The 72,089-nt window shown below is 42.8% G+C and overlaps 2 long non-coding RNA genes across 2 annotated transcripts; both read right to left on the reverse strand.

Annotated features, from left to right (window-relative positions):
- Nucleotides 1-9,401: 9,401 nt before the first annotated feature.
- On the reverse strand, nucleotides 9,402-42,552 carry LOC107316273. Its single transcript, XR_001556255.1, has 3 exons — nucleotides 42,427-42,552; nucleotides 11,550-11,721; nucleotides 9,402-11,116 (listed from the first exon to the last, which is right to left on the reverse strand). It is a non-coding gene; the product is annotated as an uncharacterized LOC107316273 (long non-coding RNA).
- Nucleotides 42,553-52,050: 9,498 nt separating this feature from the next.
- On the reverse strand, nucleotides 52,051-55,316 carry LOC107316286. The gene is made up of 3 exons (XR_001556262.2): nucleotides 54,429-55,316; nucleotides 53,908-54,028; nucleotides 52,051-53,165 (listed from the first exon to the last, which is right to left on the reverse strand). It is a non-coding gene; the product is annotated as an uncharacterized LOC107316286 (long non-coding RNA).
- Nucleotides 55,317-72,089: the final 16,773 nt, after the last annotated feature.

Here is a 72,089-nt window from a genome sequence, read left to right on the forward strand (position 1 = left end):
GCAGCTCTGCTCCACTAATGAGCCCACTATTACACATCTGACATCTCTCTGCCACTAAAAGCATTTGCTGGTAAAAGCTAGCATAGCCAGTGAGCTTTAAGCATGGACAAGCTCCAAGTTATCAGTAGGTATCACCATGTCCAGCCACTGGATGTAGTCTAATTATTATTCTGTTCTCCAAGGTCAGGAAATGGTGAAACAGCAAAACTGTTGCAGGACAGCATGTTTTATATAATGCTCCTCTCAGCCGTGAACCAAGAACTCTGAAAGTAGCCTGGAGGAGATCAGCGTCTTTCATCCTCTTCCAAGACAGTCTGGAAACATTCACACTTAAGCTTGCTAACCATCCTCTAACCTTTTCTCCCTTTTCATTCCATTGCTGTGGTCTCTCCACATGCGACTCCTTCCTGTTTATTAGTTTGCTTTCTTGTATGAAAAGATGAGAATTGCTGAGATGCTTCCCCCTGCCTCTAATGGAATTGCTATGAGCAGGAGGACATTGCTGAGCTGCAACTGTTACAGCTTTTATTGGTGTAAGGATTTGCTTCACAATTTCTTAATAGATGTGAAACCCTCTGGTGGCACCTTTACTGCCTTTACCTGCTGCCCTGTGAGCAGGATCCTCAGCTTAACTTGCTTCTCCTCTCTGGTATTTGCTGTCTTCAAACACCGTAATGAAAAGGTGCTTAATCTTAATAAAGCCATTAATTGCTAAGTCCATAGGCTTATAAAACTGGAAAAAAGTTAGATAGCAAAGAGAAGATCTCAGTTAGTTACTGAGAGGTGCATGAGCAGGATAGGACTCAGCACTCAGCTGGCACTGCAGTTCGACCCCATCACTGCAGCTGGCCAAGCTCCCACACAACACAGCAAACAGAATCCATTCTCAAGCAGCAGCACTCAGCCAGGCCAGCAGAAGTAAAATTTAATTAAAGGATGGCAGCTTATTTGATTGCTGAGCTGTAACTGGATGTGTAAGAGGTGCATCACTTTGCATTTTGAGATGCCACCTTTTATAGAGCCGCTGCTCCTGGTTAAGCAGCTTATAAGCACGCTGGCATTGTTACTGTCAATGCATTTCAATTCAACTCATTTGCACATTTACACACAGACAGGGACACTGCCCTGAAGCACTCTATGCAGGAAGAGGGCACAGGAAGCCAGAACAGTGACAGGGAGAAGGAGAAGGTGCTTCCCAGGGGAATCAAGCGAAAAGTGATCACGTCATGTACCCTGTAATTAGCAGCAGTGGGGTGTGCACATTGTTTCTGCAGGCTGGATTCATCTGGCAGCTAGGAAAGGAAAAGCTCACAACAGGAATTCGAGATCCATTGAGGTTGGAAAAGATTATTAAGATGACCAACCCCAACCCACCCCACCATGCCCCCTGATAACATCCATCAGGGCCACATCTCCACAGTTCCTGAACACCTCCATGGAGGCAGACCCTGCCATCTCCTTGCATGGTCTATTCTAAGCATTACCACTCTTTCTGAGAATAAGTTTGTCCTGATATTCAACCTGAAGGATAACAGAACTCACTCAGATGCTATTTAGCTGCCCATTGCACATGAAGCAGCTGGATCCCAAAGGTAGAAAACGAAGGGTACCCACTTTGGGCAGCTCAGGCATTCAGACTTCCTTTGGTGCCAGGGGCATCCATTCCTGTGTTTGCCAAGGGAAGCCCCCAAGAGTTGGATGTGCCTATGGAAAATTGTGTTTGCTATGGAAAACCAAAAGCCAGGAGGGACCAATCTCCTGCTTCTACCCAAGGCCACCCCAAGCAGCAGGATCTGGCTTTGAGCAGAGCTGGGTACTCCAACAGCAAGTAAGCCTATAATTAAAGGCCTGCCATTTTCTACTTACCTACACTTAAAACATCTGTAAGCATAATTATAGTGCACCGTTTAAACAGCTTAATACGAGGCAGGCACTCTTCTTTGCTGAGAGATGGCTTTTAATGGCCTGCTGTACAGTTGGATTTACAGATAAGGCCAGGAGTGCACCTAATTATCTCTCTGCTGGCAGCTGCTATACTTAAACTTACAATTTCATAGCAGTACATGGGGCTTTTGCTTCTGCTTCTTGATGATTCCTATCCCTATTAATGCTTAATTCTCCATGCACCAACATAAAAAGTAGGGGTACAGACCTGAGCCTGGGCTCCCACTAGCCAATTAACTGCAAATAACACTATGCAGCCCAGTGCCATGTCCTTAACACATTCCCACCTCATTACTTTGACGGGTGCTGATGGCACTCTTTGTTAGCTGAGAAGGATATTTAATACCTGTTTAGCAGATGTTTGCTGAAAAAACACACTGCTTGCACAGATCTTGGCACCAGTAGTTTAGTAAAGGGTACTGGGAAGGAAAATGAGTGCAGTTCAGGGCCAGAGCTCAGGTAACATTTCTACAGCCTTCAGCATCTCAGCCATGCCTCTCTTGAAGTTAAGGAACTGATGTTTCTCAAGATAGAAGACTGTTTTCAATCTCAAATTGAAAGATAAGAAAGATTACAAACTCAGACCCATAGACTCATAGAATGGTTTAGGCTGGAAGGAAGCTTCAAGCCCAACCAGATCCATGTCCTGCTGTGGGCTGGTTGCTCCCCATGAGCTCAGGCTGCCCAAGGCCCCATCCAGAGGGTTGCGCACCTCCAAGGTTGGGGCACCCACAGTTACTCTGTTCCAGCATCTCATCACAACATATACAGGATAAACTGGGTGATCCTATAAGGGTGGGAGGATCTGGAGTTTCTCCCTTTGCTGGAGAAGGTGCTGATAAGCGTGAAAGTAAAAAGCAGAACTGTGAAGGTTTCTGTCTTAATAAAGTCTGAGGCTTTTTTGTTGTTGTTGTTTTTTGCATGGGAAACAGACAGAAAGAGAAGAGCAGCTGCCTGAATAAGGAACTGGCCAGGAATAGCATATTTTGCGAGTAAACTTCAGTCATGCAGGAGGAGGTCAAATCTGGGCTGGGAAAGAAGATTCAGAGAGAATTAAGTTCCGAGATGCTAAATACTAATGTGTGCTTGAGAGTGAAGAAGGAAAAAATGAAGAAATCAACGCTTGTAAAATTAAAATGAAATACTGCGAAAAGCAATTGCAAGAGCAAAATGAAAACTTGCAGAGAGAGAGGGGGAGAGGACACAAATGAGCAGAGGAGTTAGGCTGCTCTGTGCAGTTTCTGCTCTCCTGTGCGCCTGCCAAGTGGTGACTGCTAGAGGAGCAAATGTGGGCATTGCTGTTCCCCAAGCAGATGGGCACATTGCAGCACGCTGCACTCAGGCAGCATAGGAGCTTCGGTCTGGATTTGTGGGGCTTTTTGTATTTCTCATGATAACAGCCCTCAGTAGCTGCTGGTCCCCTGGGTGCCTGTGTGAGCTTCCTGTGACGAGTCCTCTCTTGCATCTACTTTCCTTCGTCAGAGACAAATCCTCATCACCATGAGACTGTGCAATTGCGTAAGCCAGCTGCCAGAAAAACTGCTTCTGACCTGTCCACAAGTGACCTGTAGTGCCATCCTTCAGACATCACTCAGGCTGCAACGTGATGACTGTCCCATGGGAATGGATGTCAAAGTGAATAGGCCCAACAGTCCCAGTTCCAGCCTTTCATCTTTCCCCCCTATGCTCTTCTGTACCAGGCAAGAACAAATATCTTTCCTACTTGAGACAGCAAACAGTCACAAGAAAGTTGCGGTTTGTCTTATTTTATGGGAGAAAAGGATGGCAGAAACATCCTAAGGAGAGCATGCAATCAATTCAACCCAAGACAAACAGAAATAAATGAGTGTTTGTAAATGAAGTTAAGCAAGACACAGGTTGTTCTCACAGTATATGTTACAAGTGCAACTCATTATGTTTCATAGAATCATGAAATAAAATCATAGAATGGCTTGGGTTGGAAGGGACCTCAAGGATCATGAAGCTCCAACCCCCCACTGCATGCAGGACCAACAACCTCCACATGTAATACCAGACCAAGCTGCCCAGGGCCCCATCCAACCTGGCCTTGAACACCTCTGGGGATGGATGGGGCATCCACAGCCTCTCTGGGCAGCTGTTCCAGCATCTCACCACTCTCGCTGTGAGGAACTTCCTCCTGATATCCAACTTAAATCTTTCCTCCTTCAACTTAAACCCATTTCCTTCCTCCTCACCTATGAAAGCCTCGGGGGTGTACATTCAGGATGACTTCGTTCCCTAGAATTTTGAATGTCAGAACTTGCATCCCAGTTGTCTTACTAAGAAGATTCCTGTACAGCCATGTGTGAAGTAAATACATATTTATTGAATTTCACCGAAAGATTTGGACCATCAGAAATGACACTCTGCTGTGTCCAATATCAAAACGTTTTAAAATGCATTCTTCCAAACAGAAGAATTATACACAGACTGTATTTTCATACCCATCAAACTGGGAAGCATATTCATCCAATTATTTTTGGCCTGTAAGACCAGTGAAAGCTAGAAAGCACTTGCTACCAGAGTTATACAGATGAATGTATGCATTTTACATGGATTCCTTTTGGAAACAGATGGTTAGAAAGACAAGGTCTCAAGCCATTTAAAAGACTGTATTAAAATAAATAACATAAAGGTCTGAATATCAAGTGGTCCAAAGTCTGCCTCTGTCACACTGTGTGACCATACGTAAGCCCACCTCCAAAACTCAGACATCCTAAATGACTAATGAAGGCAGTTCCCCTCCTAGCTCACAGGAAGCTGGGACCCCTAACCAAATAGGGTGAGAATATATCGCTTTGAAGAACAAAGAAGGACCATAAAAAACAAATTCCATCCCTCAGACTCAGGGAAAAGGCAGTATTGACCTCAATGTCTAAGAGACACAGAAAGGAAACTTCAGCTTGCAAAAGCAGAGAACAGCACACATGCCAGCAGATGATACAGCTTCATAAAAAGCTGATTATTTTTCAAGGATCTGAAGAGAATATCCTCAGCAGATACTTCGTGTTCCATGATTCACATTTTAAAAGGCTTAATCGCAAGCCTTGAAAAGCAAATTTGTGCTACTTGCATGGCTTCATTCAGCTATATACGAAAAAGACAATTCTCATCTATCAGTCTGTCTTAGCTCCCTTTGATCCAGGAACTGCAGTGATCCATAGGGTCCGCCACCCACATCCCGCTGCAGTAGGAGCAGTGCTCCATTTCACTTAGGAAATGAATTGACCTTAGATGGACTTTGCTAGTATGTGCATAGAAATCTGTTATGCATGCTTTATGAAAAGGAAGCTGGAGAATAGGAACAGTTTGGGAACAATTGCTTGAGGATTCTAACCTATCCAGGTTAATTGTAGCTTCAAGAAATATTTATACTATTTGGCAATAGTTCATTACAAAAATCCTTCTCTGCAACTTTGACCTTACATAGAAATTGCTCAGTAGGATTTTGTATCAGGAAACAATAATACTGAGTACAAAATGTCTCTGATTTACAGGCATTATTAGAAAGGAAAGCATATCATCATACACAATTCTACTATGAAGCAATGGATTGTGTTTCCCCCATCAATTATCCCACTAGGAAGCAATCACCACAGCTCACACACATGGACACTAATCTCAGTGCCTGATAATTGAAGGATGAGCTCCAACACTGAAAGTACTGTGTACAACATGGTTGGCTCACCAAGCCAGCCAGTATGGTACATCATAGAATCACCAAAGTTGGAAAAGACCTCCAAGATGATCCACCTATCACCAATGCTTCCTACTGTACAGCAAAAAGAAAGCAATAACTAAACCTTCCAGCAGGATGCAAATCCTACAGACCAACAACAGGTAAAAAGGAAGGAAAATTGACTCACCCCTTCCAATGACCAGCAATAGTTCAAGAAGAGTACAATCTCTATCCAGAGAAACACTACACCCTTGGCTGCTGACCCTTAAATGAGGGTGAGGAGGAATGGATCCATGCTCCACCTCATGCAGTCACTTAGCTGTATTGCTTGCACCTGAGCTCCCTGGGTTAGCCATGCCTACTCACCTGGTGCTCAGTGATAGGTTCAGGCTGTAACCTGGCAATTCTGATGCATCCACTAAACCACATCCCTCAGTACAACATCTAAACTTTCCTTGAACACCACCAGAGTTGGTGACTCCTCCACTTCCTTTTGGAGAAGCTGGTTTTCTTCACGTCCAACCTGAATCTCCCCTGGCACAACATGAGGACATAGATTCCTCTTGGCAAAAGTATAGTCATTCCTCTTCCTGGCCAGTCCATAGAGGTTCCATTCATGACCACACGTTTCACATTAGGTACTGGAAGTTATTAGATTGCAGCTCTGCAGTGTGAAGGGTCAGCCACAGAGCAGACTGAGCAACCTTGCTTTTGTAAGATGTCCATGTAAGCATGGGTAACCAGATAATTGCTACATGTGCTGCTTTCCTACCCATTTCTATTCTTGCAATTCAAAGATCTGTCTGACTTACAACAGTATTCCAGTGCTCTTGAGAAAGCACTCAAATAATCCCCTTCTCTAAAGTGCATCTAATATTTCCATGCAATTTTCCTTTGAGTCTGAAGTGTTCTGTGGCTGTGGAGGTTTTCTTGGAAAGCTGAAGGGGAAAGTAAATTTAATTGAACTCTCTCTTAGTTACTTGACCTTTCACAGTCTGTGTATGTGGGGTCTTTCTAATGCTCCAGAATCCTAATTAGCTTCTGCTGTCATAATTATCTTTTTTTCTTCTTCAATGCTCAAACAATCTCTTTGGTTGCATCCTGAGAGCTGAGGGCCACAAAAGATATTAAGTGGGCAGAGAACTTCAATCAAAGCATCACTGCTGTGCTGACTTCATTCCACCCCAGTATTAAAAAGAGAAATCTGGAAAATTAGAATCAAAAACTGAAAGCATCATGGCTTCTCCATACATGTTCCTTTTATTCTTTTGGCTCTATTGGATGTTCTATGCACATCTTTTGTTTTTCACAATTATTGTTATCATGGAAGCAGATCAAAAGGACACTTTTTTAAGCTCTTATCTCTGTGTGCAGTCATAGTTTATCATATACTCCCATGGCCTTTCTGTTGCAGCCTAGGCTTAAGCTCTACAAAGGGCAAAACTCATTAATTTTTGACTTAACTGTGCCTTTTATCTTGCTAGAGTTCACAAGCTATTTATTCCTTCCTGAGATAGCTTCCTTCGAATTTAAACTCCAGTTCCAACTATGGACAGTTTTATTTCATGTGGTAAATTGCCACAATCAAAGGCAGAATCTCTGCTGAACAGGTCGGAAAACATCTGGCTCTTTTCTTTCCATGTTTGAGCCTAATTATCTTGATGCAGATCATGATTGCTAAGTATGAAATTAAGCTGCCCAACCTCAGCCGTCTCAGAGAGTTTGGGGTTTTGTTTTTAGCCCCTTTGTAGCTATTTTCCCCACAGCCTTAAATCATGTTGAAATGGAAACAGTAAAAATATGTGCCCAGAGAGCAGTCCACATGTGCTGGCACTTTGAAACACCACCACAGGAATTTCTTGCTGTGTGTTACAAGAACTGGTCTCTTTGTGCAGAGACTGAGGGCTGCAAAGGACTCCGGTGTTTCAAGGAGGAATGGAAAAGCTGCATTCATGGGCAGAGCTTTGGAAGCGACCACTCCGCACCAAGTGATGGAGGAGTACTCATGTCAACCCGTTTTAGCACATTCTTCAGATCAAAAGGGTGTAGGAATGATGTGGCTGATCTGCCACATCCATGGCCATGGTCATAGGGACTTTGAAAGAGCAGCTCTGATTCCCTGCTCTTTGTCCTCTGTGTGTCACCCCCACAGGTCTCACAGGTCAGATCTCATTGTCTGTGTGATTTGCTCCCTGTCTACAAAACAAGCACAAGCAACGATGTGACAAGGAATATATTATGAGCCTGTGGCACTGAGTGAGCACAGTTAAAAGAGCTACAGATAGAGTGAAGGACAAAAGGAATTTTAGAGTAGTTTTCTTTGTTAAAGTGGGAGGGTGGGTTCCATGTACTCCAGCTTCATCTCCTGATGAAACCATCACACTACCATCTTTGTTAAGAGAGCATTGCTTCACATTGGCTGTCTGTTTTGAGAACAGATTCTCTATTTGGCTGGGTTGTTCCCAGAAAATTGAAGGAGAAAGGATTGAAAATATATCAGCCTCGGAGAGAACAGGCATTTTCCACCTCCTTTCCCCCACAAAAGTCCAGAAGTGATGAAGAGTGAGCTCTGGAGATGAACATTGCTCCTATACCATCTACAGAGTCTCACTCTTCTCCAACTTTGCACCCACTGCCCAACCCCTTCCCATTCCTTCCCTGCCTCTGTGCAAGGTAACATCCAACACACACCCACGCCAAGGAAGAAATGCACAAAAACAACAACAGTGAGTCAGAGGGAACCAACCAATCTTTCCATACAGACTGGAAAAGTCTGGAGGGATTGCTGTTGGAAGAACAGCAGAAATAGGAAATTACTTTTTGGAAATTTGGAAATAGGAATTATTTCCAAGCAGCTTCGTAAGGAATGCAGAAATTGAGGTGAGTTCCAGGTGTGAATGGAGGTTCAGAATATGAGAAGGAAGTCCCACAGGAGAGAAGGATCGGATCCTTGCAGGCAATCCAAGTGAGGCGGTAGATGGAGCATCAAATAGGGCTGGGATTTCCAGGTATTGTGCTCTGCAATAAAGGGTGAAATCGGTTGGAAAGCCAACTTCCTTTATCAATGACGGGTGGTGCCTGATTGTAAAGGGTGAAGGGAGTCATTAATGAGTTGCTTGTTTTAATTGTGTAAATGTAGCCAGTCGCTACAGAATGGTTGTCCACTTATGGGAGAAAGTATTATATCTCCACCACTTTAATAATATTCACCATTGGTTTTTAAGAGCCTGAATCAGAAACCTTTTACAGGAAGAATGAAGCTTCCAGGGGAGGTTAGGAAAACCTGAGAGTTCCACATCTTCTCTCCCATGGCACTTCCTTCATGTCAAGTACCGCTGCCAATGGCACACTTATACAGCCAAGCTGAGAGGAGGCTTAGAAATAATGGGCAGAAAACCTACAGTACTTTGAAACACTTGAGTGACAATCCCAAATGGTGTTCCTGCTGTGAAATAATTTCTAAACATGGTTTTCTTAGATTACCAGACAAGTCACTGTTAGAATATAGGCCTCTAATTGAGGGTTGAATAACAGAAACCACTGCACTACTGTCAACAATACAAATAACAATTTGCCCCATGAGCAAGGCCTTGACATCCCATGCCTGTTGTTCAAGATCTCCTTGATGCCCACCCTCTTCTTTAGTTCCCCATTTCATACTTCAAGCTAGTCGCAACATTAATTACATAAAGCCATCAAAATTCCATAAAAGAAGGAATATTTTAATCTTTCATAAAAGAAGGATGGATCTCAGCAGATGAATGAATGGGAGCTGGAAACAGAACAGAAGGAATCCTCAAGTTAGAAAGTAGAGTCTTTGAATGGTAGTTTCCCTTGTGAGGGGCTGAAAGAAGATCTATTGGTTCGTTCTAAATGAATTCTGGTTGCATCATATTTATGCTATTAATTAATTCCATTTTGTTGACCTATCACTCCTTATCTGAAAGACCACCAGGACTTTTTGGTGGGAAGGGGTTTTGCATACTTTCTGCCAGCTCATCAGAGACTGAACAGCACTTTGAGTGTTGTTTATCAAATGGGCATCAAACCACAACTGCTCAGCTATTGTGGGCATCCTGGGACACTGACATGGGCTTCATTCTCTGTGGGATGCTGGCTTTAAGTCTTTCTGTACTGATCACAATGGATTTTCTCATAAGGCCTTAAGAAGTCACAGAAAGGATAATTTCCAGCTCCTCTGTACTCTGCCGTAGGTGAAATTGCTTCCAGCAGACTACCCAATGGAAGACAAACATTTTAATTATAGCAATTTTATGATGCGTTTTATTCAAAAGACTTTAATTTTCATTTGGTATCAAGAGGATTTACTATTATCTTGATTTTACAAGAAACACACAGCATTTGCAGGACCTCCAGATTTTAATTCTCTGTTGCTCTGTAGTTGAGACTATTCCAGCACAGAACAAATCCAGACGGAAAAGATGCAAAGGAATAGAAGAAACGTGATATTATATTAACAACTTAAATAAATAAATGAATAAATAAATAAATGAAGTTAAGTAAAATAAAAGTAAAAAGCCACTGTAGACATTATTTACTCATTTTCCTTTGGAGCTGTCCGTGGAGCTCTACCACCACACTCATGAATTTGAGGAGAGGACTTGCCAAATCTGAAATGAATTCCAGGCCTGAGATAATGAAAAAGGCTGCAAGGATCATTTACTTGCAAAAAAAATAGTAATAATAATAATAATAACGTCCAAAATGCTTTTTGGAATAATTTGTTTGAAAAAAGCCACAGAGAAGTTGGACCTGCCCTCAGTGAGGTTCAACTGAAGACTATTTATAGAATTTCCAGAAGACTTTGTAAGGGTTGCTGAAAGTTCATTGCGGGGAGTATCTGCCCTTTTCAGCTTCCAGCCTCATTAAAAATCTCAGGCTAATAAAACTGAGGAAATTGTAGGCTTCCTCTCTTCTTCAGCCTGTACTTGTCAAACATGATGTAAATGGCAAACAATGCTGACAGCTCATTGACATTACTAAACCATTACATCTTTATGAAAGTATAATTAGAATATTTATCATTTTCTAAGATATTGCCTATATTTTTTTTAATATATAATAAAATCAAGTCAATGGGTAAGTTGCTGCGAGCTAAACAGCATTAGCATTTGAACCTGGGATGGAAGAGTCAACATCTAAGCGTCAGCATCTTAGAAGATCAATGTCTAAGAGCCGATATACACTAGTAGATATCCTGCTGTTGGATATCTGTTGAAAGTCTGTTTTCAAAAGTCAGAGTGAAAAGAACTGACCTTGAGGTGGACGAAATGTATAAAGAAAACATGAAAGCTGATAAAATTTGTCTCTTGTCCTTGATGTGCATACTTGGTGATTTCACAGTCTCCTGCAGCAATCCACAGGTACTCCATTAATAATTAAGCATTCCTTACTGTACTCTGCGGCCAATTTCAATATATCAGCGTAGTATCATTACTTTTATTCCAGGCCCTGTGAAGAAGAGTGATTTGAACCTTTCGGGATTTGTATCTGTCTTTCTAGAAGACTTCAGAGATGCGTATTTTTTGATACAAGATGGCTTAGTTGTCATTTTCAGTTCTAGTAAGATTTGTGCTTTCAAAGTACATTTTCATTTCTACAACAGAGGCTCATTTGGGCTCTTGAGTTTTGAATACAACCCGCCAGAAACCCTGTGTTTTCATAATACCACTAAAAAAAAACAAAGAACACACATTTTAAACATTTTTCAGCAACCAAGTGTGAAAAGTTGAAGGAATCTGTTAACATATTGATTGCTTTGAGCACTGCTTTAAATTAGCTTTCTGTTCCTCTTCATATGGTTTTCCATTAAATTTAAATAAATTAAAGTTCAGTTATCTGGAAGAGAGGTATGGAGTCCTCCTTGAGCTGCTGGATTAATTACCTCCCATCCTGCTCTGTCAAAAATTCATCAGGATGTCTGCCTTTGGGTATTGCGTGTGCGACTACAACCAACCACTTGTAGCCAAGATTCCCACACCGGTGCCAAGCACTCTTTCAGAAATAGCCCTGTGGTTGGAAATGGCTTTCTCAATGCGTTATGGTGTGAGTCATCCCTGTAAAAAAAAAAAGTTCATCAACTGGAGAGACTCTGCTTTGACACACGCAACAGCTTTCAGTCTGGGGAGATGCAGCAGACATAAACAGGGGGATATGCTGCAGATGGCAGCTTTCATTCTGAAAATAAAATGTGTGGCGTGTGTCTGCCATTGGGTTTTCAGCACACAGAGAGGAAGGAGGACAGTGTGTGGCATCCCTTCCATTCACACAATTAGGAAACAAAAAATTGCATTGCCTTCTGGTGCAGATTTGGGATATATGCAGTGAAGGTATTTTGCAAGGGCTTCAGAAGAGCACCTGGCTTTGGGAGAGCCTGGGATGTTCTCTTTCAAGGCACAACGTGTTACCTGTGTGCTCTGCATCCTTGCAGTCCCTGCCTGCAAGCACAGCAAGGCAAGCAATGTGATTAGGTGAAGAAAGACAGAAACATCCCTCCAGATCTGCTGTTCTTTCAACATTCTTCCTTTTGCAGGCAAGCATAAAACATCTTACAGCTTCTGTCAGTGGTAGAGATGGTTCCTGAAGGCAAAACCCCATTATAGTCACTGCCTCAAAAGTCTTTTCGTCTCCAAAACAACAAAAACAAAACAAAAAATGCAGCTGTGAAAAGCAAGATCAGAAGCAAGAATAATCTAATGGGAGCATGACCTACAAGAAAAACCCTGGTGATGTGCAGGACAAGTTCCAGCTGTAGAGTGCTCAGGGTAAGCCCTGCCTGAACTATGGTAACGGGCTGGGGGCATGCTGGGCACTGGGCTCCACACCAAGGTAAAGTTGAATGAGGCTTATGGGGTGAGCAGCGGGACAGCACAAAACATGGGTTTGTTGAGTCCCCGGTCCTGGGCTGAAAGTATCCACTTTCCTCTGCTTAAAATGTGAGTCTGCATCTTAAAAATCTCTGTCCTCCTGCAAAACCTGCCATACCAGCACCTCCTGGAGACTTACCTCCAGTGGCCCCAAGTGGGTCATTCCTTTTTCTGAACATGCCATTCGTCTGTACCAGAGGCTACACAGTTTTACTATGTAAAAATACATTAAATGACTGAATTATTTGTTTTCAAACAACAGCCTGTGCAATCACACACTGAACAAGAATCCTTGGTGCTCCGTAATTTACTCTGCACACATGGCAGCTCAAAAGGAGCCCTCAGCAGACGGGGGTCAATGAACAAAACACCCCTTTTAGTGGTGTTATTGAAGGGCTATTGTCTATTGTGTCAGGACTCAGTATTTGTTTAAGAGGGAAATTATTCATAGTAATGGGCTTATCCAGTTGATAGCCTCTATTTTTAAAATTCCCAGAGTATGAATTTATTTGAAGAGATAAGACAATTACAGGGGTTTAAAATGAGATTTTATAGGACTATTAAATTTCCCAACAGTGCAATAAAAAATTAATAAAATCAACTGCTGCTATTGTACTAAAAAATAAACATAGTTAGCATTAAGAGCCAGGTTTTCTCCAAGGTTTTGCTGCTGCTGCTGTTTCTGCACATAGGAACAAATGGTTTTTGTTCCCTAAAGCATGGCTGAGTGCTGGATGCACTTGGCTCCCTTCGAAGCCCAGCAGCAATGCTGGCTGTGGGCTATGAGGCAGGAGAAGACACCACAGCCACAGGCAGTGACCAAAATGCCAGTGCTGTCATACATATATGGTGAGTAGGCATTAAGCCATGACCTAATGGCATTCTACTTGGCTAAGGTACAGCATCGCCACTTCTGCCCATCATAGGTTTAAGTGGTAAAGACTATTTGTCCAGCTGGGAAACACAAGGTCTCAGTGTCAAAGAGTCTCTGGGTTCACTCCTGTTTCCTGCTCTCAGACATCATTATTTATAGCTTCTCCTGCATCACACAGCTTTATTTAAAATGGATGAGTGGCTGTGCAGAGGTGGATGCTGGTCTTGCTGTCTACTCCTGAAAATGAATTTTTTCTTTCCTGTAATATAGTGCTAAAGTCTAACTCAGTTGTTCAAAAGCACCTCTAAGGTAGAAGCCTTCTAAATCATGCATTGCAAATTCTCTCTTACATTAGTGGTGAAAAAGTCCTTTCACATTGCCTTACTCAAGCTGCTTTAATCAATAGTTATCAGCCATTTCATTTCCCTTGATAAGTGCTTCTTCCCCTGAAACCTTCCTTCTCTCTGCAACTGAAATGTTTTCAGCCTGCACTTGGATCAGAACTTATTCCCTCCAGTGTAATTTTCATTTTAACCTTTTCTCAATGGCCTAGAAATAATAGATTGCTAAAATTACTTTAATAGATTGGAAATTTAAGCCTTTTAGAGATAACCACCTTGATGATGTTACGACTCAATGATAAGGCAAAGAATAACATATCTTAAAGGTTACTGAAGTAAGACGATTGAAGGTTGCTGGAGCACTGGGTATTGTTACGGCTCTGTAATTAAATAACATAACCCAGTGTTATGCTTCCATATGCTATTCATAATCCTCCGGTCTGAAATTGCCTCCTCTGATGGAATCTCCAAGGGCAACAATCACCAATGGAGATAAACAAATTCTTCCAATATTCCCCCTTGTCTGTCTCATAGATTAAAGCACTCTGGTGTTCCCTCTATAGTTTTTGGAACAGTGGGGGAAGAGCTTCCAGCTGTAATCTTCAGGCTGATGATGTGTCTCTGTCACTTGGCGTTGTGACTGTGAGCCACAGAATCACAGAATCATAGAATATCCCATGTTGGAAAGGACCCGTAAGGATCAACAAGTCCAGCTTCAGAGAGGAACCATGCTGAACTGTTTAAAACGTCTTGCATCTCTGGTGATGACCTGAAAAGCTTTTGGGAACTGCTGGAAGTAATAAGGTTTTCCTTGCTTCTCTGGAACCCTAAAGAATGTTTCCTACAGGATATTTTCAAGACAATTGCTGATTTTAATTCACAACATCCCCTGTAACCATCTCTGGCTCTCTGTGGTTGGATCTCAGCAAGCAAATAGATTTCATTAAAGCAAGTTGTATCTAAACATTCTAATCACACAATTTTATCTTTGCAGTGGTCTGGTCATTATTACGTCCATAATCTATTACAAAAAGGGTGTGAATTTTGGTGTTTGCATCTCCCTACCAATTGTGTATGGGGATAGAGATCAAGAAAGACTCTCTGGGGAGAAAAGATCCACTTCTCCTTAAGTCTAAGATGTTACATTTCAGTATTAACTCTTAACAATCTGAAAAGCTTTGAGGATCATTTCTATATATTTTATAGGGTCTTTTTTTCTGAGCCCTGTACAGAAAGAATCACAGCAAACAAAGCATATGGCCCCAGAATCAGAAGTGACCAAAAGCATTCCCTCCTAATAGCTGTAGGCCTCAGAAATTGCTAACAGCCCATTTTGGAAATGGAATGAGCAGAACGCATGGTGACAAGGGCATCATGCAATCACAACTCGTTGCTCTTATTTTGGCCAGGGCATTCCCCATAAACAACCCCTGGATAAGGATCTGGTAACTTGCCTCTCTAAGGAGGGGCTCAGGTCAGGCTCCCTTAGCTGACATTATTGCAAACGCTTTACTTCTAATGGGCCACTTGTGGTGCACGATACCTTCTAAAAATACTTGGCAATTTCAGCACTTGGGCTGAAACAGCACAGCGCTAAAACATCGGGTCTACACTATGATCATCTCTGTTGTAACCAACAGCTACCAAGACCCAATAACAGACTCCTGTAGTTAACATCTCCATATTTATCTACATACCATTTATTTTTGTCTGGCTTTCCTTAGATGCTAGCTGGGAGATACTTCACTGTGCTGTGTTTTCCTTATATATCAGCCCTGGAATAGTGAAAAATACCTCTTGAGTCAGCCTATGTACTCCTCCCATGTAAATGCTTTAGCACAGATATCCTGTAGGTGGCCTTTTTTGGAGTTTCAACATGATATTTTTTGTCAAACCGTTTCCAAGATTTGTTGTCTCATTCAGCACTTCTCAAAGGTTACTTTCCAACTCAGGAAAAGAGCAGAATGAGGAAAGCACACTTTGTTTTTAACATACTTATTTTCCTTACTTGTTTCTAAGAACCCATGAATTCGAAGTCGCTATTGGTTTTCTCTTCCAAATTTCCTCCCTGTCACAAGATTAACCAGAAGTATTGCACTAATTAACCTCTGGGGAATTGCCAGGGAAGGAAAGACTAATTGCACACAGCTTTTAAAGCAATCACTTACAATCACGCTAGAACTATTGTTTCTATCAGGGTGGGTTCTCACTTTCCAATCACTTTTCCATGCATGTCAAGTGCAGCAAAGGTGCCTCAGCACAGCATCTGTGCTGCACCCAAAAACAAAGCCCTGTGTCTGAGAGCTGGGCTCCCCAGTGCCATGAGGCAGTGCTCCCTTCCATTGCCACGTGAAAGCTGTGCAGCTGCAGAGCTCACCCACGTAGGTGGGGTTGTGGTGGCTCCTCAGTGAATATTTAGGATGATTGAATGATCCTCAAAAAACGAACTGCTGAGCTGTGGGTTGAGCCCAGCAGAGCTATGCTGTGACTGGACATGTGATGCAAATACCACATGGCATTAACTCATCACAGATGTGGTGAAAGGATGGGAACATTTTTTTTGCACCAGTGGTATCTGATGACATCTGCTTGACAAATCCAGCACACTGGCTATCTCAAGTTTGACAACACATACTTTTGCAGCTTGTGATAACAGAGGGCTGTCACTCATAACTGCCTTACATGTTACACTCACATTAAATACTTTACCATAAGTCATAGGAAGCTCATTATTGCTCTGATGCAATCTGCTCCAAAGCTGCCCCAGAAATGTCACTGCTACTACAGTGATTGCCCAGGCACATCCCTGGTCCTCACAACATTGATTTTAACCTTGTTCTCTGAGCACAGAATTTACGAGCGACGCAAGGAGACTCATCAAAAAGTAAATTGTAGTTCAAGGAAGAATCAAATATGTCTTGGGGCAGGATCCACCCACTCTCTGAGTTGATCTTGAAACATCATCCTCATCAAGTCTTGGCACATCATGCAAATCCCTGAGCAATAGTAGCAGGATATCAGTCTGTAAGGCTAAACAAACATTGGCAACCTTTCTCTTTTTCCTTCCAATATGTTTACCTCAGATAATAAAAATAAATGCCTCTCAGCTTGCAGCAAAACAGTGGAGATGTGTGGAAGATAACAGAGCCTCCCACCACACCATTCAGCCGGATGGATGCAGATGGAAGGGTTTCCCCTCTCATCCCTGTTCTCCTATTTCTCCCTCAGTTCCAGGCAATGTGAATCCAGTACAGAGGCTGAGCTTCACGGAGCCATGTGGGCCCAAATGCAGATGTGTGTGCATCATCTGGGCAGTCCAAGACCATCTGAAGTGCATCATCCAGGGAAAGTATCCTTTCAACACCACCTGGGCCTGGCCAGTGGAGATCACAGAGACAAACCATTCAATAGCTATGCTGTCATTTTCCCATAAGCGTGCTTGCTTTCCTCATTGAGAAGAAACACAGCAGCCTGGTTTGCACTGAAGAGGGCTGACAGCAGTGGGGACATTGACCTGGCTTCCCTGAATAAGTCATTCCTGGGAGTTAAATGAATTGTCAGCTGCATGTGAAATACTTCTCCTCTTCTCCTGCTGTGTGTAAAATCTTGCCCTCAGACATCTGTGAATATTAAATCAATGTGTTCTCATTTCTGTGCACACCCCAAGATGCTGATGGAGTCGAGTACTGTGTTGTGCAAATATTTAAGGATGCATTTTTATTACGTGCATTATTCTGTAATTATCAGCTTAGAGTTTAATAATTTGCTTTAACGCCATTAAAATAGAGGGGTGGAATAATAATGGATTCTGTAGTTGCCTGATAGGTGGAAAGGAAACTGCATACGGACTTCAACCTCTTGTAAACCCTTCTCTCGATCCCCTTCAATAGCAATGCAGAGGCTGCTTCTTTTAATGGGACATTCTTTCAGAACAGAAAGCACCAGGCTTCTTTTCGGAAACAGTAACACATTTCTTTTGTCTTTGAAATCGGCTGAGTTTTGTTTCCACACAAGCAGTTGGGTAAACATGGCTTAAAATTAGCCAGAAATGAGCATACCTTTTTGATCAGAAATAGTTTTGCATGGGCAGAGAAAGGCAGCGGCCTCAAGTCTGCTCTTAGTTAGACTGAAGTCTTGTATGCATCAGTATTTCATAGCATCAAATGAGCCTTTGAGATGGAAGGGATCTCTAAAGACCCCCATTCCATCCCCTGCAATACACAGGGACACCCACAGCTCCGTCAGTGCTCAGAGCCCATCCCCGGACCTCAGGTGTCTGCAGGGATGGGCACCGCCACGTCTCTGAGCAGCCCATGCAGTGCTTCACTACACTTATAAGGAAAAAGCATTATATCTATATTTATATTAATATTATATCTATATCTAAGCATTATATCCTTATATCTAGTCCAGATCTCCCCTCTCTTAGTTTGAAACCATGTACTTAAAATGCAATGCTTTGTACCCACAAGCCTTTGTCTAGCCTTTGTCTGAAGCCTGGAGTTGCGCTTGAATTCAGATAGCTTCCTGTTTCCCTTCATGCATCAGATGCACTGATTTTTATGCCAAGTTTTATATCTCAGAGCTACAGATTTTCTCCTGATATTTATTCCTGCGAGTTCCTTTGGGCCGGAATTAGCTGCTGATACACAGAATATGGAACTGATACTCATCTTCATAAGCCCAATCCCCAAACCTTGTGGCATTTGTTTTAAAGCACTACAAAACTATTGGTGGAACCATGTTATTATTTGGGCAAGACTGCATTGTGAACAGCACTTATAATTCATTTGTGAATGGAGCAGCATCTGCTGATGCAGATTTACCAGCAGTGTTAGTAAATAATATGAAGGACTAGGCTAGGAACAGCTGATGATTGATGTTGGGACCAAGAGAAGATCTGGACGGCTCCCAGCACCGGCATGGGTGAGAGACTGGTGATGAAGGAGCAAGGCTTATGTGCTAATACCATCCTCATTCCATCTGGGGATTTTTATAGAATCTTATCTTTCAACTGAGATGGAAAGCTTTCCTCTTCCAATAAATTCCTGTCAGCAAAGGGAAGCTGGAAGCTCTTCTATTCTGTCTGATATTAATACCTTTAATTTATCACTTGTGGACTGACTGGCATCTAATTCACATTGCAGCTTCTGTAAGATTTACACAAAACTTAAACATCTATAGGTTGCTGCATGCTGCCTTTATAGAGAACGGACTCTAAGCCATGCTTAAAACATTTCTTTTTCAGATGTATAAAAATTAACACAAACCATGACTCTTTGTTACTGTGATAGACAACAGGCACAAGCTGTCCCTGTGCCTGGGCAAGACTGTGTCCTCAGCAAATTACAAGCATGCTGCTCTAAAACTCTGTGAAACATTAATTATATAAAACTGATGCCTCGTCCATAAAAGCTGCCTCAGAGGAAAACACAGCAGACAGTTATTTTGCTTGTCCAGTGAGCTAGAACCGTTTGTCATTACCAGATGTGCATCGCAGATATTACAGCATGGCTTAGAAATTAACTTGCATTAGGTGAGTTGCGTGAACTGATCTGGCTCAGGCTCACACCGCCTTTGCCAGCGTGATGGTGAGAACCTGCACCAGCAGCTGTCTGACCCAGCTCCTCTTATAGGCACTAAACCAAAACCCAAACACAAGGAAAAAGGCAATTAAAGAAGTCACAGCACTTCAGTTCATACTCTTCTCAGCACCTTCTGCGCTGAACAGTGTTGGCCTCCCAGCACTGGGTTCCCTTGTCTGAACCTCCAAACTTGCCTTTGCAGGTGACTCAAAGGGCTGAAACTCTCTTCCAAAGGCTGATGACTTTCCAAGCTTCTTTTATTGAACCCTTACAGAATTCTGCCCCTTACAAGTGAGAACATTTAACTCAGTTTTCTTGGGATCTGTAACCCCAGGTAAGAAAATAAACAAAGACAATGAAACACTCTGTGAAATGCGTGCGAATAATGTAGTTCTGAAGCAAATCCACCTCCCCAGCCCTCCCTGCTGGCTTTGGTATAACCTTATGTGCATACGGATGGCTTCACACAGGAGCTACATCCCTTTATTGATGTGTGTGACTGCTCCTCCATGCAGCTTCAAACAGAATCCTCACTTTTCCCTGCCATAACTCAAAGCACCCTGAAAAGTAGAAGGCCTGTATCTTACAAGTCAAGAAAACAAGATGCTTAGAGCTCATGGTGAGATTGAATCAATAACAGAAGTAGAAATAAAACATCATTCTTCTATCCCAGTCACACTGACCAGCGTCCCAGTGAGCCTACCCAAAAGTTCCACTTTCCCTATACTTAAATATTTTCTAGATCTTGTTAGAAAATTCTGCTGAACTGGAAGACAGAAAATCTCCTATGTGGCAAAAATGAATGACTTCCAAATAGAGAATTCCAAGAGCATAACTCCTACGAAGTACATTACGGTGTCATTACCCTTAATTAAGCACACTCCCCAAACAGGGATGTGTTTTAGCTGGGTTCATATACACCCCAGAAATTAGTGTTGGAAACATTGAAATTCTGTGATGCTGGTACCACAGGGACCTAGTGAATCCAAGCCCCATGTGTTGCTGTGCTTTATGGCTTCCTTCCCCAGCTCACCCTGCACATGGCTCAAGGACTGTGTCCAAGCTCATTCAGAAGGGGTAAATCAAGACTGCCATTACAAACCATAGAAGTAATGTCAATTCACATGAGCTACAGACCTTCATTTCTCCATAGGAAAAGCCAGTCCCCTGCATGAGGCAGCTCCATCCTGCAACATCATCCTTTAATCTCAGCCCCTGACACGTGGTGTGGGCATCAGCACACGTTTAACAGAGAAACCCTCTAAGACCCCTTGCAGTGGTCCCGTGTGCTCCGTATACACGCACACTGGTTTGGCAGTGACTACAGATTGGTTTCCAAGGTTTCTGGAGGAAGGGGGGCACGAGCTCCACACTTCAGAGCTCATCAGAAATACTTGAACTTTCCCACAAGAGGCTTCAAAACCTTCTCCTTTACATTCATTAGCTGCTCTTCTGCAGAGGCAATTAGCTGACTACTAATTGAATTAAAAAATTAAGGTGATTTCAGGTTATTCGTGGAAAGAAACAAAGCAGAAATGGCAAGTTATTTGAGAGGTATGTCAAATAAAGTGTTTTCTTTTTGCCTCAGTCTCCACAATGACTGGGAACAAGGAGCTTGCATGTTAAATTGACTATAACTTTTTCTTCCTGTGGAAAATAGGGTATTTAATGCAATGCTCATTTTTTCTCTGAAAATCGTCTTTGGGATGTAGAAATGAATGTTAATATATTCAAGTCCATTACTGGGAATGGTAATGAAGAAGTTGTAGCCAATGGTTAAGCTTAAATTAAGCACGCTTCAACAAACAAACACAACTCTTTTAGAATCCCCATTCAACATTTGTCACAGACTAAAAGTCCTCATAAAGTGTCTTCCCTGAGAAGTAATACATTGTGAAAACATGACGGCATCTACTCAGACCTTCCGTAATGAAAAGCTATTTCTCAGGAAGGAAAGCTGCTCTTTATAAGAAACCTCAATAAATAAAATTATGCAACTGATTTCTTGAGACTTAAACAAACTGTTGCAAATACTCAACGGGACGGTGCATAAGGGCTCCATTCCCACATCTACACTGGACACAATACATTGCTTGAGCACTGAAAACACACATGTAATCTTCCCTCTTTTCATCTCACTTATTTAAGTAAAGCTTCTGTGAACTCTCGATAGAGACAGAAAAAAACTGACTCGCGTTTCACGTGTGACTGGAGTCACACTTAATTGCAGGGCACATGCCCAGATTTCAGTGAGTTTTCAATACTTGACTCCACAGGAGCTTCCAAGCCCCGGGCTGCTGTTTGTATCCCATGTTGTGCTTCAAAAAGCTCAGGAAGCACCATATCATGATGATCATTATTTACTTTGTGCTGAATTTTGCTTAGAGCAGTGAAAGCTTTCTTGTGGATTTAGCAGCTCTACACCCTCATCTTCATAAGAGCCCACTGAGTGGGCCAGATTCATGGTATGCTCTGGCCACTGATGCGAAGTAATACACACTCCTAACATCTCAAAACTAAGCCAAGTTTGGGGCTGCTTTGCATCACTATCACAGTACATAGTGCTGGAAAGCACCAATGACTTTAACCCCAAGCTGTAGAGGAAATCTCAGTTACTTCCCATGTGATCCTGGGAGATCAGATGTTGCTGTAAGAATAGAAGAGCTCAGCTCATTGGGTGTCACTGAATCATAGAATCAGATCATAGAACAGCCTGGGTTGCAAAGGCCCACAGTGCTCATCCAGTTCCAACCCCCTGCTGTGTGCAGGGTCACCAACCAGCAGCCCAGGCTGCCCAGAGCCACATCCAGCCTGGCTTTGAATGCCTGCAGGGATGGGGCATCCACAGCCTCCTTGGGCAACCTGTTCCAGTGCGTCACCACCCTCTGGGTGAAAAACTTCCTCCTCATATCCAACCTAAACCTCCCCCATCTCAGTTTAAAACCATTCCCCCTTGTCCTATCAGTAGGGTGTCTTCGCCCTGCTCCACACAACACAGCCCGTATTTCAGAGGAGTCATTTACTAGCTTCATTGGAGCAATTTATTAGCTCAGTTGAAGAAAATATACCCTATGGGACAGTGATGGATTGGAATGGTAAAACAATATGAAACTCTTGTTAAAACTTTGGCTTGCAACATGATTTTTCATGTATATTTTATACCCCTACACACATCTTGGAGGGTTAATTATTTACCTAACAAAAATCAAAGAGGACCTTCCAATGCCTGAGGCAACTTGCAACAAGTTTGGCAAAACTCATTTGCATTACTTAAGGACGATGGTTTTTACCTGAAACTAAAACACTTTCATTTCTCTCCCAAACTCTTAACTATCCAGGTATTCACAGAGTCAGACTAGAAAATTATCTCTGAATATAAGGGTTGGAAAATCCATCAGTTAAAGTGGTATAAAGGAAATATTTTATAAGTGTACTGTAGACCACAGTATATTCACAGACAGGATACTCATTGCTGTTTCCTCAAACAGTAACTCCTTACATTACATTAAGATTAATCTTAAATCTTAACCTAATCCAAATTAGCTGTAAGTAGAATATGAAGTACACAAACTGCTGATTTACATCAGTTTATATACTGTCATATTTGCTGAAAAATGAACCAAAGGAACTACTGTATTGATTTCTTGCCTAGTCCAGAAAGAGCAAAGGACAGAAATTCAGATTTACAAAGTGTGCTCAGCTATAAATATATCTGATGTCTACTTAGGTCCTGTAAAAGCCATAATGCTACAACAAGGCTTTTAAATTGATGCCAGCTACAGCGTAACTTACAGCACAACCAGGCAGCAGCCTCCAAATTAGCTTTGTATTTCCCACACCAACCTCTAAACAAAAGGTGATGGGATTTGTAAGCATTTCTTTTGAAACATCCTTTAAAAAAACAACAAAAAAGAGAAGCTTAGAAGGGAAAAAACAGCTCCTTACTTCACCTCATGAGCAGAAATGTTGCTGAATTTACTGTCTTGTTTTCTCCCTCTGAAATAAAAAGAATGACTATACCATGGGCGGAACACTGACAGCAAACTGAACTTGTTGAATCAATTGGTGCACCAAGATGCTTCAGGTACCTTTGCCAGCATCCGGACATAAATCAGGTTTATTTTCCCCCAAAGCCAAGTAGGAGGAGACATTTCAATCATGCCCACAACAGCCACGTAACCTATTTGTGGCTGAGCTGTTATCCTTGGTAGGAACTTGCTGAACAATTTGAACAATGCATGAAACAAGCAGGGACCTGACCACAGACAGGGCTGGGCTCTCTTAGGAGAGCTAGAAGAGCTGAGTGGCAGGAAACATCATCATTGCAAGCCAGGGGTTGGATGCAACCCCTCCTCCAGTCAGGGTTGTGCTCATCCTTCAGTGGATTCACCATATGCAAAGCAGACAGGGCAACTCTCAATGTTAAAATGCAGATTTGCTCCTTCTCATATATGTGATCATGCAACCAACTGCAATAAAAACACACTTTGTGAGATTATTATAATTCATGGCTTCTGCTTCAAGAGAGCACAAGGGATGAAACACGCATGTGGCTGAAATTTGGAATGTAAGAATCAGTGAAGCAGGAAAACAATAAAAAGTTGTTCTGGATGAGAAGTGATAAAGGAAGGAAAGATCTTTCTCCATCAACCATGGCAAGGCTGCAAGGAGGCCCATGGGGACAGCTGTGGTCATTCAGCAAAAGGGAGGAAAGAAAGCAGGGAGGCTGGCCCTGGTCCCAGCCCTGCTGCGGTTCCCACCAGCGGGGCTGTAGGCTGCTGGGTCAGGAGCAGAGCTCCTCATCTGCCTGCAGAAAGACATCAGCGTGGTGTCTGAGCTGTTGTAGGAGCTGCGTGGATCCTGGTGCCTCCAGCATCGCTCCCTCAATTCCACTTGGTGCTGCAAGGCTGGAAATAGAGGCCATGCCACAGCATGGCAAAGAGGGGAACATACTTCAGGAGAAGAGCAACCTTTCAGGTTCAAAACATACACTTGAAATGGTTTATAAATCCTAAAGTGCAGATCAGGAGAATGGAAGAGAGGAGGGGAAAGACATGAGAACTGCAGAGCGCTCAGCACACAAATAGCCCTATTAAACACTTCATTTCTTTTCTGGACTTCTTCCCAATGACTTTAAAATCTCCCTAGGTTTATAGGGGAAAGAAAAAAGTTTATATCCTTTATATTCTGCCCTTCGTAAGACAGGCTCACGTGGAGCCATGGAGCTGTGGATCTTCTGTCTTTGTATCTGTGGCCCCACAACAGCCTGCAAAGGACAGGAAAAACCCCACTCAAAAATCATCCTAAGGGCAGCAGTGGAGTGAGGATTGCAGTAGATTTCAAAGTTTAAGCAAAATGGAAGAGTAAGCGATCTTTTCTCAATCAGAGAGGGGAAAAAAATGCTTACCCAGCACGTTTTCCAGGCTTTAACAACTCTAATAGGTGTACAGTATATAAAGAATATATGCAAATTTTCTCCCATTAAAACAACCTCTTCTGTTAAAGATTCACTACTTGACAGCCTAAAATTCAGTACCTGATTTTCATATCCCTGCACAGATTTGTGCTTTCATTATCTCACTGCTTGCCAAGTATGAACTAACTTCTATTTGTCTCTTGTACTCAAATACACCTCATGTGCTCCTGTGCTATAAAATACAGTTGCTCCCATGTAGAAGTAGATGCTATTGTCAGTATTACAAGAAACACATAAAGCAGAGCAGGAAAGGAGCACAGTGACAGGGATGTACATTGACAACTGGATGAAGTGAAAGCACAACTTCTGCACGAGAAGCTCTGCTGGAAAGATTCATTGCTATTGCAAATCTGGGTTCATTCTGAGACAGCTAATAGCTTCAGCAAAGCCAGGTTTTCATGGGTGTTCTGGTAAAGCCTTTTAAACTTGGTTTCCCTGACCTGGAAGGGAATTGGCAACAAGCAGAATTGGGAGCCAGCACCCAAACTACATTTGTGTGTAATCATTTGATGTGGTGCAAGGCTGTGAGAACCTTTAAAGGCTCACACTACCCTAAACATGGGGTTTGTTTATGGGGTAGACACTTAAACACAGGCAGGCTGCCAAGCTTGGATTGCAGAGTACTGATAACAGGTTGGTCTTTTATTTATAGCTCTGCCCCAGGTTCAGGCTGTCAGGAGATACATGGTGAACTTCTGGATACCCTGACCAGGCTTCACCTTGCCAAGGTTGGAACTCAAGGTGCTGGTTGCAAAGTTTAAATAGACACTGAGCTGAGGATGTGGTTTAGCACAGGAACAGGGCGGCTGCAGCTCCATCCTCTAGTCTGCACAGCAAGGTCATGGGCAGCTGCTATCTGGGCAATCCAGGTCATTGATGCAAGCTGCAAGCAGATACTTGAGAGCTAAATACATGCTTGGCTAAGAGAAAAAAGAAACAGAAGAAAGAATTCAGCTCTTGGTAGTCACAAGCCAAATAATCACAAGGCAAAGTGATGAGAGGGTTTGAAGCAAGGTGCAACCAGATGAGCAGTACAACTTATCTTCAGACTGCTTAGGAACAGAAATAGAAGAGCTGGGATCTATGGTGAGACAGTAGGGCAAACCTCATGATCTCCCTTGTGGCCATCAAGTATCAGTGGTAGAAGCAGACCTTGATTCAGAGTAGAGAAACATCCTCTCTGCTTCCTTCCATGGCATCAGTTGTGTCTACTCTAAGCTAAGAATGAGGAAGGAGGCAAAGCAGGGGCAAAGAGAGGTGACCAGACGTCCCTCAGGATGCTGCTGACCAGACTGTCTGGTCACTGTATATATATAGGATGGAGCAGAAGCTTGCAATTACATTCCGTTTATGTGGTTTACATATAGCCATGCTTTATAAGGTAGCACACATCAAGGTTCAGCAGCTCAGTGGGCTTTTTCCAGGGAGTTCTTATCTCCTCTTAGGAAATAAAAACACAGGCAAATTTGCTTTTCCAGGTTAAAGAAACCACAGTAATGTGAAAGACATTTGTATAAATAACATCACGCACCAAATTCCACCATTCCTTTTCACTTACAGCTTCAGCTGCATGAAGTGAAGTGTGTCTTATTAGAACAAATGTGTCTTTATTAGAATATATATATATATATATATATATATATATATATGTCCCTGAAGCAAATTTACAGCAATTCTCCCTATCAATAAACAAACTAGCTGGAACTCCAGGCTCCCAGTTTTGTCACAGACAGGCACAATGCTCACATCACTTGGGGCCAAATGGGTCAGATTAAGGTAGCTGTGTTAAAAAAGCTGAGCTCTGTCTCAGCCCTGCATGGACTGGGTACAGATCCCCATGAGTGTTTTTACTCTGAGGGCACAAAAGTGGCTGCTGAACCCCCAGAACAGTGCATTAACAAAGGTTTTCTCAGTCCATGCCAACTGCAACTCAAATGTTCCTATTTTCAGAGGACACAAGACGTCTCCTAGCAAAGCTGGAAAACCAAACTAATAGTAATCCTTCAAAGTGGAAAAGACTTGCAGTGTAAATCAACAGAGAGGCAAGATTGCCTTCACTCCATTAACACACTGCGGGACTCCAGTTACATCCGTCTCCCAGTGGATGGATGCAGCTTCCTCGTTAGAAATTAGAATAAACACTAATTACAAACACAAGAACAGTACGGGAATACAAGCACTTCTGTACTAAGCAGGTCACTCCTTGGAATTGCAGACATGGCTACACGATGCACCATTCATTATTCCCGTGGCTTTACATAACTATTTCTCAAAGCAATGCAATGTGCCATAGAGCAATGGCTCCTGCACACCACAGCTTTTTCCAGGAAAACAGTTCAATTAATTTAAGCAAAGAAATGAACAGCAACTTCCAGCTGGCTCCAATAGAAAATTTAGCATGAAGAGTGCTCTTTATTAAACAAAGTGCACTGAGAGATTTCTTTGTAAGGTATGAAATGAAATACAAGCGAAGCCATAGAAAATGGGTTATCAGATCTTCTGTTGAGCCACTCGAGGGGGTAACAGCTCAGGTTTTGCAATAGGCAGTCGGCTTGGCCTGATTTTTTGGCAACATCCTGCAACTTCAGAGTGCTACAAGTGCCCAGTTTGAGACCAGCTGGGATGTGTGATTTGTGTGATAACAGAACAATCCTTCACGAACCCTTTGGTCCACTGATGATTTATGGACCCCAATATTTTTTTGTTGCTCATCTTAAAGTGCTGTGCCATTCTGTAGTTAAGAAAGGGACCATGATGGCAGAGGTCATCCAGACCCAATAGAATCACACAGGAGAGAGTGAGGTTTTTAATTAACTAATTGATTAATCAAGTTGGCCTCCCCATTCACAGTCCTCTGTTTCAGCAGGAAACACTTTGTGCTACCTGTAAAGTTTCATAGAATAGTTTTATTTCATAGAATTACCCAGGTTGGAAAAGACCTTGAAGATCATCAAGTCCAACTGCAGCCTAACCAGTACCCTAACCCTAAAAGCCCTACACTAAATCATATCCCTGAGCACCACATCCAAATGGCTCTTAAACACATCCAGGGATGGCAACTCAACCACCTCCCTGGGGAGCCTATTCCAGTACATAACTACCCTTTCTGTAAAGAAGTTCTTCCTAATATCCAACCTGAACTTGCCCTGGCGCAACTTGAGGCCATAAAGTTGCTGCATATAACAGGCAGCTTTCCTCCCCTCTCACTGTACTGAAGAGCCAACCTTAACTTCCAACAAACAAGAGATATTATACTAAGAAATGATACTAATAAAAGGCCATGTAAAATAGATGTTAAGTTACAAACTGAATTACACTTATAAACTCATTTATTATTATTTTTAGGGAAAAAAGTGAATGGGGATAGAAATGCTGCAGCTCCTCAAGATCTGGGAGACTTGCACAGGAATAGAAAAGCTGAATGTAGCATCAGGACACACCTATCATCATCAAATCAAAGAGTAAAAAAGCTCTGATCCAACATGAAACATCACAAAGTGCTGACGTCGTATTACAGCAGGTGCACAGAAATTTTCAAGCCTCTGGCAAGAGGAAATGCACTTTGCATACACAAGACCAATGAGGAGCTCCAGCTGCAGAAGCAGTGGCTCACCTTTTAAGATACAGACTCTCAGAAGAAACTGAAGCAATTACACTCAACCCTTCCGGAAAGGGAACTGGTGGATGCAACCTGCAGTGAATGCACCTGAAAATAAATTGGAAGGAGCAGCTGTAGGGATGGAGATGATGTGCCTTTACAGAGAGCAACAAGAACATGCACAGAGGTCTGGAGAAGGACCTGAAGACATTACATTATTAATTGGTCTGTGCTGCTGGGAGATGAGTGCTGCAAAGAAATCCCAGGGCTGTGAGGAGACTGAAGTTGGGTTCAGCTTTAGCCACTCAAACTCAGACATTCATGGTAGTTCTGAACCCAAAAAATGAAGTTATAGAGAGCATAGGAATGGGAGGGAGAGAAAACGTGGGTATATAGATCACTAACATGATTGGAAACAGCAGGAGGACAAACAGCTCAGGAGATGGAAGCACAAGAAGGAACTGGACATGGTTTGCTGCCCTTGCAATGAGATGCTTTTCCTCTCCAAATTCATCAAACAGGCAAAGTGCCACAGAGGAAGAAAAGGGAGGGAAAGGTAACGCTTAAGTTACTTCCAGCCAGGTAGGAATCTCTGCTACCCAAAGTGTCAAGTCCAATAAGGAAGGAAAATGAGCGAAAGCCCAAAGGAACTAGCAGCACCAAAGCCACAGTCCCCATGGCTACGGCCTCCCCACCAGCACCCCATCAAGGCTATCTCCATCTTCAAGGACACAAGGTTTAGGGATGCCTCTGTGCAAGTCTCTACACCAAACACCCCTGGGCAAGCACAGGGCACAAGCCTCACATACTCAGGATCCCTATACTGAAGTCTCATAACTGTAGTTTTCTCCACCTTTAGAGGTACGATAATCTGTGATAAATTCCTGCTCTCAACAAAGCTGTTTCTGCTTGAGAGCCACTTTAATGCTGCTTAGGTATTCCTAGGTTGTACCAGAGTACAGGGAGATTTCAGCATGTAGAATTCATGACAGTTTTTCATCCGAATAACCTCAAGCTGCCAGCAAACAGAAACACAGCTTGGAGAGACTTTAGAGAATTGAATTAACACCACATTCAGTGCTTTGAATGTGACGCTGACTTCTTTTGCAAGAAATCAGACTTACCCAGCACACACCTCTCAGGAGTTACAGCATCACTGGGCTGTGTGTGGATGCTGTAATTCAGTCTGAGGGTGCCTCACCACCCACATAAGAGACGTGGGTGCCAATGTGGCTGCCCACCAGCTGCCAGCTCTGCCAATGTTGGCCAACGCTTACCCCAGCAAGGGGCCTCTTCAGAAATGGCTAACAGCTCTCATATAGCTCATAAAAGGGATGAGCTAAAGCCCATTAAATATCATGGAAAGCCTCCCAGTCACTTTAATGGGTTTCATGCTAGTCTGCTGTCTCTTGGCTTCATTTTTTACCTAGAAAACTCCATTCATTCCTGGAAGAAGTGTTATCCTCCCTACAGCAACACACTGGAAGAATGCAGATGGAGCAGCCCAGCGAAAATAAACTTAATTAACCATTTAATTTTAGTACTGACATTTACACAGATCATAGATTATCTGGCTGCACAGTCTCCTTCAACTATTTAAAACTGAAAAATCATATCTATCTGAGATGTTTGTCGAGACTAATTCTATGATAGCTATAGCGCTGAAATAAAGTGGGCAAATAGGTCAACTCCACCACCCCATAAACCCATTCAACAGTTTGTGGGGTCCAAAAGTGGACAGAGGAAGGTCCAATCCCACATTCCACTCTCACTCTTGTAAATCATCTCTTTTAAACTGCTCACTGGGACTATTCATTTGAAAACTTACTCACATGGACAAAAAAATGCTACGTGAGTTCCCTTTCCTCATGTTCCTACATTCTATCTTATGACCTTATCACCTGTAAGATTAAGTCTTGCAAAATATTGTAACTGGTTGATGCCACCTTATGTGGCCAAGTAGGTGACGCAGAAACCAGAGCTGTGATGTAGCGAGATCTTGCCTTTAGTTTTTGTGGGAACACATTGTCTTGGGTTATAAATCTTACTTCAAAGACTGTGTACTCTTAAAACCAGGCCCAGTGCCACACTAGCTTGTGTCATTCAAAAACCTGGTTTTAGCAACACAGCTCAGAGTAGTTTGAATGCACTGTTACAAAACTAGGATCTCTGAGAGTGTGGTTTTCCTTTACTGTGCTTTTCTTCTGGCTAAGAAAGGAAAGCAGCAAACCCCAGCCTATTTAACCCTGCAGAATTACAAGTGCCATCGCAAAAGGTTTTACAAGTGATTGTTTCCTTACTTCCTTTCCAAATTTCATGTTACCTGCCATAAATGAGTAAAAAGAGACGACAGCAATACTTTCTTTTAAAGCCCTTCTTTGCAACTGAACAGGCTAAAGAAATGCCTCAAGCATAAGAAGCTTTAGCAGAAAAGGGAGCATGTAGAACTGGTGCTCTGAAGTGCAATTGTAATGAGATTTACAATAGAGACACCTTCAAAGTCCTTGCCATCCTTGTAGCTTGCAATGATTACACCAAAATAATGGAAATTGAACCTTCTTTTTCATCTATGTTCACATCAAGGAGAAATGTAATTAAGACCTTGCTCATAATAAGATGTAGCCTCAAGTGACTGCACAACTAGAGGTAGAAAATGCAGGTGGATTTGCTTTAATATTGTGTCCTCCAGCACTCCTAGGATGCTTCTGAGAACTTGGTGTTCCTCTGTCTAACCCCTGTCCCCAACCCCTACAGCAGTCCTATATGCAACAGGACATGCAGTGCTCTGCTGAGAGCACTGTACCTTCTCACTTTGGCACACCTGAATGCCCAGCTGAGCAGCTGTTGTAGTGCACAACAGTGTGAAACGGCCAATTTGTCTTTGTGTTGCAGCAAGGTGTAAAATCCAAGAGGAGGAAAAGCCTTTGGGAGCTGGTAGCAAGGCAGCAGAACCCTGTGAAATCCACAGTGGGGGAGCCAGAGATGGAGCAAAGTGCAGCTCAGGAAAAACGAGATACACAAAGTTCAGCACGACTCACACAAAGCACAACAGTGTGATGGTCCTCCTCCGACCCCACAAAGTCAGTTACTGATCCTGCCCCTGCCACAGCCATGGATTTCTTCCTTCCATCTAAGCTATTTTCTCTGCCTTCACAATTCATCCTCTGTGAGAAGATTTCACAGCCCATAAAGGGAATTCTTGTGGATTTGTGTAAGATAAGGACCTGAAGAGCAGCCAACCACCACACTGCTGCAGTGGGGAGTCCCAGGGAAGAACTAACAGATAAGATATGACTCCATTCTTCCCTCCCATGTCAGTCTCTGGAAGCCTTTTCTCCCTTATATTACCTCAGACCAAATATTCAATATTCATGTTTTAGCCACATATCCAATTCTAGGCCCTAAAGCAATTGAAAATGGCAATCTGTAAGCTTCAAGGGTCCTGTTCAGAAGCAAGAACGGATCTTCTTGAGGGTGTTGCAAGGGATGTCAGCAGAGATTCTGTAGGGAAAAACTCACATGTGGTTGGAATTTCCTGGAGCTGCACAAAAAAAGCAACAATGATGGGTGTGCTAGAAAATAGTTCTTTGTTGCAGTAAAAGAGACCAAGATACAAAAGTGACTGCCTTTTCCTAACAGCAGTTGCTTGAAACTGGTGCAATATATTTTCTCCTTTTATATGGAACTTAGGAGCAAAGAGCAGACTTGAACTTCTGCAACACCCTCTATGGGAGGCGTCACAAGGGAGAGTTATGGAGACTTCCTTCAATTACAGTTCCCTAACACTGCTAGGACATATTTGTCCGTGGAGTTATTCAGAGCTACACTTGCAACACACACCCATTTCGAAGTTATTTTAGGTAACAAGAAATGGGCTGAGATGCCTCAAATAGCTCTTTGCCTGTAATTATGAGCAGAGTAGCTGCATACAATGTAAAGAAAACCTTCCTTTGAGTGCGTGCCTCAGGATCTGCCCCTTCCACACCAGATGTGCATTTGCACTGCTGCTCAAAGACAGGACCCTGTGCCTTCTCAGCTATTTATCACACACAAGTCTAGCTGAAGAACTGGAGGACAGGCATTAATACACCAACTGGAAAAGCAAATGCAGTAAGTAAAGATTCAAACAGTTTGAGGGACTGCTTGAAAAACAGCATTTCATGTTGTATTTTGATGTTGATGTATATGTGATGCTTGATTTGTTGTATCAGTTGTGCTTCAGTGATTAGGACAGGAGATTGAACTTCAGCAAGGTATTCATTGCAAGCACCTTTCTGAAGCGGTTGCTACAGCAAGTTCACTGCAACACCCTGATTAACTAAAGGCTGACTAATAAAGTATTGTTCTGTTTCATCATGTGCCATAGCCCAGACGTTGCACAGGGCTGGCAAACAGACCGGGACTGCAGCACAGAGGTTCAAGTCAGGTTCTGATGTTGCCAGTGACCTGGTAATGGATTTTTGCATACATAATTTAAACACTTACTGGCTCTTTTTCCTTATGTGGAATGTAGGAGTAATTGGCTTTTCTTTTATAAAATGTTTTCAAATCTAAAAACAAACACGCTATAGAAGTAGATAGTTTGTCATCACATTCTAGTGGCAGAGCCTGTCCCATTTACTTACTACATACATCATAAGAAGAAATTACCCATATAAAACACTGAAGCAGTGACCCATAGGTAGAGTACTACAGGACACGTGAGTAATAAAGATCAAACTGCCCTGGAATAGCCAAGCTTTGAGCTTGTGCAGTTTGAACCTTACATCCTTTAAAAATGAGCTGTGTTCACAGAGGGCAGATCAGGCCATTCCCATTTGCGTGGCTGTAGGTTTCAGCAGCAGGTTTAGCATTCATATCACATGTTGCCTGACTGTGTTTTCAATTACCGGGTAATGCATCGCTAAAACATCGGCAGACCCAAATGTACACACACATTACATTACACCTGTACAAGGAAAGTCTTCCCACAGCAAGCAGAGCTTTCCCAGTCTTCAGCGCTGCCTACCCTAAAGAGCAATAGCTAGGAGCATTTTCCATGCATGCGTTATAGGAAGTGTGTTAAAGCCTGGAGTTAAATGTTGCTGTTTCTTTTTCCTTGTGATTACAAACCTCCTTGGAGCATTGGCAGACACAGACAAGCAGAGCCTCAGGCACTGCAATCCCAAAGCCCACTTGATGTAAATTAGTCAGTCCAAATGATAAAGCTCTGCTCTGGCTAGTCAAAAATGAAATGATTTTAAATACTACAATAGCAATTAGCAAGGCTAATGAAGATTTCTATGTGGAATATCATTATGTCAGGAGAGCATTACAACTTGGTAGAAACAAGGCAAGGGGAGCTCGAAACTCAAGACAGCATAAGCATCCCTGGTGGCAGCTGGAAATGAATCAGAGCAGCGGAGTTTGAGTTAATATCACTTAGGAGAGCCAAGGAGCTGATACAGAGATACAAGTTCCTTTCCTTCAGCAATGGCAAAACCTAAATTTTCCATGCTGATGCTGAACCAAGGCATTGAGAATGGTTAATTTCCCATCAAGCCTCTCTGCTCCTCCTCTTCTCTATATATGCTCAGCTATTTCAGGGTCAGGCCACATCAGGAATGCAAGCATAACTTGTGCCACCAGAACATCTGCTACGGGGTATTTCCAGCCCATCCTGACACAAGAAATAACCGAGTCATGCAAGAAAACCGATTCTCAAAATCTCCAGGCAAAAATTACAGATCAGCTTAGATAAGTGTTGTAACTGCAGCCCAGACAGAAGAGCCAGGTCCTCAGCTGCACTGCCTGGCATCCTTCCACCAAAGTAAATGGAGTGTTGCTCTGGCCCCATACCTAGAGGGGTTGCCAACAACCAAACCAATGTGAAATACCACCTCTAAAAAGGATGGGAAAAATAATTCTGTTTAGCTGTATAGAAAAGAAAATAAAGGATTTGGGGCTTCTCAGCCTTGTATGATTCATGGAGTAATTCAAAGGAAATCACTGCCTGTGTCCCTATGACAAGTAACCTCCGGGTCCACCCCTAGCTAAAAACCACAGCCAGGCCCAGAAGGGATGAACACCAACACATCCACAGCTCTCCCAGCTCACCCTGCCTTGCAAACACGATCCCTGAAAGCATGATGAGAAACAAATGCATGAAAACGGGCCCTTCCTCTTGCTCATAGTCAGATTCAAGAATCAAAAGGCTGATACTGCCCTTGCAAACAGGACCAGAATTATTACATTTATGTCAGAGTCAGATGGATTAAGGAAGGGGGGGAGGAAAGAACACCTCCATTTCTGTCAAAGACCTATCCAGTCATTTGCTTTACAACCCCAGGCAGTTTATCATATTTCAACAACTGTTTATATTTGGTATCAACTCTCTTCACAGATGCCTGTGCCCACGTTGTAGTTACAGCTACACCTCATCCCTTTGACACCATCACTTGTTTCTCATAGTGTCTACAGCAAAGCAGAGGTGGATCTGAGCAGCTCATGCTGCTAGGCTGATGAAATCGAGAAAAAATGTGGCCTGTGTTTATTGAGGAAACAAAGCTACTTCCATAAATAAGCAGGAGGCACAAAAGCAAAGCAGAGATGAAATAGCACTCCGAGGGAGGCATTTCACTCATTTTTGTAGGATTTCTGTGCAAAAAAAAAAAAGAAATGATAACAGAAAAAGAGCTTACTTTCTTTATAAAGAGAACATGTTCCTTTTTAGTAAGTCCAAACAATTTTAAACCCTTTTGGAAGAAGAAATTTTAGAGGCAATCTCTGCTTTAAACAATGGTAAAGAGCCAGTCTCCCCTCCATTGGAAATGGACTCGTTCCCAAGAAATTTCTACTAAAAAATAATAACCAAAAATCAGCAAAGGGCCAAAAATTTGTTAGTGAAATCAGAATCTGAAAAACTCCCCAATGCCACACAAGACTATCATGGGTCATCCTGAGCAGCACAGATCCACATCTGGTGTCTTCAGCCAGGTCATAAGTGTCTGCATTGCCACCTCTGGGAACATATCAGAGGTCTTGGATACCTCCATTGTCAGCAACACCAGGCAGAAATTCAGCTCACCAAGAAGCAAAGGTCTAGAGATCAACCTCAGTCTACAGACCCATCTTTCCTCTTTAATAAGCCAAGATACAATTTCCCTGTTCCTGGAATGACCACTTAGAGATGATGGAAAGTAAATGTAGCACAAGATGATGGAGACAAGTATCCACTTTTTCAGCATCCAGAGCAGCAAACACAGGAGCAAAATCATATCAGAGCAATACATGAGCAAGTTCAGTTCATGCAACTACAGCCCATAGGCAGAGCCATGATGGCATTCATCAGGACCAGCACCAATCCAGGTTACAGAAGTCACCTCCTAACCATCCCAAAGGGGACTTCTGTGATGAACTGCAATGCAGCCCTGTAGTTAAAAAGCTCAAATCCATCAAGGGGGTTGTTACAAGTCTCACTTTAATGTCATTTGTAAATATCCCAATAAAACCCTCAGCCTTGCAGCAAGTCTTGTTCGTAACTCCATCTCAATGATAAGCTTAAGCTACAAATGGCAAGCTGTCTGATGGCCTGTTAATGCAGGCATCTTCTCTCTCATGCACTCTTTAGAATAACAATGAATGCAGCATCTCTTGCCAGATCCACTTTGAGCTTATGAAATACAAGCTCTCTGTTAAAAATAGGATCTTTGCAGTACCAAAGCTCAGTAGTCTGATAAAAAACATCAGATGTGCAGCATACCTAGAAAAGATAGAATTTGAGCCTGAAAATTCACACCTAATCCCTGTTTTTATAGGTTTGGGGAGGAGAATTTTGGCAAAGCCACTGCACAGAGAAGGAATAGATCATGGAACTCAGAATCCTGAGCTCCCAGAAGTCAACATGTCAGGATCCAAATCTCTTGCTGGCATTTCCAAGTCAGCAGAGAGAACAGTTCAGTTCACTAATCAATCTATGAGGTCTGAATAAGGAGCCTGGGCTGCGTAATCAGTGAGCCCCCATTTCCTATAAGGTCCATCATGCCTAAAAACACCAAGTCCTCCAAAAGCTGTTGGGGAAGACCACTACCCACATGGACCGTCATTAGCCAGGTGCATCACAGCTGACCCCATCCCTGCCTGGCTCCCAGTGACAGCACATCTATAACCCTCCCGGGCTCCATCCACTTACCATTACTGCAAAACTACACCACGTCATCGCATTTTCACAGGATTTCCAACAGTCAGTAAAAGAATACTCCGTTTTCAGTCACAGTCCTCGGGCCCCTCCCAGTCTCATCCCAGTCCCCGGCTCATATCACCGCCACATCCTGCCTATTGTCTACAGCTATTCACAGAAAACTTGAAAGAAATCCCTCTTAAAAGCTCCTCCCGACCATCCTGCCTCGCTGCTGGGAGGTGCAGGATAACAGCAATTGAAGCCTTGCTTCCTTTGTAGTCTATTGCCCATCGCTAGGGCTCCATTAATCACCAGGATAGGTGCTATGAGGCACTGGACTAGCACAGCTGGATGGATCAGAGATTTGTAGCTCAGAGTTGCAAACACCACAAAGGGAATAAAGGCACCTCCAGGATAATCACAGGCTTTTTTCCCCTAGACTTTGAGAGCCTTTATAGACTTCTTCCCTCAAAACTATGTCGCAGATGACAGTGCACAGTTAGGCTGAAAAAAGTCCAGTACCCACTAACGTCCTGAGTTAAGGATGGGGAAAACAAGGTCTCATTTACAAGCTTTATGCCGTGAGATAAAATTCCACACGTACTGTTTGTACTCTCTCCTTTCCCTCTGTGTATATTTTTCTCATCAGGAAGATCAAAACAAGATTATTTATTTATACCCTAACGCTTAAGAAACATTGTACTGCAGTGAATCAAATTGGAGGCTCTTCGTGTTCAACCATTTGTATTTATGGCCTATGGGATAAGAAACATTTGTTCACTGCTTTCCTAGTTATGCTCTCAACTCTCATTATTTCACAACCAAATAGTGCTAACCAGAAGAGCTTCCTCTATAAGGTCCCATGGAGAAATACATACCTGTGCCAAGGAGGTGGACACCCTGGGTGGGTGCTCAGCAGCTAAGACCCTGATTCATGCTCACTTCTTTCATCCCTTGTACCCAGCAAGGTGCTGCTGTGGGTGGCCACGGCCCCATTTCACACTCATCTCCTTCATGGGACCAAATGCTCACGCTGCAAATAGATAGATGAGCTTCTCTGTTTGTTTTCTCAAGTGGTGAATGTGTTCCTTCTTCAACAGCCCTGTAGAGTCGCTGACCCTTTTATGTACTACACTAATAGATCTCACACTCACTAACCTCTTCAGAAGATCTAGAAATAAGATTCTGTTTTCTCAGGAAATTGTATCACTTACGTATCATAATGAAGATGCTGCGGTTTGTTGTTTTACACTGCTGGAAGCACCAAGATCAAAGAATTAACACAAGATTCAAGATTAGATACGGCTTTGCAAGCATGCAAGGAAGTGTTTGTCTTTGATATGCAAAGAAAGAATCATTAAGTAAATTTGATAACATCAAGCTAGCAAGAGCCTTCAAATACAAGCCAAGCAGCCTCGAGGTACCTTGAGACAAGCATTTTGCTAGAGGAGCATTAAAAAAACACTTTCAAGGCCTTTAAGTCAGGATTCATTTCAAACAAATCAGAAAGGCCCAGCAACTCTATTCCAGTATTTTGTCTCCTGAAGCCTTTCGGGAGGAAAGCATGGGAGCAGGTGGAGCTAATGAGATCACTTGTCCTATCAGCAACAAGTGTTACTGTTGTAGAGCTATTAAGATTTGGGGTTGGGAAGCACTCACCTCCATCATTTTCATTCTAAAAAGTGGAAATTTAAAGCAAGCTTTTGAAGTGCTCTAAATGCACTATTTGGCTTTTTTTAAACTATTAGCCTTTTGGAAGGGACCGGCAGAAAGTCAAGCTTGGATGATCAAGATACCAAAAAACCCCATGAGGTATTATATTAAAATAAATGTTACCACTGATCCATGCATACAGTGCTGTGAGAAAGAAGGGGAAACTGCTTCAGTTTCTCTTGAAGACATTTACAAAGCCTCGTGGTTTAAAAGGGCAATGGTGGTTCCTTACATCCAGCCCCAAGAGGGCTTTCTTCCTCAACAAATCAGAGGAGTTCTAGATAAGTTTCTGATATAAAAGAAGTATTTGGACTACTGCAGCTACACAAGCTGCCATGCAGATGAGGCTGCAATATATGGAGTGGTTTTTAAAAGACACAAATGAATTGTTATAGTTTCAGAACAGGGAGGCTGTCACCAGTGTGACAAGTCACTCTGCTCTTAGCTTTCTTATATAGAAAGCGCCAGAGCTCGGAGGATAATCAGTGTTAAATCTGTACCTGCCTCTGCAGCCAACCCCTGCCCAAAGCAGAGCAGAAAGGCTGAGTTCATCCCAGGCCAGCAGGGACAAAAGGAACAACTATTCACCCAGCTCACTGCACTGACAGGCTGAGCTGTTACCAACTTCAAGCAGAAGCACAGCACAGACACACACAGATATTCTCTAACTCTCCCCTCCTAGCACTGCAGGAATCAGCAAGTGCTGTTTTCCCTGGAAGACTGAGGCATCAGTATTTCCTTCCTTTTTAATGCAGCTCTTTATTGTCCGCAGTACTTTGGAGCCTCCGTTGCTCCTATTGCACAGCTGGAGAAACTGGGGCACAAATACACGTTGTGAAAGGCCTGAAAGCAGTCAGAACCCTGCGCACCATGCCAGTATGTTTGCCACTGCCTCGTATTTCAGGAGCTTCAGAAAAATAGCAGCGGCAGGAGACAGGCAGATAATTCAAACTCAACTAACAGCCAAAAATACATACACTCTAACAGCAGTACATTATGGGAAAGGCTGCATTCACCTTTCATTGTCCATGTCATCACTGGTCCAGAATTAATGCCCGTGCCCACAGCATTAATTACCTTCACTTTGATATCTCACAGGGAATGCTTCAGAACCGGTGAAGCCCTGCAGTCCCTCATCACAGAGCACTTCTTAAGGCCAGGAAAAACCAGTGATAATCGATATTGATTGATCTCTGCATTTAGTCCCGCAGCTGCTTCTAAATCACAAAAAGCACTTCATCAGATAATGCATCTTTTTAAATTTACCAAAGAGGTAGTTACGCATAGGCTTCAGGGGCTAGACATGCAAGAGTGCACTGATGTCTCCTAGAATAGATGGGAATAATTAATTGCCTAAAAACGCAGCTCAAACTGGAGTGCTGACACGGATTCCACTTTGCTGCCTTAACAACATGCCAAGGAACATGGATTAAACACCCTTCAAGCAGCTGAGATTCCTGCCCCACCATCTACAGCTGTGAACCCAAGCAAAGTGGGGCCTCTGGAAAAGGAGGCAGTGGATTAGTCTTCTGGATCTATTAATTGGCACATGAATGATCCACATTTTATATCCCCTTCTACTTGGGTCAGGGCATAAAGCTTTCATTACCCACCTCTCCAAAAGATCCCAAAATCACTAAGCCAAGAGGATTCTTTAAGCCCATCTTCCCAGATGAGCTCTCAAGGTGAACCAAGCAGGAACACCTCGACCCTAAAACCCATCAGAATTTCACCCAGCCATCCATCTATTCAGCAGACCTATAGCTTAGCTATAGAAACTTTGGTGCAAAGTAGAGCTTAGCCATAGAAATTACTGCATCCACAAGTCAGGCTGGCAGGAATTAAAGCTGGCAGGTCTTACTGCTATATCTTCGTAGGCAACTGTCAGATAAACCTTAAAAATAAGAATCCCAGTCATGCAGACTTGCATATGTATTGCATTTCATTATCAGAGCTATTTTTATTTATTTCAATTGAGATCCAGCCACAGATTACCCAACTTTTGGAAGCAATGGGAAGGCTTAATCCAATAAATCCACTATAGTGTGCAAGTACTGTCAATGCTATAAGGGGAAGTGAGCAGAAAACTCAAAATGGAGATATTTGTCACATACAGTCAAACTGGTGGTCATACACACTGGAAAGAGGAACACCCTTATAGCACCCATGTGCAATTCAGCCTCATGAAAAAGTATTAAGCCATTTCTCAGAAAAATAAACACCTTATCTAACGCTCACACCAGACTGTACATAAACCATTTTATTAGCAAGATCTAAGATAGGCTGCCACTCCTGGAATAAAAATGAAGCCCACCTATTTCCCCTTGACAGTTGCTTTTATTCTTGATCGTAGCCTCAGAATGACAAATAGCACTTACTTCATCAGCAGAACAAGAATTTTCCCTGGTAACCAATGAAGCTGCCTACCCTCCTTAAGACCACATCAATACATCTTCACTGAAGGCTGGGGGAAGCCCACAAATTCACTGTGCTGGGATCTGCACTTTTCAAGGGCATCAGCTTGACACTGTATAAATATTATATGCCTTTCTTTCACTTTGTAGTTCAGAATTGATTCATTCTAGAGTAGCTTCAGAGCTGAGTAAGACATAATTCATCTCTAGTTGGCATTTGTCTCTGAATAACAAACCAAGCATCCCTACATGTAGTGATGAGCCTCTAAGAAAATGGTGACATCTTTTTCATGATCGACACCACAACCCTACTTGTTTTTTGCTCACTTCCAGCAATGGAGCTTCCTCCAAATCCTACTCCAGCAACACAACTTCACTAACTCCTTGCCTTCCTCTCTCACTGTAAGCTCGGTTTTGCTTTCACCAGGAATTACAAACAAACTAACCAGACCCTCACCCCAACACAGCTGGTAGAGTTGGCCACAGCATCTGAGACCTCCATCAGGCAGGACACCACAGACATCCCAGGCCTTCCCGTGTTACCAGGAGTCCTGCTGACTTCAAAGTTTATATAAACTTCAGCATCAGTAAGTCTGTACACATAGTTGGCACTTGGATGAAAAATGTGGCCTTGTTTAAAAAGAACAGCTTTAGATACTCCAAAATAAAGATCATCTGCTACAGGTCTCTGAAAGGATGGCAAAGTCTTTCGATGCTTTCAGATAACTCATTTTAAACTTAAACTGGCTTCAAAAAAACATTACTGTTCTCAACCTGAAGCAGAAATTAATTCAGTCTACCAGAATGAGTTCCATAACTACCAGTAAAAAAGACAACTCAGCAGAAGAAATTGAATGATTCCTCAAGTAGGGTTTGCTGTCCCTCAGTACTCTCCTCATTTCAAGCAATGAAGTGAGATCAGACTTTAGCTTCTTTAAACACAATACACCTTCTGTAAGACCATCTCAAAATCCAAGTAGTATCACCCAGGGTGAATACTGCTGGAAGGTATTCTTAGCCAAATGCTTGAATTTCTCCACTATTTTATATATCTATATAAAATATATATTTACATATTTTATATAGATATATAAATATAATTTTATATATATATATATCCCTATATATATATAGGGATATTTTAATATCCCTATTTTCCACTTATTCACACTTTAAGAACTCCCTGCTATTAATATTTAACATTCTGAAAGTGGGGATCATCAGAACAATTGAACATCAGGTTAATTTCATTCACTGTATTATCTGAAAGGTCATAAAGCACAGACACAATACATAGAACTGCCTTCCTGTTCTTACCTTCTTTATTTCTTCCAGATCCCCACAAATCCCATAACACCAGTGTGCCCTGATGGAATAGTAACCTGGGATTTCACACAAATGGCAAAACAGACTTAGTGCAGGAATTGGTTCTGCTATCTACAGAATGTTTCGGTACATTGAATTAGCAGTTCGATTCATGGTGACAGAGCTACTTTCAGAGAGATAGAAATCACTACAAATAAAAGCAGAAACTTCTCTAGTAACTTCTTAGAACGGCTCCACAACTTTCACACCTCTAACAGTCTTGATCAAGCAACGAAGGAGTCTGGCTCTGAATTTCCACTTCACAGCAGTGAAATAATACAGACCCCAAAAGCTCAGACCTTTAAGAAATAACTATTTCCCATCCCTGTTCACTCCTCTCCCCTTTCCAAGGGGTTCTGGAACAGCTTTACCTTGGAATTTTCCCCTGCTTTTTCACAGGTCAGGTCTTTCTGACTTCAGCACAAGCACTTCCAAAGTACAGTCACACTTCGAATCCTGAGTTTGCCCTCAGATGTCTTTGACTTTATCAAGCCAAGAGAGGAGAGTGCCAACAAATCCCTACTGGTGGAGTGAGTTTTCTCCTCAACCTTCAGTTATGATGGAAACTCTATATATACTGCCTGGAAAGGTCAGCCTGTTTTAAAAGGCTAGAGAGTCAGCTGTTGTTTTTAAAGCATTAAATGAGGTGTGACTTGTAGAAGCTCATCTGAAGATGCATGTTAGGGTCTCTGTTCTATTGCTACATATACTATAGAGGTTCTTTTTCTTCTTTTCAGTTTGACTTTGCTAAGGGATCAATAAAATGCCTCAGATTTCCTTTTTATTGCAACTTTGTCATTGAGTGTATCTTAGCCTGGGTAGTGAGCTGCTCATACCAAATATCGTATTGCCTAGAGATTATAGAAAAATAACTAGCTCAAGTACCACAAGCAAAACCACTGCTAATTGAAACGCAGTACAAGAAAAACTTTCATTAGATCACCACAAAACATTGAATAGTTTGTTCCCACTGTCAAGAATTCCCATGAAATGGCTCTTCCATCCCCAGCCCAACAAGCTGGAAGAAGAACATACAGTCTCAAAAGACGACTCGTTTGGGGATCACAGCTAGTTGACTTTAAGCTCAGCTCTCATTGATGCCTGCTCAGAACAGAGAGCTTGGCAGCACTTGCTCAAGTCAGGACTGTGTTGTTCAAGAGAACTAATTTTCTAACAGGGCTGCTTTACAATGGAGGCCTCACATCCTTAACTACAAAAAAATACTGCAGCAATGCCCTGGTGGTAGCAGCTTATCCCCCTTCTTAGCTCAGCTATGAGCACTGACATCCGGCAGCCAGAGAACAGAAAGAGGGAGCACCACTGTTAAGCCTACTGCAGGAGCAGACATTTACTTTAATCTCATTCCCAGAGATGACTCACATTCTTTAACAGAACATGAAAGTCAAGGTTCTACCCTTTAAGGTCTTCATCCTCTTTCAGCATTGGCCTCATAGCAATTTTCCATGTAAACAGGAAAGTTTTAATTGCACGTAGAGTATTTCTGCTGTTTTCATAAGAATTCCTTTAATCAGATGCAATACTGAAAGAAAAGCTGCTCCTTACTCAAATAACATTACTGAATAATACGGAACATTATTCAAACTCATCATATACAGCTGTGCATGTAGGTATGTAAGTGATAGAGCTACATAGGTTGTGCTAGGGCTAGATGCTGTATGGGCTTCCCTGCCAGCTATTTTTCCTATATTTCTTAGAAGGATGAGTTGGGGAAGAGAAATAGCAGCTTACACGAGGATATAAGTAACTACAGTAGTATTAGTTGCTCTCTCATTCTTTATTTTGATTGTCACCATGCCAAGGAAAAAACTGTTCATGAAAATTAGTAGCTGCTTTTCTTTTTATTTATTAGAATATACATTTATTTTCCTTTTTTTCCCCTCTTTATCAAAGAATGAAATGGCTGCAGTAGGCTTTTTCTGCCTTGTTTAGTTCTAGTATTGATCCAGCTCAGAGCAGGAAAGTACATCTATATATACATACATGCAATTCTGAGACATGGTCATAGAATCACTCAGGTTGGAAAAGACCTTAAAGATCATCGAGTCCAACCACAACCTGACCATCCTACCCTACCTTTAACAGCCCTCCTCTAAATCATGCCCCTGAGCACCACATTCAAATGGTTTTTAAACACATCCATGGTGACTCAACCACCTCCTTGGGGAGCCTATTCCAGTGCTTAAAAGCTCTTTCTGTAATGAAGTTTTTACTGATATCCAACCTAAACCTCCCCTGAAGCAGCTTGAGGCCATTTCCTCTCATCCTGTCACCTGCCATGATTTCCTACATTGTAATTTTTGTCTTAAGGAAGGGCCTTATTGAAAGTTCTTACGCAAAGCTCTTGGATTACTCTTCAGTAGCTGGATTTTTTGCTTCAGCTAATTAAGGTTTGTGTCTGCTTGCTTCTGTTCCTTTAGTATCAGCTGTGCACCTGTGAAATAGCATCAGGTGGTGCTCACTGGGGCCTCTGAAGTGCTATTGACACATTCCTTTATGAAGAGCTTCTGTGAAAGTGAGGAAGCACAGGGTGCAAAGTAATGGGCTGTCACAGCCCAGGAGATGGAGGAATAGAATGAGAAAGGTTATTAGACTTCATGCTCCTGAAAACTGGTGGGCTGCCCCAGACTTCCTTATAATCACTACAAGGAGATTTTAGTTCATGTATGGTCCTCACCATAGAGATGTGCAGGGCAGAAGCTGGGAGGATGATCTTCCCACTTATTGCTTTTTCCTTCTTGAACAATTAGAATGCTTTGTTTTCTTAAATAAAAAGTTTCTCTAATGTAGGGCCTCACCTTGGGAAGTCTCACCACTCAGCCTAACTCTGGTCTGTTTCTGCTAGCATTGACTAGGGCATCTAGTTTCACTCCCAACTAGAACATAAAAAGCCCCAGAGATATAATATTGCACAGTCAATGCTGTGTAATTTTCATGACTCTGTGAGTGCCCTGAGTGCATCAGAACATTAAATTATGGCTGACTGGGACTCAGTCTGCAGGTCACTCTACTCTTCTTGACTGCCCATAAATAGAGATTGACTGATCATTTCAATGCTAAAAATATTCAGGGTTTAATACAGAACATCAAAACCAAGCTTTTGCACATATAATACTGCAACACAAGGGAAACACAGTGGAGCAACGAAGTCCTAGGCTGCAACAAGAGAGGAGATGCTCAAATGCAACAACCATAGGCACAGAAACAAAGAAAGAAATCTGCTTACCTTTTGAAGGCATCAAACATACAGGGATCTCCAGCAAAACACCCCTCACCTCCACTGCCAGCTCTTAAATGAGGGCTGGGAAGGGGTGGATCCTGGCTCCATGCACAGCTGCATGTAATACACCTGAGCTCCCCTGGGTTGGCCCTGCCTTCCCACCAGGTGCTCCATCACTGCTTCAGGCTGTGACTTAGCATTTCCACTACAGTGTGAAACACAGACAGTGCTTAGAAGAAGGAGAAGAAATCAGCATCCTGGAAAAATGCCTGCTCCAAAAATGCCCCCTCAAAGGCAATGAATACTCTCAGCATCTTTCCTCAAGCACACACTGCTCTGCCCCTAGGACTGTCATGGAGTATTTATTTTACTAACTCCTTGTCTTTGTTTTTACCATGTTTTCTCACTCTCTGCAAACAAAGTGCTTACAGATCCTAATTAATGTTACCAAGTGATAACATTAAATATCAACAGAGCTATCTTCATCATGCTGATGTCGAAAGGAACTCAGTAGGGTAGCACAATGTAAATAAAGGCAGTCTTTCACTGCTGCTCACACCTATACCCTTAGCTTCAGTGCAGACATGGTCAGAATATCAGGCAGTGATTCATTCCCCCCTTTTCATCATGTTGCTGCTCTGGAGGCATCTGTGAAACATTTTGTTTTTGAAATGCCTGTATACCTATATGTAACATCTGTTGCTTTCATAAGATCTTGTTCTCTGCTGCACGATGTTGCTCCTCCAAGAGAATTTTTGTGTTAATGAAAAATTTAAGAGCAGAGCTGAAAGAGGGCAGCTGGAAAGAGGTGTATTTAACATTCCTTTTTCTGGTGGTTGTGTTTGCATCAGATCAACTGTACGCTCAGTAGCAACATAGCATAGCTTTGATAACATCTTGCTTCAATGAATGTAGAATGCTTATGAAGTTCTTTTAACCAAGGCCTTTACACTGTGTGGATGTCAAGAGAGCATCAAATCTCTCCATATCACAGGTGGCTTTTGCAGCCTGCAGGTGCCAGTTGCTAATGGGGCAGCTGGCCCACCCCTCATGCTCCTATGGGTGATGCAGTGAAAAGTCAGCCCTTGGAAACCTCTGTTGTACCCTTCTAACAGCACTGTTTGGCTGCTTCTCCAACCTCTGTGTGGTCATGAGACTTTTTCTCTCTCGTGTCACAGTGTGTTAATTAGGATGGGTAATACACGGCCTCCATAAGCAGTAGCAATAATCTCTCTACACACGCAATTTCTTCTTGCCTTCTTTATCGTGTCCTGAAGTTAATCATTAATTTTCACTAGGAGCTGTCTCAACAAGTTAACAACATCATGAATATTGTAAAGAGCAACTTTCTCTTCGGTAGCCAGACTCTGAATACCAATTTTTAACCAGAGTATCTGATCAAATTCTGCTGCATTTTGTCAGTAGAGGAAATATATCCCAAACTTATTTGTGAGGATATAAAGTTTCATTCTAGTGTGCAAGTCTAAAATGGTAAATGAGCAAGATATTTATATTTGCACCAAGTAAAAGGCAGAAAAAATGCAGTGGTGAAGAATAGTGAGCAAATCAGTGGGGTATATGGTCCGAGTTGTGGCCTTTGAATGGCCTTTTATGCAACAGAAAACACTTTTTCTACTGATTTCTGGAGATTATGAACCAATTTTCTGCTGTGGCTTATAAAATAGAATTTGATATTTCAGGCCTGTGATGTGGATTTCATTACCCCTAGGAAATCAAATGGATTAATCTCATCTAAAGGATAGCTCTTATTTGAAGACGTTTCAGGAACAGAATCTAGAGCCAGCTCAGTTCACAAGCATTACATTGTTCACTTTATGCAGGGATCTGACCAGATGTGTTGTACTGCTGCATAGGACAGCCATTACAAATGTGTCAGCTTTCCAGTCTTCTTCCATCTGCCAACAAACTGTCTTTGCTTTGATTTTCTTTGATTATTTGTGCTATCCGAATGAATGTTTAAATGTGATTCTCGCAATTTTTGCATTTAAAATATCAGTGGAAACCCTTTTGCGTATATGATTTCCCAGCATATGGCTGAATTCCCAACATAAGCCTTCTGGCGTGCACAATCCTCTTCTTGCCTTTCCCCCATAGGAGGTATTTCTTTTTCAGCAACAGACATAAACGCCAGTAGGACGAGGAGTTCCAACTCTTTCCATACATTACAACGAACTGCTTTAGTGTCAGTGTGATAGTTCAGCTGGATCTGTTCCATTATCCCAACAGGGAATGTGAAATTCAGGGGACCAAACGTTGGTAGGCAATTTTGCACAGTTTTCTCTGTAACCTGAGTTCTCTGGAGCCATTTCAGTTTTTCAGTATATCCCAAATGGGTGGATAAGGATTATGATCGACCAGAAATAAGCAATAAGTGAATCACTTCTGGTACAAGTAGGAAAAACTCAGGTCCATACAGCTCTACAGGCATTTGCGTATGGCTGCATCCTTCTGATTTTGCTCTCACACAATAGCCTGAAGAGTGAACTTGTAAAGTGTGCTGAGTTCTTGAGTTTCAAGGCAAGATAAGGAAAAAGCATTTCTTGATGGCCATAGAATTCTTTGAGTAAAATTTTTAACAAGGAGAACCAAGTTCTGCTTTCATTTAGCACATAAAGCTCATAAGGTCCATGCTGGATTTGGCTTCTTTTCCTGATTACTATTTATTTTTACTATTGGGTGTCTTTTCTGTGCAAGTCAAACATTACTTCCAGTCTGGGATCTCTACGAGAGATTTTACTCTTTCCAAGAGTAAAACAGTGGGGCAGTCACTCAGATGTATTGAGACTGAAGTGTTTAGAGTTAGCATATAGACAAAAGAAGTGATAGGGGAGGAGTAACCTTGGAGTTAAATGCTTCTTCCCGTGAAAAGTCCATGTGTGTCAGAATTGTTAATAAATGCCTCATTTGCTTGTTGCTAAAGCATGTCACATACTGATCTCCTGCTTCAGGGCTCATCTGGGTTACTCGTGGGAAGCAGAATAAACTTTACTCCCACTTATTTTGAGAGGGTGGTGGAACTCTGAGGACAGAGGCTTTGCAGGAGGCACAGGATATGCTGGTGCTCTTCCTGATGTCTGAGTCTCCATGTGGCTGGTGTTGTGCTCAGGGCAGAATAGCTCATTGCATTGCACATCCGTCACTGGGAGCTCCTGCCCTTCCCTGAGCTTTGTATGGTCATGTTCAGCTGCGGTGTTTTGCTCCGTACTGGTTGGAAATTGTAAGCAACAAAAGTAAGGTGTTTGCATTGATGTAAAGACAAGGTGGTGAGATTCTGTTGAAAAAAAAGGGAAATAACAATGTGTGGAAAAGTCGTGTCTTCAGAGCCAAATTATAGCAGGCCCAAAGACTGTGGATGTTATTAAACATTCAATAATAGCATTAAAATGAAACATATATATGTATATGGGTGAGGTACAGAAAGTAACAAGGGGTAATAAGAGGTAGATAGCAGAGAAGAGATGGAATGGGTTGTGAATGCAATTAATGATTCCAAAGAAATTACAAGGGAAGTAATACTATAGAATAAAATATGATTTCTCCAGATGATGGCCAATAGAAAACATTTCCAATATGCAAAGTGTAAGAAGGCAGGGAAGGAGACTGTGGGCTTTCTAAAGCAAATACAGTAATTTAAAGACAATAGATTTAGCCACTGCAAGAAAAAAATATATGCATTCCCTGCTTCAGTGTTCACAAAGGATATGGAACAGATGCCAAGAGCAGATGTACAGTTTCCAATAGGAGAAAGAAATATGCAGAAGACCATTGCTGTAACAGCTGATTAAGAAATAAAACAATCTCAGCAGTGAGGAAAAAGCCAAAATCAAACAAAGATCCATCTTACTTTTCATAGGAAGTCCAAGGAGGAAATATGAGCTTGGGTTGCAAATGTTGGAGTAGAAAAGCAGGGATAGACTTAAGGGATATTAAATAGGGATAGTAAACGTAATGCCTCCAAATCCTTATAATTGAAATCAGAAAGAAAGCAATGCTGTGGAAATAGATATTGTGGGTTTTTTATGAAGGTCTTGAGGTCTTCTGATAATACGAGCATCCATTTAAAGGCCGAAAAAAATAAGAACTTGATTTCCTCTGAAACCTCCATTTTGTGACTCCTAACTTTCTGGATCTCATCTTCCCTGTACAGCACTGCATACAGATTAAATGCATCCTAAAATGTTGGGGTTTTTTTCCATTTAGTTGCATTCCAGCCATTCAGCGTTATGTTTTCAAGATTAAGAAGGATGTTTTTCCCTCGCGTTCTTGCTCTTCATAGGATTTATAACAATAACTATGAACTGGTAGCTGAGGGGAATTCTAATTTGCAAAGTGACCATCACAACAGCAGAACATCACGAACTAAAATTAAACCTGAGGTTTGGGCTCGTTTCCAGTGGCAGGATCCGATTACTGGCAATGAAAAGAAGGAAGCAGAGTACACCAGAAAAAAAATGTGATCCAAACAGCTAGAGAGCCAAGGCTATGCGAAATCTTATAGATGAGGTGGGGACAGGTTTAACGTTTTGATTTGGAGCGCTGTGGCAAAGTTTCAGTAAAAATGCTTTTCTGTCAGAAAGCACTTGAGCTGTTTGGAGTGTGCGATTCAGCACGACCTGACTTAACTCTGATGGATTGCTTTGAATTTCTTTGGAAAGCAACCAAAATACTTCAAGTAGTTAAAGTGCGTTCATAACTTATCGGGAGGAAAATACAGCGCGTCATGGTATTCGTTAGGAAAAAAAAATAAGTCAGTTGCGTGTAAAATGCCTCCCAAAATGATTTAATGGTGGAAAGAGTCAGTGACGCCATTATTTATTCAAAGGGAGCTTCTTGGGGCAGACAACCTTTGGCTATGAGCATGGAAGGATGGAGATGCTGGCACTTTCAGCTCTGAGGCGGGTGCCCGGTTAGCCAGAGCTTTATGCTGAAACACTTTGGAAACAGGTTTTGAAGGAAAACTGGGAGGGAATAAAAATAAGATTTAAGAGGGAGGGAGAGTATCATCAAAGTAAGTACTATGTGGGAGGAAGTCGTGTTGGTCTATTTGCTCAAAGTGCAATAACTCCCTATCATTTCCTGCGCTTTATTAATAACTACTTTTCTGTTTAAAAATATTTTAATCCTTTTCATAGTTGGGGATGACTCATTAGCTCCTCTTTTTTTGTTGTTGTTAAAGATGTCTTCCAGTCTCAGCCACCAGAACAGTGTCCCCAGAGAGAAAAAAAAATGGTGCTAAAGCAATTCTCCCAGATCCACCAGAATAACTGTTCCCATGAATTCTAACAGGCAGCTAAACATCCATAGTTACGAAAAGGAATTCAGAAACAATGCCACACTCATAGCAGATAGAAGATAAATGTATCTATTACAAGCAACATTGTTCTTGCAGCATCTCATGGAGATGTGGTGGTAGCACACAGCCCAGGAACTGCACTGTTTGGGCTGGTTTTGCCCTCAGTGTTCATGAATAATAATCTTAGAGAGAATTTATGCTTTTATTAGCACATTGCTGAGTAGGATATGCAGACATCACAATAAGAAGGAACCAAACATGGGAACAGGAGTTCCAGGCTTTGACCAACTCAGTGCTTCTGCCTTGGTCCTTGCCAGCTGGATGAAGGGTTAAGTGCTTGCTTGGTCTGTAAGACCAAAAAATTGGGGAAAACACTGTTTCCTGTTTATGGGCAGCAGAATGATGTGGGATCAACACAAGGAGATGGCAACATGATTGGAGCCCACAGCACTGGGAGCATGCATGAGGTAGATGGAGGCCCACATATGGCTGGAGAAGAGCAATATCCACAGTGTATTTTGTTCAGCCTTAGTAATTGTAACGCAGATTAAAAACATCTAAAAACCTCTTTTGAGGGGAAGAAAGATAGGGGACGGGCCTTGCTGCTTCATCCTCCAGGGCAAGGAGAGTGCTCAGCCCTCCTGCCCTGAGCCAAAAGCCTATAGCTGGGTGGGGAAGCTGGTTACAAATGGCACTTCCCAATGATGGAAAATCATGTCTTCCCACAATCCTTAATCCTTTTATTTCTGTTCTCCTCGTTATCCCACGCCCCACTGCAGAAAGTGATGCAAAGTTGTTTTGGCACATATTCTTACCACAGACGATGGCATAAGACTGCCAGATTTTCTCCTACTGTGAGGTCTTTCAGTCAAGCCCAATTGAATCCAGAAACGTCATTGAGGCGAAAAGGTGGCACAAGGACACTCTCTTAACAGCTGGGTTTCAGGCAGAGAGGCTAGGTAGCTGTAAAAGGGTCTGTTTATCAAGCTACATAAGACAGCAGTATTTTAATCTTGAATGCAACCCTTCTTTGTATGGTAACATCAACACTGATGTTATTTGATGCCTGGGCCAATACCCATGCTTTAAGTGGAGCGAACTGAACATAGGGGACGATGGCTCAACAGTTTTATTGTTTGAAGTCTATGAGAAAGGAAAAATGTGTGGGAGTGTCAATTTTTGAGGTCTTCATTTCAATGCACCAAGACAATAACTCCCTGAGAGATAGTCTATACTTCAAGTGCGTTTTATGAGCTGAAGACAGAAATAATGACTTGGTTTCTTTAGACTGTGCTGTGCAGCAGATCAAAGAAGGTGTTTGTAATTGACTTCTAGGAACCTGACCAAGGCCTATGTCACAAATTCAACCATTACTTACCACCCAAGAAGGCACAAATATGGTAAAAATAAATAAATAAGAATGACACACAATGAAAAGGGAAATAGTGGAAGGAAAAACAACTGCTTTACAAATGTGAAATTTACATGAGAGTAATTATGAAGAATACCAGCCATACTTTAATTCATGACAGATCTCCTGGTGAGCGTTCAAACACATTCATGCTGTTAACGTACCCACTCAGAAGCCATGGTAACCTTTCATTATACAGATAGATGGAAATAGAGTCTCATTCCTTATGATGGCAAGAACCAAGGTCCTCCTGCGGGAAAGATACAGTCTCATTGGGATCAGTGCGACCCAACCTCATGCCTGACATTGAAAGAAGAGTCCAGAAGGATTTAGTTATTTGATTAGATCTCAGGAAGAAAGAAACTGAAGCTGTTTTCTCACCTACAGAAAGAAAATGCAACACATAAGTTTATTCAAGACAACAAACAGTCGGACGCTGTTTTGTTGTTGTTTAAAACTTCAACATTCCTTCTATGTGAATCTAAAGACAATGGACTTTATCTCTGAAATACTCATGGGATCCTCCGGTTTCACATCTGTAACCCTGTGGAAGAGATCCTCGTCTCTCTCCATTGTTTCTCAGCAGACTGAAGATCTTCCATAGAATCTACATAAATAGCCCATTCATAAAAGTACAAAAACATATTGTACCAAGACAATAGCCTTACGAGGCCAGCAGCATCCCAAGTGAAGTGAGCAGAGTTAAACATGCAAAAAATTTGCTTTTTCCCCTTCTCGGGCGCCAGTGCAGAATGCCAACAACTATCATCTCCGTCTCATCTCTATTTCTATCACCACTTCATAAGGACTGGGAAACAAAGATCAAAATCAAAGGCTTCCTCAGCTACCTGGAGAGCTCCTGTGTTTGTGGTGCAAAATGTTCTCTGGTAAAGTACAGTGAAATAACGTCTATTATCTACCCATCTTTAAGGTTATTCCTTAAGAGACGTTTCTTCTGTGTTTCACTCTTGGACAAATTACTAATTCCAGCATTCATGTCCCATTTGATACTCCTTTCTGGATCAGGGTTGAGTGCTTTACTGGTACACAAGTGAAGAAAACAGGGTGGTGGTGATAGCAGGTGCTGAAACCCTGATGCAGGAATTGTTGGATGCAGTTCCTTGTTCTTCTGGTAATGCTGCAGCTCCTTATTTGAAAAGAATTAAATGTAGGAAATATAATGAGGACGTGGATCGAGTTCATTCTTCACTTTCATATTTACATACCCATGGGTTCTTTGCCTCTTTCTTGGACACACAGTGTAGTATTTATTATGGCATGATGCACCTGTGCTACATCCCTGAACACACCGTGGCAGCCAGCTCTGGTTTTCTTAAAGTCAGTATCAGTTCTGCCTTTACACAGAGCAGAAATGCTCCTTCTACCTGATTAGGCACAACTGCAAGTGAGCAGTGGGAGACCAGGGATTCTCTAGTTAAAAGGCTGATTATCCTGTCTTAAAATAAACTTAAATTGAACCAAGGGTGAATGATCTGGAAAATAATGAAACCCATCTCATTAGAGTAGAAATGGAACAAACTGTGCTCTGCCTTTTTGGCTTCATTTTGCATGTTAATGAAAAGTGATAAGGGTTCTGCCTGATATTGTTAAAGACCTCGTGTGGACGAGCCTCTTGTCCTTGGTCAGATGCTGCTCTTGTTTATACTGACCTAAACAAGAAGAGCCTTCCTTGGCGTGGATCCATATAGCTGGGATCTGAAGCAAGCCAACCTCATACATCTCATAATTCTCAGCCAGATCATTTTGACCTCTCTGCTTAACCTTACATTAAATTTGCCTTTGGCTTTTCTGAACCAGAGGGTCAGTTCACAAAACATTCAGAGCTACTTGGTTCCCACCGATATAAAGTTCAGAGAATGTCAACTCACAGCAGTATCAGAGATCCCAGCTTTGTCCATCTGTCCATCATTGTGTATGCAAGTCGTGTCAAGTGCCTTAACTCCCGTGGTTTAAACTGTGCCAGCCTCTTATCCTCACAGTGCATTGAGTCTGCAAGAGAATACACAGGAAGCATTGCATAAGTCTCTTGGGGAGACCTGGGTTTGAAAACCAGCAGTGGAGGAGAGAAATATGTATTGAAATGTGCTGCTGTAAGAGGGATGTAATGAAAACTGTAATATCATCATATGTCCTGTAGCCCCCTGTTCTGGGCAGAATAGCTTTAAACTAATGGAAGCACTGCATGAGTGATGCTTATGTTTTAATAAACATTGGTCTGTCCTGAAAAATCCCTTAATTATGTAGCTAAGGACAATACATTAATTTACAAGTCTAAATTGAAACAGTTCTTCCCTGTTTTTAATCTTATGTGGCATAGGTTCTGTATATTGCATTTGCTGTCCTCAAGGGCTTGGTGTTTCAGTAATTCAATAGCAAGAGCATACTTTACCTCTGAGGCTGTCCGGGGCCAGGTTGACCCTTCACCAAGTACACATAGCTGTGTAGAATCCAGGACAGGGCAAGAATTAGGTTCAGACTGCTGGTTTCATGCAGTTCCTGGCCCAAAGAGGAATTAACCAGAGCCAACTCCCCAGCCTTGATGCATCTCATGAAGCTGATCAGTCCTGGTGTCTTGAGCCAAGACTTTGTCCCCGCTGACCTGCTTGTTGGGGATGAGAGGCAACAGTGTCAGGTCTGGCAAAAGGCTGAGCCGCCCTTAGAAACGAGTCAGTCGTGTTCTTAAAAGCATTAAGGTTTTAAAATGAAAGGTGTCGGGAGTGGACAAATTAAAAGTTCTTTTATTTTTCCTGGGGTGGTTTGACCTTCTGACTGCAGAGGTTTGTGGGCTGTACAGCTGTACGTAGCTGTACACGGTTGGGATGTCAACGCTGGCATACACAGCTGCCAACATTGCTCAGAGGTCAAGCTCCTGAAATTATGAAAGTCCAAGCAGAGAAGGAAAATACCTAAAGCACGGAAAAGGAAAGGGGGGAAAAAAAACCCAAAGTTGAAATATTTGTGGCAGATCCCAAATTATGGTGAGAGGTGATAGTCTCTCCGTAGTTGAGATCAAAGCCATGGTTCAACCAAGAAATAGGCTTCATTCCCAGCTCCACCCTCAGCTTCAGCAAGGCCAAACCAACCCTCCCAGAGCAGAGCAGGACAAACCTATCCCAGGGCAGGGTTTTTCCAGCATGATGAGAAAAACGTCTGGTGACACCTCCGGACAGCTTTAGTGATCAAAACACTCAGGGGCCTCTTGCATTTTTGTAAGATTTTCCTATGATTCCTTGTTTGGTTTCCTTTTTTTTTTTTTTTAATATCTATATATAATTCATCCAGCCTTTAAAATGACGACTCCTAAATGCCTTTATTTCTCTCTTTTTAAAACACTTCTCCACTGGGGTCACAAGGATGGAAAAAAAGCTGTGCAGAATTTGGATGTGTGATGGCCAGGTACCAGCCTGCAGCTGGAGTTTGGCTCCATCATCCTGGATGCTGAGGGACATGGACCAGCTCCCTCCATCACAATTTATGTTGTCCCAGCTCAAGGGGATAGCTTCAAGTAGGAACGTCCTTCTCCTGCAGGGTAAGGAGAGCCTCCCACAGCGCTGGTTAGAAATGTAGCTCCACAAAGAATAGAGAGGTTATGAACAGTTTGTGAGCAAGTGGTATTTTTATCTATATGGAAATGTAGACTTTGAAATACAGACTGCAGTTCTGCATTAACTCAAAGTGAATGATATCATAGCCCTGAATTAAATCACTGGGAATGATAATGGTAAATCTGGCTTTGTAGTGATAATGTCATCTTTGTGTCCCTGCTCTGTATCTCCCTCAAAATGACAGCATGGCCATGAAACTCCAGCACATGGGTGTTCCAGCATCCCTGTCATTTAATGCAACCTTCTCCTATTTTATAGGATGGGTAGCTCAATCCTGAACAGATTAACTCCCTCTGAGAAGCTACAGAAAGGCGATTTATATTGCCCTGGATTTGCACACAAATGCACAGTCACACACAAAGGTGAATGATATGCACACCAAAGAGAATGCATGTCCTGAAACTCCCTCACCACAGCCAAAGACCTGTAGAGAGGAACAACAGACTGACACTGCGAAACAAATCCCAGCCCATGGGGATTTCTACAGGCTAAGTAACGTTTATCTATGTTCATTTATCTAGAGCCCAGTTCCAGCTTTATGTGGAATAAGATACAGGTAACAACTATTGATGGGATTCATCTTTCAAACACTACTGACTCCACAAAGTTCACAGCGTTAAACTCTTACTAACGCATCTGTTTTCATATGTACAGGCTTTACGAGCTTAAGCAGCAAACAGCATATTCTTGGAGATAGACCCTAAAATACAGAGTCCCTAAATACAGAGCTGTATCGTGTGAAACTCTGTGTTTCAGCACCATTTAACAATAACCCATTTTTCTGCCCTGATCAAAGGTTTGAGAGAAGCCAATGATAATCTTCCCATTGACCTTAGCGTGTTTGGATAGAGACTCTCAACTAGAAGTTAAGGCGCCTCCAGAGAAATAGCGGGCTGGCAGTTAAGTATCGCAGATAAGTCTATTGCCTGAGAGTGCTGCTGGGATAGTATTTGTCCTGACATTTCAGTGCAGTTACATTTTGAAATACATTCTCTGCATGGTTAGGGCAAGCATCTTCCTTAAGTGAAAAGAAAATGGAGCTGGTGTAACTTCTGCGCTTGAATTCTAACAGCGTTTTCATTTTTATGCCTTCCTCAAGAGCTCATCCAGAAAAAACATGAGATGTTGCAGAAGTGATAAGGAAATTCATACATTCCGAATAGGTTTGTATCATTATGGCATTAACATGTAACGCAGAGGCAATAAAATTTATGATACTCTTCTTCAGTGCTTTAATGAGGCATTGCCAGCCTCACTGCGTATTTGCAGAAGTCTTAACAGATAATGATTTTTAAAAGTATTGAGGTAGAGCTGCTAGCACAAATGGCCATAACGGCAAATAGCTTTGCAGGAGTTGGCTGTTATGTTGAATTAGAGGCAAGAAAATGAATCCCGGGCAGGTTTTCTCCTCCATTTCAAGAGGGAAGTCAGGGGAACATGTTTCTTCTGGACACATCTCCTATGGGCTTTCATTCCCCTACGTTTTCTACCCTTCCTAATTCTCTTCCAGGAGACATATGAAACCCAGGAAGCAGATTCTTCACACTGCTGTAAAGGAGATGCACTGCACACGTACCTGCACCTGCAAGTGCACCATCTACAGCAGGAGATGCATGGGGATGTTCCCAGTGTTCCCAGCTGCTTTTTCTACGTATTCCAAAAAGGCACAATGATTGCTGCTAAATTTATTCCCGCTGATGTCTGAATTGAAGAATAGAAGAAGCAATTCCTCTTTTTCTCTTAAGAGGGGAAGCTGCTGCCCACTGACCTCTTCAGCCTCCCCTATCTGCTGCGTAGGGTGAAGGGAAAAACTGGGCATAATTTGTTGTCACTTCTCCTATAGAAAACAGACCTACAGGAGTTTTGGCCCATGGGGAGAGGCAGGAAGAAGGTACCAGCTCATAGGCACGTGCTTACAAAGCCAGCCCTGTGCACTGGCATAGCACTGTGCACCTGGTGGCTTCTGAGAGCCGCCTTTGGCAGAGGGTGGAATCAGTCACTCAAAGCTGCTGCTGGCTTTCAAAGCATGGGATCAAGGCATAGCCTGCCAGCTTCTGTGAGCTCTCTGTTTCTGCAGCTTTGTGTCTGTAAGACTGCAAGGGCTGGGCTGCTAACCATTGACTTAGTTGCCCCGTCACTAAGGTCAGATGCTTACTCACAGGCCATAGTGAAGTCATTCGTTATGAATTTCCATCAGGCTGGGCTGCAGTCAGATCAGCTCCCCTGACCTCAGTATTTATCTGAGCATTTCCTTTTGGATGATACAGAGCTGAAGCCATGGAGGGATGGCAGGTCACTGCCATGGCTCAGCCCTCGCTGAATAAGACTTTGTCAGCTGTCCCTCCCCATTGGATGTACAAGTGCACTGTCCTTAGGCTGCACCGTTCCTTTTGTGTCAAGGGACAGGAGCTTTAGGGAGACTCAGAATAGTGGGACTTTGCTGATCTATATTTGATGGAAGATCCTGAAGAGAAAGAATTGATACTGCGGGTTACACTCAGTAGCTCCTCTACAGTCTCAAACTTTGCAGTTTCTTCTTAGTTCTTTCACATCCACTTGAACACATGGTGCCACCAGAGGATGAAGATTGTCTCAAAATAGGCGCTGTAAAAATACTGAAGGCAGAGGAATGCCCAATCCAACCATATGACCTGAGGTGAAATGGAGAACAAACAGCCTGGCAGCTCCCTGCCCACACCTGGGATCCAGCAGCACTTCTGGAGCATGTTTGGAGCCCACAGACAGGAGAGGATGAGCATTACTTTGTGGATTGAAACATCCACTGAGGATAGAGTGAAGACTCTGGTCTTTTATGCACTCATGTTGCAAAGAGCAAACGTTGCTTTCATTTGCAAACCCACAAACCCCACGTGAAGAATTATTTCTCTGTTTTTCAGCGCTAAGAAATGAGTCTGTGTAAAAGCTCTCAGAGATATTGCTCTATGGACTCTGTAATTCCAGCCCTAGTAACTACAAGGTGATTTTTCATATTTTCTAAAATTGGCAAGCTAATATTTCTTGAATCAGTCAGAAAGGAAATACTGCTCTATCCTCTGCTTATCCTTTCTTCATCAACAAATGCAATTACAAAAACATACTTCCTCAGCTCAGGACTTCAGGGCTCTGTCAGAGTCATTTTCCCATCTTCCAGAAGTAAATCTGAATCTGATTACACCAGGGAAATGTCAGCTGATTCATCTCCCACTGCTGATGGCCCTAACTTCCGTTTCTACCTATCTCAAAGCTGGAATACAGATGAAAAGCAAAGATATTCTTACAAGCCAGAAACTGAAAGATATTCATACTGAGGGGAAAAAATAGTGACACCCAGGGATCCAAGCATCAGCTCCAGAGGTGAACAGCCATTTGCTTATCGGAGGATCTGGCTGTGGGCCATCTACTGCCATCATTTAATCAGCCCAGAGGTTTACCTGAGCTGGGAGACTGCCATGTGTGAGTGGAGATGATACTGCAGGAGCCGTGATGCGTCGTACAAGAAAAACAGTATTCCAGAGCCAAAAAAAGTAAGCCCTTTCCCTGGAAAGGGTATGGATGTTTTTAATTCCAAAGACCTGTGTGTCTTGGTTGCAATAATTGATGTTAGAGCTTGACAGGCCAGATCAATAATTAATGGTGAGTTTGCTAGTCAACCGCAGCAGAAGCTAAATCCATTTGTACTGTGTCACAGACCCCGTGTGCTTTTAAAGAGATGAGCAGAAATTGGCAGGATGCTTCACAAGAGGTTCAGAACGGAGCTGGATATCGTGATAACAGCTTAATTTCATTTAAGCCACGTAATCATGTTACTACAAGCAGGACGGCTCATCTGAGGAGTGGTGCAGGATGGATCCTGCCAGTGGGCTTTGTGTTGGTGCAGGTACAGTGCTGGGCTTCCTCAGCAAAGAGCTCCATTGCTTCACTCATCCATTAAATGCCTCTTTCTGGATGTGTCAAAACCACCGCTGATTTTTTTGTAACCAATAAGAGGATGAGAGGTAACAGCCTCAAGTTGCACCACAGGAAGTTCAGGTTGGATATAAGTCAGAAAGACTCATCAGGCTCTGGCACAGCTGCCCAGGGAGGTGGTCACTGTCCCTGGAGCCACAGTAATATAGCACTAAGGGATGTGGGCACATAGTAGGAGTGGGCTGGGCTTAAGGATCTGAGAGGTCTTTTCCAGCCTTCCCAGGTATAAAGGAATGGAGAGTAAATCCCCAGGTGTTTATGCAGAACTGCATGCAGGCAGGTCAGGATTTGACTAATTTATTATGATACAAGTAACAGCAGTGATAAGGTAATGTGACAAATGCATTATTAACAGCAGCCCATGGTTAATTCATCATCCTGTGATACTGCTGATGGCATATTCCGCTTGGGGGCAGCTTTGTGGAGAACACTGACCTACCATTCTGTGACAGCAGTGGATAAAAGTGATGACAGTCTGCCCCATCAGACAGAGGACAACCTCCATGCATCCACATTTTAACCATATCCATCTGCAGCCAGAGCCAGGTGCAGGCTTCTAATGGTCTGCGCAGGAATTTGCACTTGTTGCTGGAATATCTTTTAACATAGCCTAAGGTTAATATATGCAATACCATGCCTTTAATTAGCACTTCCTCTCTTGCAGTATTCACCTTTTCCTCTTAGCATCACTCTCATCCATTTCTCACAGCAGCTGGCACGCCCCTTATATTATTGTACATCTTTCCACATACAGAGCATAGGCTTCCTGCCCTCCACATGGGTAACTGCAGCTTCTGCTCAGTCTTCTATATGAACCTGGGCTGATTTCCAGGCCTCTGATTCCCAATGTTTTCCATAGGTTTTCAAGGCAAAACATCCCCATGCAGTGATTCTGGCCAGCCCCTCTGCAGAGATGACACAGTGCCACATGATGCTGCAGGGGAAGCCTGGAGGCATTCACTGAAACAAACAACTGGGAAAAGCAATCCCAGTTTCAGAGCTTCGAATCAAAACGACTGGGGCAGATCAGGAAAACTGGCCTTTTCTTTTGTGTCTTTCTGAACTGTCTTTTCACCATCTTAAAAAGGCTGAAAGGGAACAACACCAATCAATCCGCCTCGACTTCAGATCCTGAATTTCTAACAGCGGTAACACATCAGAAATGCTTGTGGTTCTCTGGAAACCCTCATGCCTTGTTGTTGCCTTTCATTTCACCCTGACAAGAGACGAGCGAGAGTCTCTGGTTTTCTTTTTCCAAGATAAGACTAAATTTCTCTAAACAAGGAAGAACGTCCAGGTCAAGAAAGAGGGAACAGTTTGTGCATGGAAAATCCCTGTCAGCTGGCTGCCCAGAGGGGTGAGCAACCAAAGGGTCTTTTCCCTTCCAGGAACTCCTGCCTCCCAGGGACACTCAACTGCTTTGAAAAGCCCAGCTGAAAACTCCCCAGTGCAGAGGGTTTTTTCCTCCCCATGGGAAAAGAAGCTGTTGCATTCTCTTCCTCTTACGAAAGACAAAACTATATGTTTTCATAACTGGAATTGATGTTCAATGCTGCAGCTCAATGGAAACTGCAGCAGTGACAGCAGAGCAGCAAAGTCCTAGAATGCTGTAAAGGAGGATTTACTAAAACACTACAGCAATAGATACAGAAACAAAGGGAAAAAAAGCTGCTTAACTTCAGAAGGCAGGGATGTCCCAGAAGATGCCCTCACCTCCACTGTCAGCCCTTAAATGAGAGCTGGGAAGGAGTAGATCCTGGCTCATGCTGGTCACTCAGCTGCATTGCATGCACCTGAGGCTCCTCTTGGTTGGCCCTGCCTTCCAACCAGGTGCTCCATCACTGCTTCAGGCTGTGACAGCATTTCTGCTACAAATGCCCCACAAACTAGTTCACATTTCATTCCCTCTCCTTACTCCTCAGCCAGCAAAAGAGCTGATTTTTGATCTTTCACAAGGGCGAGCGATGGTGCTTTGCTGGGAAGCATTAGCACAAGGAGCCAACTGGAACATCCTGCCCTGCACAACCAGGGCAGGTATGATGGGGCCAGCTCACATCCACAGCACCGAGCCAGGCTGTAGTCAGCCAGAAAATGCAATCCTTTGTTCTGCTGTTTCCCTATACTTTCTTAAGGCAAAAATCCTTTAGCAAGAACTTCAACCTGGCACTAATGATACTGCATCCCATCTGAGCAACCCCCTTCCCAAACAAAAAGCCTGGAGGTCTCTCAGTAGCAGCTCTGGATGGAGCCATGCGCCAGCAGCCAAGTATGGCCCTTCTCCTGCTCCTCCATTGGGTGCATGGGATATATTCAAACACATTACAACAAGCACAACACACACAGAAAAGTTTAAAACATCACAATAGCGAAGGGAATATGAGAGGGAACAACCAGTTCCTAGGAAAACTCTTTCAAGTTCTTGCACATAAAAACAGCACTTTTGCTCTTGAAGACACGACTGACAAAAAAATGCAAGGAGCTGAAGCTGGGAAAATATTTTGCACTTAATAAATGGTCTTCCATTTCTTTTTTTTTTTTTTTTTTCCTCTGGACCTGCTCTGTATAAAACAAACCACAACAATCATTTTTCTTCCCTTTCTCATCAAAACCAGAATTCTGACTAAACAAAAACGAGGTAAAAATGCGCCTTGGCTAGGAACTGGAGGTGAAAATAACATCAAGCTAATTCAGTACACGTATTTATTTAAGCTCCACGTATTTTTCTGAGTTCTAATGGTGGGCAAGGTGACGGTATTTATTTGAGGAGCTGATGCTGCCACTTTCCCTTGGCTGACGCCTAAGAAACTGCACGTCATTATTGGAAAAATACAAGATGGGAAGGGACGCTTCTGCCACTGATTGAAAATTACTTTATTTTTCATTTTACTCCTTCTATGCTGCAAAAATCTCTTCCTATCCTTGTGCTATTTACCGTGAAAGGAATTTATCACTTAGTTTGAGATATTTCCTTCTCCAGATGCAGCCAAGCAGATTCATCCTGCACTTCAGTTCCTAAAAGACCCAAGATTTGGAAACTCCAGTGGGGCAAACACCAGTGATGTGTGCTGGGATGAATGCCCCTGGATCTGCACTGGCAGCTGTGCCATGAGCAAGCAGATGTGCTGGTCCTGATGGGTTGCAAGGAGAGGCTTCAGACAACAAAGTGCTCTGCTGGGCTCAAGAATCTGAAAGGAGGATGTAGTAAGTAGGGACCTCTGCTCCCATGTAACAGATCAAATGTGAAGAGATGGCATCAAGTCACACCAGTGGAGGTTCAGGTGAGATATTAAGAAAAATATCTTCTCTGAAAGAGAGGAGATGCATTGGCACAGCTGCCCAGAGAGCGGTCCCCATCCCTGAAGATTTTCCAGAGCCATGGGGATGTGGCACTGAAGGACATGGGCAGTGGGCTGGGGATCTTAATGGCTTTTTCCAACCTTTGTGATTCTGTTGATCACTGGATGGAATCTGTATTAACAAGCGACTCCAAAAATAATGTGATTTCTCCTTTTTGTTTCTCTTTTTACCTCGTTACACAGCTGCCCCCTCCACTCAGCTTTCTCCTTTTGCTGCATTTTATTTCAGCTTTTTTTCCGTGACACCAATAGCCCTAATGAAATATGCAAAAGCATGAATTCTCAGGGCAGCACAAGCTCAGGCAGCTTTGCATCAGGGCTGGGAAAGGGCAGGACCTCCTCCATGATGGGCAGACACAGGGCCATGCAGAAATCTCTCCTCATCCAAACAGGGCAGCTGCAAAACACTGCAACAAATCCCACTGAACGCTCCTGAGGACCCCAGACACTGCAAACTGGGAACAAGGAGACACTTCACCAAATTGGAGAGATGGCTGAAATAGAAAGAAGAGGGAGACTGTTTTCAAGTGGGAGATTGTTATTTTTGTCAAGTGTTTACCAAAACACGAGTTGGAATATTATTTCAAAAAGTCAGCCAACCCTAACATTACTCAAGGCTCACTGAGCACAAGTGGGATGGGAAATAATTCTTACTCTGTATTAGAAGTGGATGCAGACTGCCTGACTTTATTGGGTAAATTAATTACCCACTAGCCCAAGTCAGATTAGGTAACGGCGTTTTCCATTTCTCAGCGTTTTTAGCACCAGGTGAATGTTAGGTATTTAAAAACACCCCCAACTCTTCCATAGCTTCCAAATGGACACATTGGCTCTGAATCTGAAGTAGGAATAGCTTAAAAGCAAGCAGCAAGCACCAGTTTCTCTATGTGCTGACCTTCTGGACCATATGAACTGCAGGTGCACTGTCAGCAGTGGAAGACATTTTCTGTTAGCAGTCAAAGAGGGTCACTGCTCTGTAGTTCCATATATATGCCTTGAACCCCTGTACTTTCCATGACTGATCCATATTGGAAAGTTCTCTTTAATAACCTGCTGCTTGGAGCACCATCTCCCGTTGCAACATGGAAAGGAGTGGTCATGCAAACACAGAATCATAGAACCATTGGAAGAGACCACTAAAGGTCATCTGGTCCAACTGCAATAAACAGGGACATCAACATGTGTGCATCCTGAGGGATCTGCAGTGACATAAGGGCAGCTTGGATAATGTCACCATGTCCTACTCATGTGCATCCAGCAACCCACCCCACACTTATCCTGATATTCTCTCTCACCTGCTGTCTTCACTCTGCCTGCAAGAGAACTACCCTAGGTCATAAGCTCCTATGTCACAGTCATAACAAATGGGCTCAAAAAAGAACCCACCTGGCATCTGGTATGAGAAATTGAAGAAATGAGCCGTGGTAACATGGCTTGCTAAAAGCTGCAAGGAGATCAATTCCCTGCTGTTTTCATACCGCTGTGACAGGAGAAGCTAATTCAGGACACTTTGATGATCCAGTCATTGTTTTGTGAACTCTGAGACAATGTGGGCTGAAAGTGAGAGCCAAGAGCAAATTCTTTCCGAGGAAGCTGGGCAGGCTGAGAATGTATTCGACATGCAGGGCCTTTCTGAATTAGTGGCTAACAAGTCCTATATTAAGCCTAAACCCAGGCTGAAGAGGTAGAATCATAGAATGTTTTTGGTCAAAGGGACCTTAAAGATACCTGGTTCTGACCCTCTTCCATGGACAGGGTGAAGTATATGCCTATCATTAAAAGGTTAATGAATTAGAACTTCTTTTGCATAGAAAAAAAGGGCCTGGGTTGAAAAGGAACATAATCACCCAGTTTCAATCCCCCACCACAAGCAGGGTCACCAACCACCAGGCCAGGCTGCACAAAGCCACGTCCAGCCATTGAGATGAAATCAGACCTTGATCCCCCGGGACTCTGCATTACCTCCTGCCTTATTTCCTGTTGCTGAGAGGCAGGTTAGAGAGATGCAACTGCACCTGGGCATGGTGGGGCTTGGTTGGCAGCCAGACTTGAAGATCTCAGAGGTCTTTTCCAACCTTCATGAATATCTGAAGATACACCAGCTGGGCACTGCAATGCACTCGAGACACTCAACTATACGCAGAATGCTTAGGGCCTCATTCCCTGTCAAAAATCTAATCAGAATTGCTCTCAGAAGAAGGATGGTGTGGGAATTCAGATGTGAAACACTGTGCCCTATCTGTGGAGAGCAGCAAAGACCAAAAAGAAAATTCCTATACAGAACATTGTATTCTGAAAACATAATGCATCACTGCTTAACCTTGTTGTTTTATTAGTAAATATGAATGTCAGTGAAATGTTAACATGACATTTTACCAGAATGACTACATTAATTTAATTATGTAAAGATCCTCACTAATTAGATTCTCTAATTGCAGTGTTATTTGCTTCCTGAGTCCAAAATTATTACTGCCCTTCTGCAATAGTTTCAACTTCAGTATATCTGTACAGAGCCACTGGGCCCTCAGTGTTCTCCATATCCACTTAATAAAGCACATTACTTTCACTGATGTTAGTGTTCATGGTTACTATGTTTGCCATCATCATAGAGCACCATCCCAAGAACAAAACTTACGCTGCATTCACTTTAGCAAACAGATACGTGGGAGAGCCCTTGTCCACACAGCTCAGAAAACACCTCACAGTCCCACAGGCCGCCATCTCTGCTCCACAACCTTGTTCTCATTTGTTTTCCCATTTTGTTTGTGTCCTTTCGAGTGGAAATGACTAATTTGTTCCGAAGGATGCTGGTGGAGAGCAACTTATTTATGTCCTTGCACAGCTGGCCAGAGCCAGGGCAGAAAACGCAGGTGATTTATCTGCAGACGTCTGCAAGCTCCAAAGATGGGCTTCCTGCACAGCACTGGAGCACACGCTGCTGAGCCAGGGGAAATAGCTTCTCCTCATTTTATTTCCTCTTCTTCTCCACTCTTTCCTTCTTGTGAGTGATTCCAAATGCTTCTCCAAGTACAGTCGTATTTCTGTTTAATTCGTATTCCTCTGGTGCCTAACAAAGTGCTCGGCCCCTTTTATTGCCAGGCTTATTCTGCATGTCTGTGTTTTCCTATGACATCTATCTTGGTTAACAGGCTGCACACTCAATCGCTCCCAACCCCAGCATCTGAGCTAAATGCAGGAGAGAACCGCATTAACGTAATCTCTGTACTGATGAATTCAGCGCACCCCATAAATCTTAAGAGTATTCCTAAAAGCTTTAACTCATTATACACTGCATACATCTATTGTTACCAGAGCCTCGTAGGGATGAAATTAAAGGTTGTCTTCTTGTGTGAGAAGCTGGGCAGAGCTAATAAACCTCTTATTCTTTTCTCCTTCCACGTTTTCCTCCCCAACAGCACAACACACTATCTGAAATGAGCTTACATCCATCCTTTTGGCATAACCTTGAATTGCTAAGACAAGTCCTATAGTGCACATCTCCAGAGGCTGACCAATCCACAGCAGTTTAACACTTCCAGGCACTACAAATTATCACCAACATAGGGGAAAAGAAACAAAGTGACTTAAGTCATTACTTTCTGGTCCTGAGGGACCATAGATCCTGTTTTTCTCCCTTGATGTACTGCATGAAGCCAACTCCAGCACTGCCCTGTGCATGTAAGCAGAGGAGGCCAGCAGAGATATTCATCACAGCACTCGAGTGCTTGCCTTCATGCATACAGCCTTATCTGAGCAACTCCAGGTGTTTGCCCTTTAGATTCTTCCTTGTAGGGACACAGGTTGGTTTTCCCATTCTCCAGCTCAGCAAATCCATTTGTAACTCTGAGGACACAAACACCACCTCTTTCACTCAGGTAAGCATCCCACCACACGCACTCTATCCCATATTCTCATATCTACGCCCTATCCTCCTTCCCCCTCTGTGCCCACATCATCCACATCATGCATTTGGCTGCTGGTGGGTGCGTGGTTTTCCAGGAGGACACAGGTCTGATTTACACTGGCTTTGTAGAGGTCATCAGAACCTCCTCTAGCAATAAAATCCAAAAGCAGCCTGTATACACATCAAGTGGCTGCTGCTTTCAAGTGGTGAGGAGCAAATCGAATTTTTAATGGGTCTGTCACTATGAACATTGAGTTTTAATTGCACTGGATAAGTCTGTCAGGTTGTCTTGGCAGTAGCTTGCCCACAAGGAGGGTACCTAAGTGACTGTGTCATGTTGACTGAAGTGCTTTGAAGTGGTCACAGAAGTCCCCTGTGGGGTAGCAATTTACAGAACATCGTGTTATTCTTAGGGGATAAAATAAGGAATTTTTGAGGAAAACCATCAAATAGAGCTTTGGATCTCAGAACAGCTGAGCTGATATTGGGGCCAATGGAGAAGCATGTTTGATTTGTGCCAACAACACCGTTAAGCCAGGTACAGATGTTATAAAATAGACGGGGGACGACGTTATTTTGCTAAATGCATGTCTATGGATCCCCAAATGGGGAAAAAGAAAGAAGGAGGCCAGCAGCAGGCAGTATACCTAATGTTAATGCTTCAGTACATGTTGTAGTTTGCCTGTGCCAAAAGCAATCTTTCACAGTGGGAAAACAGCAAAAGACAGGAAATAACCAGCACAAACAGAGGCCAAACATCTCCAATTTACATCCCCAGCTGGTTTCCGACCATTTCTGTAGACATAAATCAAGCATGGAAAAGCACTGATAATGGACCTGCGTCTCTCTCTCCTTTCTTTTTCTTGCTGGTGCCTCTGCAGTTCTGGGTCTTCAGTAAAGGCTACAGAGCTGCACAGGACCAAGCCAGGTCCCTGTTCTCCCTTCCCCCATCCTCTGGTTGGACTTCTGTTCCACTGTGATCACCAACACCCAAGCTAATCATAGTCATATCTGAGAAAACAAGGGATTTGTGCCTGACTTTATTAGGTCAGCAAAGACACACACGTAAATCTCTGCAGATCACTACAGCGAGTTCATTTGAACAGGTGCAGCCCAACCTGATGTTCCAATTCTGCTGAGCCCTCAATGACAGATGCTTCCTGCCTGATGTACCCAGCTTTTGTGATGCCTCTCATGTCATCACACAGGCACTGAGCACATCACCCTGGACAGGAACAAACACTTGAATGCGATTTCCTCCTACGCAAAAATCACAGAATTTCATAATATCCCAAGCTGACAGGGAACCACAAGGACCATAGAAACCAATTCCCAGCTCCACACAGCACCACCCAGACCTGGTGTCAGAGTGGTGTCCCAACACTCCCTGAGCTCCGGCTGTGCCTCCTGCCATGGGGAGCTAATCCATGCCCATCACCCTCTGGTTCAGAACCCTCTTCTGCTCTCCAACTTGACCTCCCCATCACAGCTTCTTCACCTCTCTGTTTCAGTGCACTCCTCTCCCAAAACAAGCAGGAGGGCTTTCTTTAACCCAAAGTTCAACATGTGCAATTCCTTTCTGCAGTGCTACTTCCCACATGTGAGTTTTTCCCATTGTCTTTGGCACATGCCAAGATATTTCCTCTTGCCACAGCATCTGGCTTCCCAGCCAGACATCCATCCATCCATCAGTTGTGCTGTAGACTTCTACTCCACTTCTACATCTAAAGCCATGGAGTTGCTTCAGCCCCACACACTCCACAGTTTGAACTGCTGTCTCATAGGAACCTTATTAATTTGGTTGGTTCTAATTATCCAGAGTTGGGATAGCCTGGTCTGCAGTGAAAGACGACTTACGTGCAAAGTTGCTCACAAGGTTGAGCAACACATCTCAGATAGGATAGACAGAATAAAACTACTTGCAAAAAACCCTGCAATAGTTCATTGAAATAATTAAGGGTCTGATCCTGATCGGACATTATGATTTCAGGTTTGGGTGTTGTTGGGTTTTTTAGTGTTTTTAATAAAAATAACCCTCTGACAAGGAGAGCACAAAACCCAGTCTTCCCTGGGAGAAAAGGAATGCTGAGGGGACCCAGCGTTCAGACAGGCTCAGAGGGGAAGGAGACTCAAAACATCTGCTCCAGCCTTGAGTTGTGCTGCTAAACACTCAGCTCCCACCTCCAGCTTAAAGCCCGACAGCTGTAAAATTGGTGTTTCTACTGATGGCAACAAAAACACTGATTCACACAAGAGCTCATGCAGAATACGTTGAATAAATCACCCAAAGCCAGGCTAAGAAAATCAGATTAGCTGCAGAACAGGCAGGGCACAGGCTGTGGTGGCGTTTCCCCTCTGATCATAACAACCAGAAGTGGGAAGGCCTTCATTGGTGCAGGGATGAGTGTTGAGCCCAGTGTTCAGCTGATTGGGGATGAGCTGTGCTCACTTCTCCCCTCTGAGGCTGCACAGACTCCACAAGCACATCTTTGGCCATGATTAAGTCATAGCATACATTAATGGAGGACCTAAATCACTTAACCTCTGTATCTGTTACTCACACCCTAAACTATCCATGTTCTGCAAAGCAACAAACCCCCAACTGTTTCACATTGCAGTCTTTCTTTTGTACAGTCTCTACACTGAGACAGAAACTAACTATTTTTTCCTTCACACTATATGGCTAAGAGTTACCACACCTTGGAAATTAAGCTTTCTGCTACAATATCAACGTTGCCTCAACTATACAGGAGAAGATTATACAGTCTCAAAAGATCATCAGGAGAAAAATTGTTTTTGAAACACACAAAAGCCAACAGATAGCACTATTCATCATCCTCACACCATCAAAGCCATCAGCTTCATCTTTGCGCAGAGACCAGCCCTGTCATCAGTCACGTAATTTAGAGTGAGAAATAGATAAAGATTCTGTTCTGTGACAATTACAGTTATAAAGACCAATACAGAAATCATTTGCCGAGCTGCCAGCTCAGGGATTACAGATTTGATGTGTGGTTTCAGCCACCTCAAGGCATTAGTACTGATATCCCCCCCAGCACTGTAGATTGAAAAGTATTGATGAGAGAGTCAAGATCAGAGAACAGCCGCTCTAAGGCAGTCCTCTGCCCCTACCTATTTACTACTACATTAATCTTTCCTTGATCTACTAAATCCCATTTTCTTGGGCATTTTGGGAACATGTAAGAAATGAACTAAACCTATATCCCATCAGCCAGCACCCTAAAATGTTCCAAAGCCAAGTCCAAAAGTATAGCACAGGAAATATGTATCTTGGAAATATGGAAAACAAGCTCTTCACCAGCACACAACAGTCCATGACTTGCTTTACCCTGGTGGCCTTTCCATCAAGGGATTTTACTAAAGCTGCATAACATGATGGAAAGCAATAACAGCAGAGCAGCAAAGTCCTAGGCTACAACAAGTGAGAATTTGCTCAAATACAACAGCCATGGGCACAGAAATAAAGGAAAGAAGCTGCTTACCTTCAGAAAGCCTCAGGTATGTAGGGAACTCCAGCAAAAGGCTCTTCCTTCCACTGCCAAGATTTAAATGAGGGCTGGGAAGGGGTGGATTCTGGATCCAGCCCTTCTGGTCACTCAGCTGTATTGTGTGTACCTGAGCTCCCCTGGGTTGGCTTTACCTTCCCTCCAGGTGCTCCATCACTGCTTCAGGCCATGGCTTAGCATTTCCACTTTGCCAAGCTACAAAACCATATTTTATTATCATTTTCAAGTCAGAAAAATGGCCCGGCATGAACTGAACTGATGTTGGAAGGGAAATGGTTATGCAGAGTTTCAGAACAATAAAGCAGAACACTTTGAAGGCAATCTAAGCAATATGCTGTGCTGTGCTTTGCATCTCAGCTGAGAGCTTCAAGCACCTTGAGAAGTGATTTCAGGCTTATACATTATTCATCTGCAATATCTGTCTTCTAAAATATAACGGTTAGGGGGAACAACAATCAGCGCTTGTTCACCACCACCCGGCCATCTTACTTAACAAGGAGCAGCCTGTAATTTCAGCGCACGAGAGCATTTCAGACATCTCTTTCCCTTCTCATGCTCTCACAAAAGTGCAGTGAATTGTGACAAAATCAGGCTGCTTATGCATATCCTTTCTCTTCAGCTTCCTCAGAACCATGGCTTGCTTCAGTGCTGGAATTTATGTTGGCCTTTGTGAGCTGAAGTGTCTGAAGTCCGAGAATTGGTAGTCAAGATTATAATGATAGCAAAAACTCAATTTCTGATATTACACATCATTGTGTATGGAAACAGTGGAAAATGTATTTAGGACGTGCTGTTTCTGTTGCTCAGTTTAGTGATTTTCAGATACAATTCTGTTTGAATTGTGTTTTATCAGCTAGACCCACTGCTTCCAGCACAGATGTGTGTGCCATTACAGCTCAGGAGGAATCACAGCCAGAGGCTGCCAGACCAAATCTCACACAAGCAAATACTCATTTTTCCTCTTTCCTAACTGGAATAAGGAGAATCTTGCACAACCTCACCTAAAGGGATGATAAAACCAGATGAGGCAAACTGGGCTGACCAACGTGCTGGGGGCATCTGTTTGTTTGATGTTAACAGTGAATGTTCGTTTTGGTTTATAGTCTTAGCTTCCATGTGTGACAGTAAGTGAGGTACTGCTTGGGGACAATATTTCCCTGTTCTGCTCTTAGATCCCTCACAAAGATGTAGATATGAGCATTGAAGTTCCCCTCAGTTCTTCAGGCACAGAGATATATTACCTGTTCTACTGTGGCTGTTAAGATGGATTGCAAGAGGAAGGCATAAAATAAGATTTTGACAGCGAGGGAGACAATGAGATGAAAAAGAAAGTTTGATTCTCTCCATTACATGTAGATTATTTTCTAAATCCTAAACTATGGCTGAGTCTGGAGAATACAAATTGGGTAGCACAAAAGAAGACAAATACACTGGATCCACTTGTAGAGGAGCAGTGCTCCCTAAACACTGCATTCCTTCACCCTGCAACTCAGCACTCAGGATCACTGTCATCTGCACGTACAGCACTTTAAAATTCATCCCCATGTGTCAGAGCTGGATGTGGCCATGATGCTCAGTGAGTCTCAGCAGGGATAAGTCCCCACATCCCCTTAGCATTATGGTGAGCAGGAGCAATTAATGATCTGCCCTATTGCTCCTTACAGTCATTCAGACTGGAAGTCTCACGTATCC

This window comes from Coturnix japonica, chromosome 6 (genome assembly GCF_001577835.2).
Source record: "Coturnix japonica isolate 7356 chromosome 6, Coturnix japonica 2.1, whole genome shotgun sequence".
Classification (NCBI taxonomy): domain Eukaryota; kingdom Metazoa; phylum Chordata; class Aves; order Galliformes; family Phasianidae; genus Coturnix; species Coturnix japonica.